Source organism: Trifolium pratense, linkage group LG5 (genome assembly GCF_020283565.1).
Source record: "Trifolium pratense cultivar HEN17-A07 linkage group LG5, ARS_RC_1.1, whole genome shotgun sequence".
Taxonomy (NCBI): domain Eukaryota; kingdom Viridiplantae; phylum Streptophyta; class Magnoliopsida; order Fabales; family Fabaceae; genus Trifolium; species Trifolium pratense.
In genome coordinates this window covers 50,391,529-50,463,617 of record NC_060063.1, presented here as the reverse complement: position 1 = coordinate 50,463,617, position 72,089 = coordinate 50,391,529, and the positions used below count along the sequence as shown (strand labels likewise).

The following is a 72,089-nucleotide window of genomic DNA, read 5'->3' as shown; positions in this document are numbered from 1 at the left end:
GATGAGACCTATGCAAGTTGGAAACCTTGGTCGAAAAAGTATGTCTTTTTAGTTGTTGATGATTCCTCCAGAGTTACTTGGGTAAATTTTATTAAAGAAGAATCAAATGTTGTTACTCATGTTAAATGTTTTGTCAGTTCAAATGTTGTGGGTAGTGTTGGAACATCTTTCAGATGTACCTCTGAAACTTTCAATCTGGTATGAATGTTGTTGTTGTTGATGACACTGTTGTTGAAATTGTGTCATCTTCCAAGGTTGTTGGTTCTGACACTTTATCATCCCCCACTAAAGTTATGGTTGAGTCCCCCCCAAAGAAACCTCACCTGAGTCTAATGACATATCAGATGTTGAAACCTCATGGACCAACCCGTTAGGGTTGTTGAAATATGTTCTGCGATCCCCTAAACTAAGGCTGGCGTGGTTCTAAGAGTCCTCAATCTAATGCGGTTGCAGATCAACCTAATGGTGGTTTGGAGTATTGAGGTTTTGAATGTGGTGGAAGAAAATGATCCTGATGACCTTCCACTTGATCAAGCTATTGCAAAAAGTGTGACTGAACGAGAACTGGTCATGTTATGTCTATTTGTGGATGTGCATTCTGCTGCAAAGTACTATATGTGATCAGATGTGATAATGCTCAGATATGTGATGATCAAAGGTGATTACTACTATTGTATGTGACTGTCTCAGACCTGTTTCTGAAACCTCTAGTTTGATGTTTGTATGTGATGACAATATATCTATTGTTGAAGATGCTTTTGGTATACGTCTCTTGAGATTAAAACTGGATAATACTCATCTGTGTTGAATAACTTGTCTATTCTGGTACGAGATGTTGTAACATCTGACTCAACATCGTGTTATCTCAAGTGTTCCAACATTGTGTACAACATCTGTTACCAAAATGCCAGAATGTGGTTGACTATGAGCCAAATATTGAGGATGATGTTCTGGGCATCATGTCACTTGACAAGAAGAAAGTTTACATCCCTTCTGTCCTCTTAGAGAATGTTTCATTCATTTTGAAGAAAATGTCTATAAATAGAAGTCTTTGTTTTAAATGAGATAATGCTATGAGAAGCTGGATTTTTGGTGAGTATATTTTTAACTATGAAGCAAGCTACAACGTTTATGGTGAAGTTACCAATAAGCTTTATGGGTGTAATCTCTAAGAGTATTATGAGACAACTCTTTGAGATTGAAAGATCAGAAGCACTCCAAAGCCAAAAAGAGAGTGTCTTTGACTTATGACTATAGATTTCTTTTGTCGGACCACATGTTTCTAACATTGTTTTCTCTGCCGGTTGATACATGTTTTTTCCAAGAACAATGTTTTCTCATGCTCTTGTCATGTTGTGGAAACAAGGGGAAAATGTATATTTTATGAGTGTTGACTATGGAGTTTGATGTGGTGGATATGATATGGTTCCTCCATTTCTGATTTATATATGATGAACTATGTATCCCATGGTGTTATATTTGGTTGTAGTAGCTCTATGCACTATGTGGTTGATGTGATGAAGATAGTATAGGTTTATGCCTTGTTACTTATGATCTTCATGCTATACTATTGGAGTTTGGTCATGGTATTGTGGATGAAAGCGCGCATGTTCTCTTTCCACTACTTTTGTTCTCCGTATCTTTTGTGGGCTAGGCCATGGATTTCTAGCACCTGTATGTGCCTATGGTCTGTAATATCTGCACTCTGGATATTTCTGTTTTTGCTACTCTGTGTTCTGATATGTATGATGTTTGTCAAAATTATGACTAAAAAGGAAGAGTAGTGTGTGTGTGGACAAATGTGTGGACCGATGTTCTTACATTTGGTGAAGTTGTTGTTCTTATGCTTCTATGCTCGTATTGATGTTCTTATGCTTCTATGCTCGTATTGAGGGGGAGTGTGAGTTATATATATGCATGTGTTGAGGGGGAGTAATGCTATTCAGGAGGAGTAGTAGTGTGTAGCTAGCTTGATAATGTGTTCTGCTAGCTTATGCTCTGATATTGTGCTTGATGGTTGTGGGAGTGTTAAGTTCCTGATGTGTGATGTCATGCCTGATATCTAGACATCCTGATCTGATGTGTGAGAATTTATTTTTCTCAGTATGTGGGAGACATATGTGCGTACACCAAGTGTTGGCTACATTTTGCAAAAACATCTTTTAGCCAAGTGTTGAGACATATGTGCGTACACCAAGTGTTGAGACAGATGTAACAACACTTGTATGTCTGATTGTTCGCGCTAGCTAGCGTTTTTATTTTCTACTCAATCTTTCGAAGATTTGATTAAAGAATTGTTTCGTGGTTTCTTACTCAACAAGGCGCACATGATCAATGTGTTTCAGAAGGCAGCTGAACCCTAGTTCTATTTTCTAAAGGAATAAAATAACTTTTAGAAAATATAATATTTGTTTCAAAAATATATCATGTGAAGATTGCTGCAGAATATATAAAAGATTTATTTCAAATAAATCTTTGTGCTTCAAGAAGATTAGAAGATTTAATTTTAAAATATATTTACAACAAATATATTTATGGGAGGAATATTTGATGCAAAGAAAGATTTGGTAAAAATATATATTTTGCATCTAGAAGATTTCTTGGAGCTGGATCATTGTGAAAAGCCCACGAGGCTCTGCTATTTAAAGGGTGCTGCTAACCCTGTTTTATATACCGAAACTTGAAGAAAAAATAGAATATCAAAGATGTAGTCTTTTAGGGTTTCGTGTCTTTGAGCCACTCTCTAGGAGAGTTGGTGTAAAGTGAACCACTCGGGTTGTGAGATGGTCACTATGTCCTCACTCAGAAACCTATAGGTAATGAGTTGAGTATTGTAATTGGAGGAAGCTTTTAAGCAACTCCAAATTGTGAACTTAGTCGTTGGATAGGTGGTGATGTTATTGAAGTGTGTCTTCATCTTTGTCAAGGAGAGTGTCTCCATTCTGTTGTTATTGAAATCCTTACTGGTTGTAAGGTTGAGGGGAGTGAGACGGGGTCTCATATCTAGGAGTTCCTAGGTAGAAGTTGCATTGGGTAGGGATTAAGTGAGGAGTTGTAAACGGGGGAGTTTAGCTCTGAATTAATACTGCTGATAGTGAATTTCCTCCTGGATTGGTATCCCCCAGATTAGGCTGTTAGGCTGAACTGGGTTAACAATTATGTGTGTTGTTTATGCTTTTCAGTATCTGTTTTTAATGCTCTGCTTTATTGTTTTTACTACTAAGACAAGTGTTACGACAAGTGTCTGAACATCGTGGACAACACTTGTCTACTGTGTACCAGAATTTCAATCACTTCTCTCCTTTGTTCTCTCTGTTGCCGCCAGTCTTTGTACGGAACTGGGTTTGTGGCCGTCGGCGTGTGGGTCTTTGCCATCGCCGCGGTGCTCATTCTCGGTTGCTGTTATATTCTGGGCGGTGGTCTTCCGAGAGTTCTTGGTTGTGGTTTGTTGATGTATTGGAGTGAAGCCTTGCAGCGTCGCTTCGTCCCTGGTGGTTTCAATTCTGTTGATTGGTGTTTGGTTTACCTGTTCCTATTTCCTGGTTCTCTCAAGTCTGCTGAGATCTGCAGGTTTCAGTGTTTTCGGGTTTGCTTCCTCGTGCCAGAGGATTTGGGATCATCTTTAACTTTGTTCAAAGTAATATATTGACTCGAAAGGGTCATTTGCCTGTTGTGATTGTCATAGGGGGTTGTGGTACGTGATTTTGGCCGTGTTGGCGGTCAGTTCATTCACTGTTTCATACCTCAATGAACGTAGACACTTCATTTTTTTTTTTGCTATTTGGTTTCGCGCCCACACGCGGGTTCGCTGGGTAGCGCTTGATGTGTCTGTGTTTGTTTTAGTTTTTACCTACTAGGGTTGGATCTAAAACCAATTGTAGTTGAAATTAATTGTATTATCTTTAGTTGCTACAAGAAAGTTAACTGGGTTAGGTTGATGTCCCCCCATTTTGTTGTATTATCTTTTATTTTCTGTTTAATATATTTGGGATAGTGCAGAGGGCTTCCTCAGTGCTTCTTTTGCATAAAAAAAAAAAAACTAAATGAGACCTAAAGCAAAATCTAAATTGAGGCCTTTTTGTTTAATAATATTAATACTAATATTTTTTTTGACGAAAAATATTAATATTTAAACCTTAGCTTTGCGCTGATCCTTCTTTCTATAGTTGGAAGACAAGATTGCAAGGGAATCACAAATTCCATGGGTAAACCGAATTCGGAATATTTTAGCAAAATTATTTTAGTTTTATTTACATTTTATTTTTTGAAAAAAAAAATCATTTATTAAGCCAATACATTTAATTTTTGCGAGATATTGTTGATCTAAGATAAAATTCAAAGGTTATGTTGATTAAATTCTTGAAGAGTTGATGTCTGATTTTTATAAAAAAGATTTCTTAATTTTTAGAGGCTTTCATGTTTTTCTAAGTCTCTTTTCTACTGTAGACTAATTAGTATATGAGGAGGGATCAAATTACACCGGTGTAACATTTGAGTAATGTTACACCGCTCAATAACGCTATAACGAATACAAATTTTACAAAATCCACCGTTAGATTGAAAGCTTATATCGTATAGATCATCCATATTAATTTTTACAAAAATCTAAAATCGTTTGGTATGTTATTGAGACCAATCAAGATTAATGGTTTATGCGTTTTTATTGAATACCGTTCATCTTGATCGATCTCAATAACATATCAAATGATTTTAGATTTTTATAAATTCTAACATAATTTTTACAAAAATCTAAAATCGTTTGGTATGTTATTGAGACCAATCAAGATTAATGGTTTATGCGTTTTTATTGAATACCGTTCATCTTGATCGATCTCAATAACATATCAAACGATTTTAGATTTTTATAAATTCTAACATAGATGATCTATATGATATGAACTTTCAATCAAACGGTAGATTTTGTAAAATTTGTATTCGTTAAAGCGTTATTGAGCGGTGTAACATTACTCAAATGTTACAACGGTGTAATTTGATCCCTCCCCTTAGTATATTATTTGTGAGAGACTTTTTTCCTTAATAATTTTTTCCTTTTTGGATCCTAATGTTTTTGTTTGAGTTGCTCACATTTGGACCAACCTGTTCTGGGCCGAGCATCACGCTCGAGCCTCAGAGGGTGTCGAACAAATACGATCCGAGCAAGCCTGCCACGAAGAGCCCGCAAGACGTGCTCGACCCTCCAACGGTCAGATACTCCTACGTATCGTAACGGCCGTAAACCGGAATGATGGGCATTTACTGCACATCAAGGCCTCCAAGCCATTTTCCGGCAGCCACTTGATGGCCATTAATGCCATCAAGGGCCTTGGCCCTGCGCTGGGGGCTATATATATGTGACTCCACTTCATTCACAAGGTACGCATTATTTAGCCAAGAAAACCTTTACATACACAAACTGACTTGAGCGTCGGAGTGCCTGCAGGTACACAACCCCCCTCCGCTTCAACAGGGGTTTCAACGCTCTCAACCACCGTAAACGCCGGCGAAGTCGCTCTCTTCTGGTCAACACGATCAGTGGCGCCATCTGTGGGAACAAAAGTTTCCCTGTTTTCTCAAACGAAAAACTAAACTCCTTCCAAAAACAACCACTTTGCGATCAATGGCTGGCGTTAACAACCACCAACTCCCGGAGCACGTGGCGGAGAACAACGCTCAACCAACCACCCGCTGGACGGCCAATTCACCTCCGTAACGGAAGATAGCCAAGGGGGCAAAACATGCGTGATGAGCCCTACAACCTAGAAGAACCGCAGATCCCTGTGGCTACCCCGCCACAGGCGACTCCGACAGTGGCTATTCCTCCGGGCGTCCCCATGCAGGATATGATGGCTGCGCTGGTCAATGCAATCAACCGCCAGTCGGACTTACTACTGCAGCAAAACCAGAGATTCGAGCAGCAAAATCAAAGGCTCGAACAGCAAAGTCGTCGAATCGACGCAATTGCTGAATCAAGGGTAACGGCCCAAGCTCGCCAAACTCGCCGTTCACCCACACCTGTGAGGAGCAGAACTTTCTCCAGGTCACGCTCACCACCTCGCAGAAGGAGCGAGAGGAGGATGAGCCCGAGGAGAAACGAGGAAGTATCTCGAAACTCCACCCCGCCGAGGAGACATTCCCCTAGAAGGGACAATCCTCCTCGCCACCAAAGACACCGATCCCCGGAAGAAAGGGACACCCACCAAGGCCCCCTCTCCCGAAGAATCCGGGAACTCCCTCTACCGGTCGGACTCGAGAAACCACCGGCAATGGATACCTACGATGGCTCGACGGATCCAGACGAGCACATCGAAAACTTAGAAGCTCTCCTCGAGTACAGGAATGTACGAGGCTCTATCAAGTGCAAGCTCTTTCCCACAACCCTGAGGAAAGGCGCTATGGCTTGGTATAAGAGTTTGGCACCAGGATCCATCGATTCCTGGTCAGATATATGCGCCCGCTTCCGGGCTCACTTCACATCTTTGAGGCGCCATCCAAAAACAGAAGCGACCCTCGAAGCCATCATTCAAGGTGAAACCGAGCCCCTCAGGTCCTACCTCGAACGGTTCAACAAAGCGGCCGTCGAGGTAAAGGTCGAGGAGAGCATGAAGCTGTACCTCCTCGACAGGGGACTCCGTCGAGATAGTGACTTCGCCAAAGCTGTTGGCATAGAAGAGCCGAAGACACTAGACGCTTTCTTCGAAAAGGCAAAGAAATACATCGCCTACGAAGAAAAGCAGAAGGCCATAGATCTGAGGAGGCCTAAAAGCCAAGAAAAACCCAGGAACCACGAGAAGGATGAAGCTGGGACCTCGCGAAGAGGTAACGAAAAAGGAAGAGAGGAGAGGATCAAAGAGTCCAAACCTCCTCGTGGAAAGTTTACAACATACACTCCACTGAACGCTCCAAGAGATCGAATTTTTGCTGAAGTCTCCGCTGCGGACTTCAAGAAAGCTGGGATCCATTTCCCAAGACAGCAGCCTATGAAGGCAAATACTGATAAGACAAAATTCTGTCGATATCATAAAAGCCATGGACACGTCACCGAAGACTGTGTCCACCTAAAAGACGCCATCGAGATTCTGATACAGAAGGGATATGCCCGAAGATACGTTCAGAACGGCGAACAAGTACAACAACAGCGGGAGCCTCAAGAGGTCGCAATGGCCATTGATGTCTCCGAGCAAGAAAACAACCGAGGCGTAGTCCCTCAGGCCCTTGCCATTTCGGCACCAGAGATCCCACTCCCCTCCCCAGGATCGGATGAAGGAGCACTCATGAGGCATTTTAACGCCCATATGAATGGCTCATGGGAGAATTTCCCCAAAGCACTAATAATAACAGGGGGGGCTCAACAAAGTCACCATCGGCTCCGTGAAAAGAAAATTTGAGGAGGTGGAAAACATTTGCTCGGTGACTCCCATCACCGTCTCCAAACCCGAGGAAGGCTCCGACCCGCTGGCCTTCTACAAATCAGAAGTTCCTGGAGGCCCACCAAACTACCAAATACCGCTACTGGTGAGAGCTCGCATGGCGAACTTCGACGTCCACCGCATCCTCGTAGATCAGGGGAGCTCGTGCGACGTGATGTATTCAGGGCTCTTCAAAACATTACAGCTGTCGGAGAAGAACCTGATTCCATATGTAGGACCTGACCTTCAGGGGTTCAGCGGGTCGACTACCAAACCTTGGGGATACGTGGACCTTATCGTCACCTTTGGCGAGGAGAAGGCAATGAAATCCGTGAGGACACAATTCATGGTCGTCGACTGCCCCTCGCTGTACAATTGCATCATCGGCAGGACTACCTTAGCCGAGCTGTACTTTGTGTCGTCAACCGTTCATCTGAAAATGAAATACTACACACCAGATGATCAGGTCGCCACCATCAACGGCGACATAGCTGCTGCAAGGAGATGCTTTGAGGCCGCGGCAAAAAATCTGAGCACCGTGGTGACCCCTAAGAAATCTGAACAAAAGAAAAATCCGGGGGTAAACACTATTGGAGGCTCCGTCGACATCGATGCTCGACTCACAAAAAAGGAGCATCATGAAAAGAAGCAGAAGGACCTCCCCGTTGCTGAAAAGAAAATCTACCGCCCAATCCCGGACGGAGATTTCGAGCTGGTGCCCCTGGGTGAAGACCCCCTCAAAGGGATCAAGATTGGAACTAGACTCCCCGACTTGGTCAAAAAGCAGCTGATCGCCTGCCTGAAGGACAATGCTGAACTGTTCGCCTGGAGCGCTGCAGAGATGCCCGGAATCGATCCTGAGGTCGCTTGTCATCAATTGACTTTAGATCCTAGGGCTAGTGCCGTTGTTCAGCGGCGTAGGAAGCAGTCTCCCGAGAAAGCGGAGGCTGCTGAAAAAGCTGTAAAAGACCTCCTCAAGGCAAATTTCATTTCGGAAGCCAGATACACCACCTGGCTATCCAATGTTGTACTTGTTAAGAAATCGAATGGAAAATGGCGCATGTGTGTTGATTATACCGATCTTAATAGGGCTTGCCCTAAAGACGCTTACCCTTTACCTAACATAGACAAATTAGTAGATAATTCATCAGGATTTAAATTACTATCGTTTATGGACGCGTACTCGGGTTATAATCGATAAAAAGAAAACAGCGTTTATGACCGAATCCGGTAATTATTATTACAACGTAATGCCTTTCGGGCTTAAAAATGCGGGCACCACATACCAAAGGATGATGAACAAAGTCTTCAATAATGAAATCGGTGACATCCTCGAAGTCTACATGGATGATATGATCGTCAAATCCGAAGAGGAAGTCGATCATACAGCCCATCTGAAAAGAGTGTTCGACCAAGCGAGAAAGTATAACATGAGATTCAATCCTGAAAAATGCATGTTCGGCGTAAAAGCTGGGAAATTCCTCGGATTCTACTTAACCGAAAGAGGAATCGAAGCTAACCCCGATAAATGCAGAGCATTTTTTGAATTTCCCACACCAGACTCGAAGAAATCAATCCAGTCGCTGAATGGGATGCTCACAGCCTTATCTCGTTTTGTCGCGAAATCCGCTCAACACGCGCTACCCTTATTCAAATTACTTCGAAAAGAATCCGCATTCGAATGGACGAAGGAATGCGAGGACGCGCTACAACACTTGAAACGAGCATTATCCGAACCCCCAGTCCTAACGCGACCCAACGAAGGGGAAACCCTATACCTTTACCTCGCCGTAGCATCGGAGGCCATCAGCGCCGTTCTCATAAGAGAAACCGAGCAAGGGCAAAAACCCGTCTATTTTGTGAGTAAGGCTCTGCAAGGACCGAAACTCCGGTACTTACAGATTGAAAAAACGGCCTTAGCAGTGGTCATGGCCGCGAGGAAGCTAAGACACTATTTCTTAGCTCATTCCATCGTTGTCCGAACCGATCAACCAATTAAGCAGCTCCTTGCGAGGCCGGACATGACAGGACGAATGCTAAAATGGTCGCTCGAGTTGTCCGAATTTGAAATCTTTTTCGAAAGCAGAAAGGCTTTAAAAGCCCAAGTGCTAGCAGACTTCATAGCCGAGATGACCATACCATCTACCCCTGATAAAAATAAATGGACCATCTTCGTGGATGGATCCTCGAATCCACAAGGGAGTGGTGCAGGAATAATGCTCGAAAACAGCGAAGGAGTGCTCATAGAAGTTTCACTCGAGCTCGCCTTTCCAACCACGAACAACCAGGCCGAGTACGAAGCCTTCTTGGCAGGATTAAGGTTGGCTCAGGATATGGAAGCCGAGTGTAACACCCCGATTTTTAAAGCCGAAAAAGGGGTATTATTTTTATTTTTTTAAAAAAACCACACGCTAAATAAAAAGGAGCACGCGTGAATGCTCTTAGCTAGCTCAAACATTATATCATACAAACAGAATAATATACAATACCGAAGATTGTATTACAGGGCTTCCGAGAAGCAAGTGTGTACCTGAATAAATTACAACCAAAGGACACAAAAAGTCTGAGTACCAAATACAGTCATCCAAAATATAATCTAGACCTTAAGCCTAGTCCAAAAGCACGGTCTAACTAAGACCATCAGCTACTCCCGGGATACTCCACGAAAACGTCGTCGTCCTCACGACTTACGGCCTCAGGTAACGCTCCATCGACTAGGGGTGGGAGGAGCCCGCGACATATAGAATACATAGCAAGGGTCACCAACTGGAAACACATATACAAATACCAAACAAACAAATACCAACGGAGAAAGCTCTTTAAACACATAGACATTCCCACCAACGGGCTCATATAAACCAAAGCATAAAAGCCTAATGCAAACCTCTAATGCAATGAATGCGACAACCGCCACTGGTCTCGCTAACCTCTAACACAACAAATGCGACGACCGCCACTGGTCTCACATACCCAAACACTCGTACAAAAATTAATACAATCCATAAGGATTAAGGTGGATCCACTCCCGCAATCACACCCCATGGTCCACTCTCGCAACCATGTTCCTACTAAAAGGTTAATCAATAAAATCTCGAAGGATTTAAGGTGGATCCACTCCCGCAATCACACCCCATGGTTCCCGCAACCAAGTATTGAACTCAATAAAACCCCGCAAAAATTAAGGTGGATCCACTCCCGCAATCACACCTCGTGGCCCACTCCCGCAACCACGTATTGAACCCCATAAAATCCCTCAAACATTTGGGTGGATCCACTCTCGCAATCACACCCCGTGGTCCACTCCCGCAACCACTTATTGAACACCTGAGCATGCGACACTCTTATCTACGCTAATGCAACAACCTACATATTCACATAATATGTAATTCCACAACAACATGTCAACACATATATTTAACCAAATCATATGTAAGACAATTAACATCATGTATTCATCACAACTCATCTCGAGAATACATGCCACAATCATGCCAAGCAAAACAAGCAAGCAACCAAGCACAACAAGCAATCATACAAGCACAACAAGCAAGCATACAAGCACAACAAGCAATCACAACAACAAGCATACCACTATGCTATCGACGAAATTTAATACGGAAGTAAAAAGGTGCCCTTACCTCGGCTAAGCTTCCAACACAAAACCACAACGTTCGCACTAATCTACCGTTTCGTGCTTCCTAAAAATAGTGAGCGGACAATGCATAAGTTACTCACGAATTACCTTAATGAAACGAAACCTATTCTCAAAAATCTAAAGGGGTCCAAGGCACTTTCTAACACTCTCGGACAACGATTTCGAGGCTTTTCCTGATTGATCAAAAATCCAAGTAAAACTCTTCACGTTTTACTAATTAAACGAAATAGTTCTCATTCCAAAATCTTTTAAAACAAAACAAGTCCGAACCCAACACATCTCTCGTCCGACTTATAATAAAATACTCTTTTTAAACACAATTCTCAACAAAACGGTTTTCAAACCAAAATGACCATAACTCATTCAATCCTAGTCCGATCGAGACGAGCCATACGCCAAATTCATCGTCTCGAAAAGGCGGATCAAATGGTTAAGTTTTTAGGACACAAAAACAATTTTAAAGTGACCTAAATACCCTCAAGGATTTCGGCCAGAATCCAAAAATAAAGCTAGTTCAAACATTTTTCATTGCAAAACCATGCCATTGATCACTTAGTTCCCAAAATCATTTATTTGAACAAACAAACATTTTTCTAAACCACAAACTAAAACTCATGAAAGTTTCCTCTTGAACACTCAAGAACAATTTTCTTGTTTTTCAAAACTAAACCCTTTTTCACATATCCATTTCTCTAAAAGCTTTAAAACAACTCATTAAACACAAAAACTAAACCATTTTCCATGTTCTTGATCAATTAGAATTTTCTCCAAAAACCCTAATCCCATTTCTTCATGAGCTTCTCATCAAACTCATGGAATCCAACAAACTAAACCTAAACAATCTTAGTTAAACACTCATGAACACATCCTATGGATCACAATTCATTTTCTAACAAATTCTCAAATTATTTTTCTCAAGAACATAAACATAAATCATCAAACCCTAAGGGTTTGGCCAGCTATAGAGGAAAGAAAGGATCAAGTTACCTTAGTGATGTTACTCTTGCAAGTTCCAAGGATTCAACTAGCTTTGGATAAGATGATTTGGTCAAGAAATGAGAATTTTGTGATGAATAGTATGAAGGGGAATGGTTCACGGTTTTGAAGAGGAAAAGAGGAGTGAAAATCTGATTTTTCTAAGTCCTTTAAGTGCCTAAACCTCCTTACTATACAAAGGTCTTTGCCATTCCTAGCCCTTGGATCAAATGTGCAACTAAAGCCTTGTTAATTCCTAGCCAATGGATCAAGTTTGACTTGTCAACAAAAGATATTTTCCTCATGGTTCTAAAAGTCCTCGCCTCACAGACGAGTCGCATCTCGATTACGGACCAAACTTGTGCAAACAGAAAATCTATAACCTAAAAGTCCTCCGTAAACGATTTCCAAAACTTATCGCTAAACATTTTTCCTCGACTGTGTTTTCCAACCCTACCTCTTAAAAATATTCTAATGACGGTTCCCAACTCGCGCCGATATATAAAGTTCACATCTAAAATGTGAAAGAATTCTGAACTCGGAAAAATTCAGAACATCGGGTAAATTCTCGCTCGTTTTCTCAAAAACTAGGGCAACGCGAAAAATGAAATTCTAAAAGCACGGAAACGTCCTCACTCATAAAAGAAGACTAAGGAAACAAACTTCAAGCTATTCCAACACTCGAGCACGAAACAGGCACGATCTCAGCAACTTATGTCGTTAAAACGACGATACACGAACCAAATACTTAAAACCCTAAACCAACTAACCACAACCCATGGTTCTCACACCAAACAATGCTATCAAGCATTTCTTAACTCAACCAATAAACCTCGGAATCGAAAACTACGCGAAAATTTAAGCAAAAAGGCTCCGGGTACAAAAACCCCTAAAAGTCAACAAAAGTCAACAACTCTGAAAACGACTCAAAACGCCTCAAAACGCCTCAAAACGACTCCGTCGACTTCAACCAACAAAACATACTCATTTATTCCACTATTTCCAAAATACATTCAAACAATTAACACACTTAAAGTAAGGTGGAATTTAGGGTCTTACACCGAGGAGATTAAGATATTCAAAGACTCACAACTCGTTGCATCACAAATAGCCGGAGAATACCAAACAAAAGACGAGCGACTCATGGAATATTTAAACTTGATCAAAGAAAAATTAACCAAATTCAAGCAAACTGAAGTCAAACATGTTCCTCGCGAGCATAATGCAAGAGCAGATATCTTATCTAAGCTCTCCAGCACCAAGAAAAAGAAGGGCGGAAATCAATCGCTAATTCAGGAAACACTATCCAAACCAAGCATAGCGAAACCCACCGAGGTATTCCTGATATGCGAAATCAACGCCGACAGCTGGATGACACCCGTGTTCGAATTTTTGAGCACATGAAACCTCCCAATTGACAAGAAAGAGGCAGCTAAGGTCAAAAGAAGAGCCTGCGCATACGTAATCCTAAATGGGAAAATGTATCGCCGAGGATTTTCCATCCCTCTGCTGAGATGCGTCGAGGAAAGCGAGGTAACCTCGATCCTCAGCGAAATCCACGAAGGAATAAACGGCCAACACATCGGTGGACGCTCCTTGGCCAGAAAGGCCTTGCGAGCAGGATTCTACTGGCCCGCCATGCAAGCAGACGCAAAAGAGCATGTCAAAAAATGCGACAAATGCCAACTACACAGGGATATGCACTTGGCCCCTCCAAACGAGCTAAAGACGCTCTGTCCCCGTGGCCGTTTTCTTGGTGGGGGATGGACCTCCTAGGACTGTTTCCAACGGCAGCAGGACAAAATAAATACCTGATAGTAGCTGTCGACTACTTCACAAAATGGATCGAAGTCGAACCCCTCGCCAGCATCACAACGTTCAACGTGTTGCGATTCTTCAAACGCAATATACTTGCGAGATTTGGGGTCCCCCAAGTTGTCGTTACAGATAACGGGACTCAATTCACAGACAAGAAAATGTGAGAATTTATGGCGAGGATATGTACAACTCAACATTTTACCTCTGTCGAACACCCTCAAACAAACGGCCAAGCTGAGGCTGCAAATAGGGTCATATTATGAGGGCTTAAGAGGAGATTAGACGAAGCGAAGGGTAAATGGACAGAGGAACTGCACAGCGTACTCTGGTCCTACCGAACAACCCCGCACTCCACGACGGGAGAAACGCCTTTCCGATTAACATACGGAACAGAAGCAGTAATTCCGGTAGAGACGGGGGCATCTTCATTCCGAACAGAGATACCCCTCGAAGGAGAGTGAAATTCTGGTATCACTAGAAAGATGTTACCGAAGATGTCCCAACAACTACTTTATGAATAATGTTGTTTCTATTGTTGGCACATCTTACATAACATATAAAATACTGACAGAAAATAAATAAAGTGCACAAGTAATTGTTAACCCAGTTCAGCCAACTGCCTACTCTGGGGGATACCAATCTAGGAAGGAAATCCACTAATAGCTCTAGTTACTAAGACCTCCAGCAAACCCTAGGATTTACGCCTTAAACTAAGACCTCCAGCAAACCCCTGGTTTACGCCTTATAACCTCGACACTACTCATGCAACTTCTGCCTAAGAACTCCTAGACATGAGATCCCATCTCACTTCCACTCACACAACACAACCTGTGTTGTTTAAACAATGTTGGGAATGATGTGGCAACAACTTACCAAGACACTACTTCACTTTTGCTTAAAAGCTTCAAGTGAATCACACACGGTAAACTCCGTACTTCAAAGCTTAGGAGTCACCTTAAAATAATAAACTTACTTCTTAACTCGTGTTATAGAATCCACAAGCAAGAATTACAATCAAACAATAAAAAACTCAACAAGACTCAATATGTGTAACTAATACTTTTCAATGAGATACTTAGTCTTGAGCTTGGTCTTCGTATATATAATGATCTAGCACGCTCCTCTTACTTCATTACTGATAGGACGCTCCTTGTCAATCATAAAAGGTGATCTGATACTTTTTCAATCTTCATTAAAGATATATCAAGACTTTCCAAAAGTGCTTAAAGGACTTTATAAGATAGGATAAGTCATCCAGCTATTCCATTAAGTTTGTCTTATCCTTAAAGCTCCTGATCAGATCAAATCTCCATTGAGCGTGCTCTTAAGTGGATTTCCATATATAGCAGATGCTCTCATTAAATGCGCGAGATTTCCTTAGCAAATATGATGTTGTAACATGTTTTCCAACATCTTGTTAGTATATTTGTTTTAGCAAAATTAAGCCAATTCAAATATCCAACAATCTCCCCCTTTGGCAATTTTTGGCTAAAACAATTTCAGGCCATTACCTTTGAGAGACATAAAGAGCGCAATCCTTCAAATCACCATGATTACACAAAAGAAGGAATGTTAGAGCATCTTTTAAACAAAATTTCACATAGGTGAAAAATATATGCATCAGAGGCAGCAGCAGCGGAGTCATCATCAAATAGCCTCGAGCAAAATAAAACATGTGTTAGCAAAAATGTTTTAACATGTTTATCATAGCGTGGTATCAGAGCAAATGATCAATCATATGTCATATGTTATCCAAGTTGTTGTGACATATGGGAGCACATCTTCTAGCACGTTCGTCCAATCAGGGCAGCATCCATTCAGCAGCAAACTCCCCCTGAATTCATCAGCTTGTGCATCATCTCAGGGTAAAAAAAATTTTACTCCCCCTGAATACTTGCTTACTGCTACTTAAAACATGTCATAACAAAAGACACAACAACATGTAGCAGAAACAAACAAAAATCAAAATGCTACTCCCCCTTTTTAGCCACAAAATGTGCCAAAATAGGAAAGTAAAGTATCCAAAGTGCAGAATTAAACAAAGTACAGACCATGCACTCAGAAGGTGCTAAAATCCAGGGCACGAAACAACCCACAAACCAAATAACAAAGTACAGCAAAAACAGTAAAAGATTACAAAATCATTCATCATCACTGCTATCAGAGGCTTCATCCTCATCTGTAGCAGTATCATATCCTTCATCTTCATCAGCATTGTTTTGATCACCTGTAGCAGCCACATTTGCACTAGCTTTGACAGGTACCTCATCAGCTTCCAGTCCTTCAATCATCTTCAGAAATATTTTCTTTCTGTCCTCAAGCTCAGCCTGCTGTTTATCAATGTCCTGACATTGAACTTTTAACCCAACAATAATCTCCTTTTTGGTCATAATACCAGCTCCAGCAGCAGATGTCCCAACATTATCAGCAACATGATGATTACCAAACTGCTTGTGGTGAAAAGTAAAACCAGATTCCCTCTTCTTGGGGGTGTCAATCACAACCTTGATGTCTGGATATTGATCTAAGATGATTCCACATAACAGAGATGGGAATGCTATTGGCATTTTCACAGCAGTAGATCTGATATGCTTAATGGTTTGATCAAAGATAAAAGTGTCATAGTCATAGTCAACCTTGGTTCCTACAGCATATATGAATCTACCCAGGTTGGTGGCAACATTGGTTGCATGCTTAGTTGGTACCCAATTAGTTGACGCTATCCTATTGAGGATGGCATACTTGACATTCAATTTACTGGTGGGTATCAGCTTTTTCTTAGGCCAGACTTTAACCTTTCCAGCAGTTATTTCAGAACTTACAACATCATTTGCAACCTCTAATTCAGCCTTAGGTTCTACAGACCTACCTAAGTAATTATTGATGACAATAGGAGAAAAATTGATACATTTACCTCTGACAAAAACTTTGTGGTAGTCCTTGCTCAGTGGGTTATCACATTCTTCAGGGATGTTCACAAGAAATTCTTTCACCAACAGCTCATAGCAGGGACTGAAGTCACAGACTGTCTTCAGCAGACCAGCTTCCTTGATGTAGTCAAAGATGTCTTGACATTTCAGAGCATCTTTGGTCAATTCCCTTTCAACAGCTAATTTCCTCTGGTAGATGTAATCCCATCTCAGTGCAAAGGCAGCACGATGGAAGGAAATGTTGTCACAGGGGGCTTCTTCAACACCTTGAGGAGCCTTCTTTGCAGTAGCCTTCTTAGGGTTGGGAGATGAGATGATAGCAACATCTTCAGCAGCATCATAATCTGAGTCACTGGATGACTCCATCTTCCTCTTCAGGGTCTCCTTTTTCTTGCTTTTTCCTCCAAGGCTCTCCACTTGTATTGGCCCCATAAGGTCTATGTGCAGCAATTCTAGCACCCTTGTTGTGGTAAGATGTTGCAACTTTGGATGTGACATCTTTGTCTGCTTCCCTATTTGGCATTCTCCACATATGCTTCCTTCCTCTATTTTGAGCTTAGGAAGACCTCTGATTGCCTCTTTAGCTATTGCCTTTTTCATGCCCTTAAGGTGCAGGTGGCCAAGTTTTTGGTGCCACAACTTTACCTCATCTTCTTTGCTAATAAAACATGTGGATAAATTGTCTTCTTCTTTAGGGATCCAAAGATAACAGTTGTCTCTTGACCTTACTCCTTTCATCAACAGCTCTCCTTGCTCATTTGTAACTAGGCATTCAGTTTTTGTAAAGTTTACTTTCATGCCTTGATCACAAAGTTGGCTTATGCTGATTAGATTTGCTTTAAGCCCTTTTACAAGCAACACATTATCTAGCTTTGGTAAGCCATAGTTTGCAAGTTTACCAACTCCCTTAATCTCTCCTTTGGCTCCATCTCCAAAGGTCATAAAACTGGTAGCATATGACTTCAGATCTTCAAGGTAGTGTTCAACACCTGTCATATGTCTAGAACACCCACTATCAAAGTACCAGGTTTCTCTTGAGGAAGCTCTCAAGGATGTATGAGCTATTAGACCTGTGATCTTCTTCTTTTCTCTCCATTCCTTTCTTGTTGTAACATTAGAGAAGGAAGGAGTATGAAATTCTTGATGAACTTTTCTTGGATATCCATGCAGCCTATAGCAGAAAGGCCTAATATGTCCTTTCCTTCCACAATGATGACATGTCCAGTTATAGAACCTGGGCATAGGATGTCCCATAGATTGTTGCGACAATCCTCCTGACACAAACGTGTTGTTGATTGGAGTATGTATGGTGGCATTGTTGAACTTCATCTGCTGCTTTACTATTTCATGTTCAAAACCAATGGGCTTAGGTTTCCCATAGTTTTGTTTTTGTAACATTTCTTCAAAGTCATCAGTACCTTTGGTCATCATTTTAGCCACTTTTGTGACTTGATCCAAGTCAGTATTTAGCCTGGTCACTTCTTCACCTTGTTCAGCAATTTTACCTAGGAGATTGGATTTCTCCAGTAGCAACTGATGAATTTGACTACTCTGATCTTCAACCTTAATGTTGAGATTTTCAATGTTTGTGAGTAATTCAATTTTTTCAGCTTGTAGTTTGCCATTGATTTTCTTTTGTTTCTCCAATGCTTTGCAAACCTCTATGCTTCTATTATGAAGATCTTTGTAAGTAGCAGCTAGTTCTTCATAAGTTACCTCATCATCACATGATTCTGAGTCAGATACACAAACTCCTGTTAATGCATTAACAAATTTAGCAGATTCTTCTTCCTCTGAATCTGTATCAGACCATGAAACCACAAGGCTTTTCTTTTGCCTTTTTAGAAAGGTTGGACATTCTGTTCTGATATGGCCAAAACCTTCACATTCATGGCATCTTACTCCTCTTTCATCTTCATTTGTCTTTTTCTGAAAGCTGGACTGTTTGTTGTTGGTGAATCGACCATTTGACTTGGGCCTTTGGTCCACTTTCTTCATCAACTTGTTGAACTGTCTCCCAAGCATAGCCATAGACTCAGCTAAGCTTTCTTCTCCTTCAGATTCAATTTGTAAGTTATCAGCAGCACTTTTTGAAGAAAATGCTAGATTCTTATCTTTCTTTTCATTCCTCCTGTTCAAGCCAATTTCATAGGTTTGGAGTGATCCTATGAGTTCATCTAAATTTAGACTTGAAAGATCATGAGCCTCCTCAATGGCTGTCACCTTCATATCAAATCTTTTAGGCAAAGATCTGAGTATTTTTTACAACTAGCTCCTCATCTGAGATAGGTTTTCCAAGTACATCAAACGAATTTGCAAAGTCAAGCACATTCATTTGAAAGTCATGAATGCTTTCCTCCTCCTTCATTCTGAGATTCTCAAAATTGGTTTTAAGCATCTGAAGCTTAGATAGCTTTACTTTAGATGTTCCTTCATGAGCTTTTCTCAGAATTTCCCAGGCATGCTTAGCAGTAGTACATCTCTTGACAAGCCTGAACATGTTAGCATCCACACCATTGAAAATTGCATACAAGGCTTTGGAGTTGCCAAGTGCTAGATCATCCTCATCTTTTGTCCATTCGTCATCTGGCTTCTTTACATCAGTTTTCTTGCCATCCTTGTCAAGAACCATTGGTGGTTCCCATCCACGCATCACAGCCTTCCATGTCCTGTTGTCAATTGATTTTATGAAAGCCTCCATACGAGATTTCCAATAGTCATAGTTCTCAGGACCTGTCAGTAAAGGGGGTTTAGACAATGACCCTCCTTCTTTATCCATTGTACCAGAAAGTACTTCCCTGGAGCTCACCCAAAATAACAGAACAGGGTGCCTGCTCTGATACCAATTGAAATTCTGGTATCACTAGAAAGATGTTACCGAAGATGTCCCAACAACTACTTTATGAATAATGTTGTTTCTATTGTTGGCACATCTTACATAACATATAAAATACTGACAGAAAATAAATAAAGTGCACAAGTAATTGTTAACCCAGTTCAGCCAACTGCCTACTCTGGGGGATACCAATCTAGGAAGGAAATCCACTAATAGCTCTAGTTACTAAGACCTCCAGCAAACCCTAGGATTTACGCCTTAAACTAAGACCTCCAGCAAACCCCTGGTTTACGCCTTATAACCTCGACACTACTCATGCAACTTCTGCCTAAGAACTCCTAGACATGAGATCCCATCTCACTTCCACTCACACAACACAACCTGTGTTGTTTAAACAATGTTGGGAATGATGTGGCAACAACTTACCAAGACACTACTTCACTTTTGCTTAAAAGCTTCAAGTGAATCACACACGGTAAACTCCGTACTTCAAAGCTTAGGAGTCACCTTAAAATAATAAACTTACTTCTTAACTCGTGTTATAGAATCCACAAGCAAGAATTACAATCAAACAATAAAAAACTCAACAAGACTCAATATGTGTAACTAATACTTTTCAATGAGATACTTAGTCTTGAGCTTGGTCTTCGTATATATAATGATCTAGCACGCTCCTCTTACTTCATTACTGATAGGACGCTCCTTGTCAATCATAAAAGGTGATCTGATACTTTTTCAATCTTCATTAAAGATATATCAAGACTTTCCAAAAGTGCTTAAAGGACTTTATAAGATAGGATAAGTCATCCAGCTATTCCATTAAGTTTGTCTTATCCTTAAAGCTCCTGATCAGATCAAATCTCCATTGAGCGTGCTCTTAAGTGGATTTCCATATATAGCAGATGCTCTCATTAAATGCGCGAGATTTCCTTAGCAAATATGATGTTGTAACATGTTTTCCAACATCTTGTTAGTATATTTGTTTTAGCAAAATTAAGCCAATTCAAATATCCAATAGAGAGGATAATCAAGACATGCTCAGAGAGGAGCTCGACCTTTAAGAAGAACTTCGAGAAGGCGCGGCCCTCCGGGAAGCAACTTTGAAACAAAAAATAGCAAAACGGCATGATAAAAGAGTCATCAAGTGAGAGTTCGATGTTGGTACATTAGTACTACGACGCAATCAAAAGGACTCCCGCGAGGGTAAACTCGCGGCGAATTAGGAAGGACCTTATCGAGTCCGAACCAAAACCGAAAACGGAGCTTACTACTTGGAAGACCTTTATGGGAAAGAAGTTCCTTGACCTTGGAATGCCGAAAAGCTCAAACAATACTACAGTTGAGGGAAACTGGTAAGCCATCCCTCGACAAAGGCTGTGTCTTCGCCCATGAGAAGCGCGCCTATACAACGGAGGAGTGTTTAGGTACGGACATGAATCTTAAAACTTAAAACAAAGTCGAGACATCAAGGGCTCGATGATGTTGGTGAGGAAAGTTCTAGACCACGGAACGCCATCGTCGTAGTACACGGCCGGTAGAACCCCAGCTCGCGATGGGATGTTCACACCCCGAGGAGGAAAGCTTAACAACAGCCCCTCTCCTCGTTACTAGTTTGGATAAACATCTCCAAACACTTAGAATGGTTCCCCGCACCTTCTAAGCTCGGCATCCATGATACCAGCTATCATAACGATGACCACCGTCCAAATACACACTAGCGCGAAGGCATGAATAGCTCGGCGTATAGAATGTTTGGAAAATCGCTTAAGTTAAAAACCTCGAGCTTGATCAAGCATGACCAAAAGGCATGAGGCATACGGGTCGTCACAACGAAAAGATAAAACATCGTTCGGTTCAACATTCAGGGGAAATTAAAACGTCGCCACATAAAACCTAAATCTAAATGCGAAGATAAAGGTAAAAAGGCAAGCAAATAAATAAAAAGTGCTGAAATATAAAGACCACGAAGGGCCATAATTGTCGAATACATCAAAAGGGCGAACAGAGCGCCCAGACAAAAGAAAGAAAAATAAATTACACTTCATCATCAGGAGGCAAGCAGATCCGACCATCAATGACTTCCTTCTCCTCATCCAAACCCTCCTCGATCAAACTAGGGTTGAGGATCCTAAGTTGGGCCACCGCATTGTTGAAACTGAAGGTAGCAGCGGCGACCATGTTGGACTCGAGCTCCTGAATCTTCGCGATTAAAGCTGTACGAGAGGAAGAGGCATACACCCCCTGAGGGTCGAGCTCCTTCTCCCCTTCTTCAACAACCCCAGTGACTTGGAGCCTCGCTAGCTTCCTTTCCAGCTCACCAATCATAACTTTCTGCTCCTCAACCTTCTGCACGACACCATCCCTCTCCTCCGACACCGTCTTGAGCCTGTCCTCCGCTTCCTTGAGGTTAGTCGAGAGAGTCTTGCGCTCCTCCCTATAACCCTCGCAGGAGGCCTCGGATTCTGCTAGCCTTCGCTTCAATAGAGGCAACTCCTTACGAGCTTCATCCCTTTCCTCCAAGTATTTGCACTCACGGCCATTTAAAAAAGTCGCCACCTCGACTAATTTAAGCAGAGCCATAGACTGGGTAGCGATTTCGGAACGGAGAGCCTCAGGACCCATATCTGCGAGGATGGCCTCATCTGCTGGGTTAATCATCACTTTAGTGTCTCCGGTCAGCAGAACGCCATGAGCATAAATGGGAGGAAGGATGAAGTCGTCTGCAGGAACGTCGGCGGACAACCTATGGGGACCAAGGTTTGGAGGATCATCCTGACCAGAGAGATCCACCACCTCCCGCTCCTGTAGAGAAGAAGTCTCTTCCTCCCCCATCAGCCGAATCTTTTTTGAACGGTCCACAGCAGAGGCCGTCGGAGACTGGGGAGCGGAGGAGGTTGTAGCAGCACTGCTCGCTTCCCTCTTGTTCTTGGCAGCGCGAGCTTTGCGGAGAGCAGCGGCGCCACTGGTCATTGTACCTACACAAATCAGATCAACAATTAGCAAAACAAAGGCGAGCAAATAAAAAGAAAAATGCAAAGTAAAAAAGCAAGGCATAAAGAATAAAGAGCAAGCCACGAGCATACTCCAAAAAGCAGATAATTTCTCCGGAGTATCACAAATGATCAACTCCTGGGTTGCGATCAATTTGGTCTTGGTCAACCTCTGACCATCTTCTCCGAATAAAGGCTCGCCCTCAGGGTCTCTCAGGAGGTAAGGAGGCAAGCCCTCCACGAACTCTAACAGCTTCTTATAATCAGCTCTTTCCTCAACAGACAACTCCCCCAGCGTAAAGACAAATTCTTTGGTCGACATTGCGTAATGCTCTCTGCGCCAATAGAAGGGAAATCTGGCGAAATCCTCATCTATGGGGCGCCCCTGCTCGTCGAGCACTTTCTGCCCCAGCTCGTCTATGCGGTGCCCCCTGCGGACGAAGTTACTCCAGCCTTTCGTCGTCGTGGGCCTGACCCCGTAGAAAATAGACTTAAACCCCGCACCGATTCGTCATACATATCAAAGAGGCGCTTCCGTTGCCTCAAAGAAACCCATCCGTGCTTGGTGTCCGGTAGCGGGGCTCCTTTTGCGAACTTCCCTTTCGCCTGCTCCCCCCGAGGACAGCTTCGTTGGAGGCCAAAATGATAGAAAAATAAAGGCAAGGTAGGACCCAGACCCAGGTGCTCAGCGGTCATTTCAAAAGCCTTGATAAAGGCCAAGGAGTTCGGATGAAGTTGAGAAGGGGCTAAGCGAAGGTGTCAGAAGATAGACACTTCGAGATCCGTAAAGGGCAACCTAATTCCCAAGTGCTTGAAAGCAATCTCGTACATAGGGATCGTCCCCCAGGCCCAATTGCTGCAGATCCTATGACGAGCAGTAGGGATCCGCACTTCAAAGTCTTCAGTAGGAGGAGTCTGGATATCCGTACACATCGACTCCGGAATATCACTCTCGCAGTTCTTATAAATTAACTCCGTCTCTCGAGGTTCGTCCGCCACCCATGAGAGGTCGGCTCGAACACGAATCGACGAGGATGGCTGTTGATCTATAAACGAGACTTGACTTTGAGACCCTTCAGCCATCTGAAGAAAAACCTGAAAAAGCAGAGGAAGGAAAAATGAATTCGACATTCAAATCCACCCTTCCACCGCCAAATCAAGTGAAAGGGCGAGGATCTCGACGATACTTAGAAGATTACGCGAAAGCAAAAAGGGACAAGGCTATCCCTCCGGACGCTAAGTTCATAAAACAACCGGGCACGAAACGCATGTGATGCTCGACATTGTTCTTAAGCAAAAACCCAACCGTCAGTGGGTAAAAAACAGCGATTTTTCGCCTTAAAACCCCAAAAAATCCTTATTTGGGGGGGAAAAAGGTGCTAATCACCGCCTACAACCCTCAAAAAGACTACCCAAGTTATATGAGAAACACACTACAAAACCACCTACTGCGTGAACTAACTATGTCCTACTTAACCAAACAATCAAAGCAAAATTAAAAAGGATGAGGCACTTACTTGTTGGTTAAAAAGGAATGAAGAGAAGGCGCTTGTAGTGTAGCAGCAAACGGAACGTGAATCACCAGAGGGAATGGAAGCAAGAAAGTTAATAGAGGAAGTGAGAAACTGTAAAGTTTCAAACAAAAAAACCTCCCTCCTATATATAGGCCAACGCACCTGTACAAGAAAATCTGCGCCACTCCCATCTGAACCGTCGATTTGATCCAACGAACCAGATCAATCGCGATCAAGCGGTCCGGATTCAATCTCAGGAGAAATGAAAGGGCGCGAAGATCCAACGGTCCACGATGACCTCGAGATTCAAATCTCGGAGTAATAGCCACTCGAGTGCTATTTGAATAGCCTTTACACGTGGCGAGAGAAAGCGAAGCGACTCGTCCTTTCAAGTCACATCCCTCTGCTCGCGCAAATCTCGCGGAACCCAAGACGCCACGTCCCGAGAAAATCGCAGCCAAAAAGGAAACGCAAGATCCTCGGGATTTAATCCCCTTATTTTTGCTAAAAATACGGGAAGGCCACAACTACCAAATTGGAACACAGCGTTTTTCGGCGTGCTCAAAAAAGCTTGGTTTCGCTCGAGTAATCCGCTCGGCATCGTTCGGAAAATCCACGACATTATTAAATTGAGAGCATACATAAAGCACGAATGCAAATAAAATGTGCTCGAAACATTTAAAGTAAAAACGTTCTTTATTAATAGGAAGCCAATACAAGGAAAGAAAAATTACAAAGGACCCGAGCATCTAATCCTCATGCTCGGAATCCGAATCAATCTTCAACACCTCCGATGGCCTCATCTTGGACTCTACCTCCTCCTTGGATTTCCCTTCGCCGGAAGAGAGGAAAGGAGGGTAGAGGTCTGGGAACTTGTGAGCCATCAGGAACTCCTCAATAAAGTCCTCCGATCCATCGGAGCTCGACGTGTCAGAAGTTTCTGAAGAGAGAATTATCACCTTGGCCTCCTTTGCCTTATGGGAACGAGCCACCACAGCCGTGGACGCTTCCGCTCTCTTCTTTCCCCTCTGGGACTTGAAGCTCTCAACAGCAACCTTCTTGGAATTCTTCTTATCCATCGCTGACACTCAAAGCACAAAATATGGAAAGCAAAACAAAAAGCAGCAAGTATTTATAAAGAAACTTGCCGCCCAAAAGGCCCAACATCGTGCCTAACGCCCCATAAATGCAAGAGGCGGCTACTAATACCTAGGGTTGACTACATGGAAAAAACGCTTTCCCTTTCCCAAAGCTTGACTTTGGCCAAAGGGAACCGCGAAAATTCAAAAAAGAAAAGCACGGCGAACCAACTCGAAAATAATTATGTTCGACAAATCGAAAGATCTAAACACAAGATGAATCGGCCAAGCTTCAAGTTATTATCCTCATCAATGAGCATAACAACTTGGGGGGCTCCTGTTCTGGGCCGAGCATCACGCTCGAGCCTCAGAGGGTGTCGAACAAATACGATCCGAGCAAGCCTGCCACGAAGAGCCCGCAAGACGTGCTCGACCCTCCAACGGTCAGATACTCCTACGTATCGTAACGGCCGTAAACCGGAATGATGGGCATTTACTGCACATCAAGGCCTCCAAGCCGTTTTCCGGCAGCCACTTGATGGCCATTAATGCCATCAAGGGCCTTGGCCCTGCGCTGGGGGCTATATATATGTGACTCCACTTCATTCACAAGGTACGCATTATTTAGCCAAGAAAACCTTTACATACACAAACTGACTTGAGCGTTGGAGTGCCTGCAGGTACACAACCCCCCTCCGCTTCAACAGGGGTTTCAACGCTCTCAACCACCGTAAACGCCGGCGAAGTCGCTCTCTTCTGGTCAACACGATCACAACCCTATGTACTTAACCTATATATTAGATACATTGGCAGAAACATCGTATTATATATGTAGGAGGCTGAGATTCAAACTTCCGTCATTCCACTTATCCACCTTAATGGTGAAATTTCTAGCCACAATGTTACTTGACAAAAAAAATATTAATTATGAAATTAAGTTTTTTTTTTTTGTTTCGTTTGAGAGGAGAGACGCTTTATGACTATTGGTTGAATTATGGGATTTGGATTCTCTCATTCACTTTCCTCTACATCTCTCTCCTTCATCTCTATCTCTCTCTTCATTTCAATTTCTCTCTTCAATTAAAAATTTGAAAATAATCATGAGAGAGTGAGTTTAAGAGAGAGATAGAGAGGAAGAAGAGAGATAGAGAAAAAAGTGAAGAAAGGTTGCGAATGAGATTCTATATTTGTTATTCAATATTCTAAATTTAGAATTGGCATCAATTGGAGTAGTGATGGGGTCCATGCGATGTGGTAAAGAGAAATCAGAAATGTATCAAACGGTTCTTTTATTTTTAAGGCTTAATTAGTAAAATGGTCCCTTAAAGATATTTTTGGTTTCACATTGGTCCCTTAAAGAAAAAAAGGACCAACTAGGTCCCTTAAAGAAAAAAAGGTCTGAATAGGTCCCTTAAAGACATCTCCGTTAATCAGTTTGGTCCCTTAAAGACATCTCCGTTAATCAGTTTGGTCCTCGAAAAAATGGACGGAAAGGACCAAACTGATTAACGGAGATGTCTTTAAGGGACCTATTCGGACTTTTTTTTCTTTAAGGGACCTATTCGGACCTTTTTTTCTTTAAGGGACCTATGTGAAACCAAAAATGTCTTTAAGAGACTATTTTATTAATTAAGCCTATTTTTAATGAGTTTTTGGTTTTGGATTTTCTACTAGAAAATTATTTTATTTTATTTTTATGATAGGAAAATATTTAATTATATGTGATTGAAAGAGATCTCGGTTGAGAAAAATTGAGAGGTCCTGAAATTGCCAGCTAAAGGTGTGTCATGATTCATGAGACAGACTTGTGAGTTGTGATACCGTTTTGTCTTTATATCGTTCACACATGGGACACATATATTTAATTTTTTTTTAATATAATTAGTTTATTTTCTAATTTATTTTTTTGGTAATAGTTGATTTGTTTTTTACTGCATGCGTTTTTTAGACTTTTGTTATATGGTAAAAGACTACGTTAATTATTAATTAAACAAACCTAAGTTATATCTATCTATTTATCTCTATATCTCTACGTGTTAAGATTTTTAGGTGTATACCGAAAGCGGTCTTTGGGCCTGTTTGAATTAGCATATTTTTGAGTTTATGTAATCATCTTATGTAATATTTGTGTATTTTTATAAGTTTGTCAAAGTAGTTTAGTTTATGATATTTATAAAAATACATTTTTATTAGTGTGAACTTATAAAATAGCATAAAATCTAATTTATATTGCATAAGTTGTTTGCATAAACTCGAAAATAAGTTAATACAAACGGGCCCTTTGTCTTTTAACCCGCTTTTAATCAGGTTATTGGCTCTTTTAATATTTCAAATTAGTTATTATTTTTCAAAAGTTTTTTAATATGAACTTCCTGTGTTATGTGTCACGTGGACAATGAGATTACATAACTATGGATTAATTTGACGATAAGTTGGAAATGTAGTGGATGAAGACGAAGACTTATTTAACTGTAAATGAAGTAGATGTTCACGGAGGAACCAAGTTGAGAAATATTTAACAAAGACAATGACTAATTTGAGATATTAGAAGAGTCAATGACTTATTTGAGAACGAGTTACAGAGACTAGGACAGTTTGTGTGATAATTTCCCCTTCCTCTTTCTCAACTAGTACTTTATCATCAACCCCTAAAGGTCGACGATTCTGCAATCAACGAGATGAATTCCCTTTCTAAATTTAACTTGCTGGAAAACCTGTTGGTGAGGCCGAGCTGGTCTCATCCGCCAACTCTATTGACTCTTCACCATCTTTCTTTTATATGTATGCAAATGTTATAGAAGCTTTGAACTTATGGTTTCCTCTCACCCCTACCGTACAATGGCTCATGTTCTTATTGCAGGGTTTAGACATCAAATGCACAAGAATTTCAGTGTTATACTATGATAATCAAAATGCAGTTCATATCGTTAGTAATTTAGTATTCCATGCGAGAACTAAACACTTGAAAATAGATTGTCATTTTGCTCAAGACAAGGGTCAACAAGGTGTCTTCAAGTTACTTCCTATATCGACCAAATCTCAACTAACCGACTTCTTCACTGAGGCCTTACCTCCAAAAACCTCAAACTCTTTCATTTCCAAGCTGAGTATGCTGAATATTTATCACGCTCTAGCTTGTGGGAGGGAGTTAAATATGGAAAACCAAGTTGATGATGCAAAGGAAGCACAAGATAACAAAGAAGAGGAGGATGGCTACTTAAGGAACAAGTCAATGAAGATTTACTGTGAGATCATGATAGCTAACTATACATAGCTAGTACATCAATATATTTTGATATTAACTGTTGATCAAAACAGATAGATGGCCAGCTGACAATCTGTTGAGCAGGTGGTTGACGGCGGGTCGAGCAGCTGATCCACGGAGGGGGGGTTGTACTTGCAGATGCTCTGATGCCAAAGTCAGAGAGAGAAAGAGAGCACTGAGATACTAGAGAGAGAAAGTAAATGAGTGAATGAATAGTGTTACATTGCTCTCCTGTATAGGAGAGCTTATATAGCCCCCAGCGCTGGACCAAAGGTCCTCTTAGTGTATGTTTGGTTACACGTCCAAAACCATTAAACGTACGTTTATGGGCCTTAACGTGATTTTATCATTCTTACAAAGTGTTTGGATTTTTATGGAGAAATCAATTTTGTAGTCAAAACGTGATTATATATGAAGCTAGTATTTGTAGCTTCCGCGTTATGCAAACTTGATTCTATCATTTTTTATATTGTTAAACTGTGTGTATATTCCCAACTAACCTTCATTGCCATTTGTTTATTTAATTTAATGCATTTTTTTTTTAATTTCAATTCTTTATTGTGACACAATAATTTATAAGTTTTGTTGACTAATACTAGGACACTAATTAATATTTCATCGGTTCTTTTTTAAGTGTCGTTTTGAAATATTAACATCAAATTAACGAAGTGTATTTTTGTACATATTTTTCCTGTTATACTATCATTTTAATCCACCAATAAATTCTTATTTTTTTAGTCCTTGTGAGCTTAACTTAGTTGACAGGGGCGTCGCACTATATGTGCAGGGTTCGAACCTCGGACACTCTACTTATTCAGCTTTAAGTGAATTTTTTAGCCACCGGACTACTTTACCCAAAAAAATAAGGTCAAAATAGATCATATTAGTAAAAACATAAGGTCAAACAACATCTCATATGCTAATATTTGCATGTATATATTAGTAAACAAATAAGATCAAATTAGGTCATATGAATAGTACACTAAGTAAAAAATAAGTCATTTATTTTGGGATAGAGGGAGTACATCATATTTAAATAAGAAGAATTTTCTATTATATGCAAATTTATACATATTAAAAAATTCAAAAGAGTAAATTTGTATTAAAATTTGTGCATTTTATATTAAATGCATAATTTTTAATAAATAATTGTTGTTTTTCAATACAAAATTACTACGTTTTGTTGTACATAGACAAACCCAAATAAAAATAATGTATGTTATATGAATTTATCTATGTCCATTATGGTAATTATACATCCAAAAGCAATTTTGTTTAAAATTATCCAAACAACATGGATTGATAACAATCAATTCTAAATTATTGTATCCAAACATAAATCAATTCTGTCAAACTCAATTCTGTCAAAATCAATTCTATCAAACTCAATTCTGTCAAAATCAATTATGTCTACCACAGAACCAAACACATACTTAATGGGTTGGATCTATTAGGACCAATAAGACAGACTGCTAAGATATTTCCCTTAGATAGCAGGGAAGTAGTTAATCTGCTCTTATCCTGATAGAAAGGATCCACCGTGCTCTGCTGAGGTGGATGTAGTGGGGCACACTATGTTTGGCCAAGTGAATATGATGTTGGACTAATCTTAATCCAGTCCGGAACATATTGCCTTCACACAAGTTAGTTACACTAACCTGTAGTTTTGCATATAAAGAAAAAGGAATGCTTGTATTTCATTTCATTTTATCAATCAATAAACACTTTGATCACTCTTATCTCATGCTTCCTCTCAAGTTTTCATTCTTCATTACCATCTTTAAGATTTAGAAACATTTTATTGCTTAAACTCCCCTCCAAAATCTCCCCTCCCAAACAGATCCTTAAACTTTTAATTTCAATCATTTAATGTTTTTTAAGTACTTAAATTTGAAACAAAATTAAACTGGGAAAGCACTATTCCAGGTTCCTGCATCTATAAAGTGTAGACTGCTTGAGCATGCGAGAGTGGGAGGGAGTAAGGTTTGTTTGATTTGTACAAGAACAATCATGGGGGCATCCTTGGAAATGACATGCGAGTTACACATTTATTTATCCTCCTTGTTTTTCTATTTTGTGTCTACATTATTTGTTGGTATACGTTGCCTCTGTTTTTTGTGAGATTTGGTTCTTTTTATCTTAATAATTAACTGTTGCAGGCTGTAGTTACTAAATTAGAAATAACATTCAAACAATAGCATTTCTTGCTGCCATATTTGGTAAAGAAAAGATAATAATTGAGATTTTTTTGTGCCCTAGCTATACTTCTCATGCGTCCTATGCATATCTATTTTTACTTTTCTTGTACTTAAGTAGCGGACGTTATATAAATGAGAAATTCTGTAAATGTCATTCGTTAATTAAGTAGCGGATGTTATAAAGGTATGATGTCTTTGGGGGTATCCACTACCTAAGTAGCGGATGGAGGTATTTTGGTAAATACGTAGGGCGCACGAGAAAATGAGTAGGATGACAAAATAAATTCTCTTAATAATTTTCCCATCATCCATTATTCAAAACTGGAGGTACTTATAATTACAAGTTTGTTCTACACCCGATGACCAAACTTGTTTATGATCATTCTCAAGATGCTTCTTCACATTATCTGTTTCTATATGCCAGATAGATAAGCAATCACCTTGAGCTGATTAATGTCTATGGCTCGGATATTTACTTGGTGGGAGCAAAGTTTACCACAATATTGATTTTTCTGTCCAATCCACTACAAAGCAGAAAGCTTGTGAAAGTTGTTTAAAAGTGATACAAAGTAAGGTAATCAAAACCGGATCGGACATCGAACCGGTGAGCTTACCGGTTCAAGGTTCAATTGGTCGGACCGGAGTTCAGTGGCGTTGCCAGGAACCTGGACCAGGGGGTTCAAACTTTTTATTTCAGCCCCAGTATCCGATCTATTGAATCGCCTAATTTGAGGGTTCAAACATTTAAAATTTAATTAATAATTATAATATATATTTAAAAAATTACGTAGTACCAAAAAAATTACAATATATATATATATATATATATATATATGGGGTTTTCTAACTTAGACCCTAGTTAGGTCTAAGTTAGCAAGGTGCACCTTTTGAGTTGGACAAAAATACCCATTTTTTTTTTTTTTGAAACAATAGAGCAACTGGGGCATGTATGTAATTTGCATCATAAAAATACCCTTTTTTTTTTTTTTGAAACAATAGAACAACTATTACATTTTTTAAATTTCTTCCAAATTTCGACCTCATTTTACGTGCGAATCGAACGCCGATTTCAAAAACTAATACCGGAAACCTTTGTAAAATTGAAAAACGATCAAAATCCATATAAGGAACGTCGAGTTTCGTTGAGTATTGAGGGAGATCGAACCGGGTCAAAAACCGGGTCGCACAACCCGTTTCTGCATAAAACGGATGGGAGGGACGATGAACAGTGCGCGTCGCCCACGCCCACTCTCACCGGAGGCGCGTGGGGGCGCGTGCGGCCTCAGGGAGGCTCTATTGTTTTTTTATTTTTTCATAATAAAATAGTAGATAATATTCTGGAAATTTTGGTATATTGTATGAAATTTTTGGAGACCCGAAACTATTTTTAGTTAATTAAATGAGTAAAAAGGTAATTAAAAATATTATAATTCCATAAAAAATTTCCAAAATTTTATGTAAAGTACTATGAATTATTTAGAACCCTCTTGTGTACCTCACTCTCCCTAGTTCAAGTCATGAAATTATTTTCACAAATTCCGCTGATTATTTAAAACCATTTAACAAATAATAATAATAATTTCATAGATTTGTACTCTGAAACCAATTGTGTTTTTATTTGTTTCTAATAAAATATTAGATAATATTCTGGAACTTTTGGTATATTTTATGAAATTTTTTGAGACCTGAAACTATTTTTCGTTAATTAAATGAGATAAAACGGTAATTAAAAACTATTGTTTGCTTCTGAAACCATTTAGCTGGAAGAATGGTTTCAGAGAGTTATACTGTGAAACCATTCTAGCAGTAAAATGGTTTCAGAAGCAAACAATTAAAAATCAACTCCCCTGAAACCATTCTATCAGTGAAATGGTTTCAAAGTACAACGCTCTGAAACCATTGTACCAGCTAAATGGTTTCAGAATGGTTTCAGAAGCAAACAATTAAGAAATTACTCACTGAAACCATTCTACCAGTAAAATGGTTTCAGAGAGTTATACTGTGAAACCATTCTACCAGCTAAATGGTTTCACAGTATTATATAAAGATAATTAAAGGTAGTGAAAAATTGAGTTTTTTTTTTGTGTCCAAATCAAACGAACCAAGTCTCTATTTGTAGACAAAAAAAAATTATGAATTTTGGTATAAAAATAAAAAAATAAAAAATTAATTTACAATGAAATAATTGAGTTTAAAGTATTAAATGAAAAAAAAAACACGCCAACCACCCAGCAGTTGACACGTGTCCTGCTTTTTTAAAATGAAATTTTCTCTCTCCAGGCGCAGATCTAGTGTGGTGCACGCGCTGGCTTATCATGGAGATGGATGATCTGGACTGTCTGATTGATCCGACAGCCATGATGAGATCATCTCTTGGCCGTCTGATGGAAATCAACGGTCTGTAACGGTGGTCCTGCGGTAGGCGCGCGACACTGGATCAGCGCTAATATGTTTTTTTTTTTTTTTTTAAAAAAAAAGAAAGGGTATTTTTGTCCAACTCAAAAGGTGCACCTTGCTAATTTAGACCCAACTGGGTCTAAATTAGCAGCCCCCTATATATATATATATATATATATATATATATATATATATATATATATATATTTGATTAATGTTACACCGCTCAATATATAATCGTTTCGTATGTTATTGAGACTGGTCAAGATTAACAATATTCAATAAAAACGCATAAAGCGTTAATCTTGATTGGTCTCAATAACATATGAAACGCGTTAATCTTGATCGGTCTGAATAACATATGAAACACATAAACTGTTCAACTATTGATGTAGCAACGGACAAAATCATTGCTAACGTCAAAAGTTGGTAAACTAATCAATAAAAAATATGTCTTTTAGTTTCAACCAATTTTTTGAAGGATCACTTGCTCTCTTTAAAGATACAAATTCAATACTCATACGCATATAAACGATGTAAGTCTCAAGTTAATTATCAAACATTACGAAAGTTGAACAAAATTGACTTGAATAAAACTTTACAAATTCAATCAACTTTATTTTGTCAAATGAGTGAGTTAAAACTTGTTTGAGTTTAATTTAGTCAATGGTGCAATAAATAAAAATGAGGGGATTCAAACTATAAATTATATAGGATTATATGTGCATTTTTTTAAGTCTAGGGGATTCAGTTGAACCCCCTCAGCTCTATGTGGCAACGCCACTGCCGGGGTTTAATCAGGTCGGACCGTTTTTAATTAAATATATATTTTAATTAATATATAAATAAAATTATATAAACAATAACTCATCCTCCCAATTAGAGATGATGAGAGTTTGAGATAGAGAAAAAGAATTTTCTCTCCTCTAATAAATTTATCTCAAATAATTATGTTACTATTCCTCTTACCTCTAATTCTTTGAAAATGGAAGATTTGATGTTCTTGAGCTCTGTAACTCTTCTCTTCTACAAAGCTTTCTTTCTTTCTTTCTTTCTTTCTTTCTTTCTTTCTATGCCTTTTCTTGAATTCTCATCAAAATGACCACACTCACTCTAATTCTAACCTGTTATACCTAGGTCACCTCCCTCCATCAATTACCAAAACATCCCTCAACTTAATGGGCTTAAATACTCACACCTCCCATAAATGTGTCGACACCCCTTAATCTTAGCCCAATAAATAAACATCCTAATTAACACATAAAACACTATAATTAATTAAAATGAAATAATACAAAAAAAAAAACACTAATGCGAAATTGGGGTGTTACCGGGACAATCGCAGACAGGGTGTTTGGAATGTGCAGAAACGAGGACAGTGCAACGATAGGCCGGTTCGGTGGAAGAAACCATGAGTGGGATGGATAAAATGTAATGTTGATGTTGCGTTTGCAGTTGGGTCCGGTGTTACTTCTATGGGTCTTTGTTTTCGCGATACCAATGGGCAGTTTTGTGGCTGGCTTGACTCAACGGCAGCAACCTTTTTATTCCATAGTGGAAGGCGAAGCATCGGCACTATTACATGCTATGAAAGAGGCTATCCATCGTGGATTTGAGCGAGTTCAATTTGAAAGTGACTCAAAGTTGTCGGTTGATACTATCCATTCAAGAAGACGGGGCAATTCGGAATTTAGTTTAATTGTTAATGACAGTATTCTTTTCATGTCATTTTCTTATGTAAACTTTGAGGTTAAGTTTGTTAGGAGAAAAACGAATTTGGTTGCTCATACTCTTCCTAGGGCGGCCAATGTTTGGTCCAGTTTTCATAGATTTGAGATTATTCCCTTATGTATTGAACATTTATTAGTTAATTATATGAATTAATTTTGTTTGGTTAAAAAAAAAAATACTGATCATACTTGCGCTTTGGAAATTTGAAAAGGGATCGTGCAGCTTAGTGACTATCATATTACACTTTGGATTACATACTCATCATATTAATTATGATGCTATTTTTTATACTTTAAAAATACTTGGAAGTTGTAAATAATAAATTGGTTAATTTGAATTTAAATAAATATGATAAGTTAAGATTGAAAATTACAATGAAGTCCACTAAATTAGCAATTTTGTCATGATAATTGAGGGCAATTAAGAAAAATTGGTAGTAATTAAATTTATTATTGTATTGTAGTAGATATGATAAATTAAGATTGAAAATTACAATGAAGTCCACTAAATTAGCAATTTTGTCATGATAATTGAGGGCAATTCAGGAAAATTGGTAATAATTAATTTATTATTGGAAATTTTTTTTCCACCCCAACATTTAACCCTTTAGCCCTACATACAAATCAATATTCTCATTTTACCCCTTCCAGAAAACTTAAAAAATGTATTTTGAACATTTAGCCACGGTTTAACCGTGGCTAAATGGAACATTTTGCGGAACACATTCCATAAGTTTTCGGTAACAAATGTAAACCGAAACAGTTGAAAAAAGAGTTCCGGAAAGCGTTAGCCACGGTTAAACCGCGGCAAAACATAGAATCTGGAAAAAGTGAGATCCAATTCAGCTTGGTGCAATTCATTAGCCCATCAGGAATGCTTCCACTCAAGTCATTGAAATCAAGAATCAAATTCTCCAAACTCTCCATATTTTGAAGCCCTTGAGGAATTTCACCATGAAGCTGATTCAACCACAAAATCAAATCACAAACCTTCGTAAGGGAACCTAAATTGGAGGAATTGTTCCCATGAAATAATTGAAGCTCAAATCAAGAGCAACAAGGTTTGAACAGTTACTCAACGTTGGTGGAATAAAACCCCTTCACGGTTATTTTACAGGTAAATTCCCTTCAAATTATTCCCCAATTCTCCTTCCCAAATCCAATTAGGAACTATTCCAATGAAGTTATTCGAACTCAGATCTAACGATTCTAAATCCGTTAACTTCGACAACGCTGGAAATTCACCAGAAAATTCAGCGCTTCTGGAGAATAATAATAACGTTGCTCAACAATTAAGTCTTGCACAGGAATCGTATGAATTATTTCGGCGTAGATGAATTTTTTTTCAGATTCTACGTTTTGCCACGGTTTAACCGTGGCTAACACTTTCCAGAACTCTTTTTACAACTGTTCCGATTTACACTTGTTACCCGAAAACTTAGGGAAGGTGTTCCGAAAATTGTTCCATTTAGCCACGGTTTCTAAACATTGATAGAGTGCCGTTTGTAATGGCCCCTCCTTCAATCCTTAGTGACTCCTCCCTGGGGCCTATAAAAGCAATCCTTCATTACAATGCAAGATATACAAGTGACAATTCTAATCTTAAAAAACATTTCACTTTATACTCTCTTATCGACGACTTGAGCGTCAAAGGTGTTTGTGTATACACAACATTAATTATTTACAAGTGGTAAACAAATAAGCATGTGGTAACAAATCTATGTTAAAAGAATTTTTAAAAAGCGACCCAATTTACTTTAAAAAATTATTTTTTCTTTTGCAACGGCGTAAAAGGTACAACACCGTGACTTCCAATGAAGTCACTTGTTCTTTCCATGACTCCTCTTAATTGAGACATGAAATCCAATGCTTGACGTAGGAATAACTTTGACATTCTAATACTACTTTTGCTCAAGCATGCATGCACCTTTAAAAAAAGAGAAAAAAAATTAGTACAAGGAAATTTCACAAAGAAACACTAACTCAACAAGTAGTTTACAAATGGATAAATTACAGAACAAGGAAAAAACACAAACTAATACATTTCCCACTGCTTTCTGTATAAAATCAAATCATCCTAAACCTAACCATAAAAGGGAAGGCAATGTGAGCAAAGGCAGAAATTGAGTTAAAAGCAATTCCTGCATCTCTATCTTCCCAACCTGTAAATTAACTCACAATCTCCTACATTCTTCGAAAACCTAATCAAGCACAATGCAGAGAATAGTTTTTTTCCTTCTTTTCTATAACAACAATGTTGAACTCGAAACCACACTCCAGAAAATAGCAAAATAAACCTGGAGAATAACACAACAAAGAAAACCAAAGTAGACAACTCATTAACATATTTTATGAAAAAATTCCAACTAAAGAATTTAATATCAGCAAGCAATGCCAAATTGTCAATCATGCACAAAACCTCAAACAGATGTTCAGTGCATTTCAAGTCCAAAATAAAGAAACCATAGTTATGAATATGTCAATTAAATAAATCTTGCGTCCGAGCTAGGTGGCTCGGTTGGTGAGTTAAGAGACACTGAAGGAGTTCTAAGAAGGCCAATTGTGTTGTTCCTTTTACACTGGTGTTCGTTTGTGTTCCCATTCTGGTTGCTTTTTTGCCGGAGTCTTATTGTGTTTCTGGTTCGTTTATAATCTTTGTAAACTTCTTGGATGTTTTTGTTCTTCCCTATTCTAAGCAAAATTCTGATTTTGTTCTTTTTATGTTGTTATAATCATTTTGGTTTACAGGTTTTGTTCAATGATTTTTGTTATTCTGATTTTGATTTTGATTCAAGTAGGAATTAGTTGGCTAAATTTATCGTAACCCATCTATCAATTGGATTATTCCACTTCTATAACTCCAGGTGGCATACTCCAACAACTGAACAATCTGAAGACTGTTGCTCTTAGAAAAATCTCTACCTTGAGTTTACAAGGCACAACTCTGTTACGTCTCAAACCAAGACCACCAGTTTACTAAGATGTACACAAACAGTCTCATTCGGCTTAATGAGTGTGTATGTTTGAATTGTTGGAATTATGTTTGGATTCTGCTTAGATGTACAAAAAACTGAAACTAACAAAAAATCACCCCAAAACGGGACCTAACATAACCACTAACAAATTGATATTTTCGCATGCTTGATCTCTCTGGTAACACAGCCAAGAGCTGTGAGAACTATGCAAAGCCACTTCTTTAAAAGAAATCATTCATAAGAAGATAATACCAATTCTCCAAGTATAGCTTGATCAAAGAAAATCAATGAATACAACCACCCGCCAAAAATATAAATGAAGAGAATAATCACTACATTATAAAGATGCCAAATGACTGAAAGTTGTTAGTGCAAGCACGCGTTAATACTGTTCGGACATGTATAGAAACTAGTAGTGCAATGTTTAGTAACATGAAATAAGTTTATGTTTGGTAACATGAAATGCTGTTCAACTGAAACTAGTTTTACTACAATATTCAAGAAGTATGCATCAATTTCAACAAATACCTGAGCATTTAATCACAATCAGTGGCTAATATCAGATTATTAAATCCACAAATTAACATGAAATTTCTGACCTATGATTCTTTTCAATGGCCAAGTCTATGGTGAAAGACTTCACCAAGTCTTTCACGGTGCACAAGTCATGAATAACATTATAACGAAATTTTACAAAATCCACCGTTGGATTGAGAGTTTATATCATATAGATCATCCATAATTTTTTTTCAATAACATATCAAATGATTTTCGATTTCTTTAAAAAAAATTATGGATGATCTATATGATATAAACTCTCAATCCAACGGTAGATTTTGTAAAATTTCGTTAAAATGTTATTCATGACTTGTGCACCGTGGAAGACTTGGTGAAGTCTTTCATATTAGATAAAGCCCTTTTCAATTATTTCATTTTCTTTCCAATTGAACATGCATTTCTCGTTATCAAACATTTCCCAAAAAGTATTAATTGCAGTTGCAGCTACATCATAAATCGATAACATATTAAAGGGTATGTTTGGATCAACAACTTAATTAAGTGCTTTTGAATAAGGGCCTATGATATAAGCCCTTTTAAATGAGCTATTTCTATAATCAACAAAAGAAAGTATTCTTCATTTTTTTTTTTAAATGATAAAAGTTAGTATAACTAGTATTATGCTAGGGGATCAAACCTCCTCCCATGCTATCACTCCATTACTTAAGTTTCCCACCTCAACCACCAAGCTAACCTTATATTGTTTTCATATAAGTTGTAAGTTGTTTTCATACGCTATCCTAGAGAATATATTGAAATAAGCTGAAAATAGCTTATAGGTATATATCATAAGCTCCCATGCTATCACTCCATTACTTAAGTTTCCCACCTCAACCACCAAGCCAACCTTATATTGTTTTCATATAAGTTGTAAGTTGTTTTCATACGCTATCCTAGAGAATATATTGAAATAAGCTGAAAATAGCTTATAGGTATATATCATAAGCTATTTTCATAAGTTCTCTCAAATACTTATGTCATAAGATAAGTCCAAATAAGTTATAAATAAGTTATTTTAATCATACCGAAATTATAATACAAACTATATATATTCAATGCAATCATCTTTTCAACTAATCTTCATAGTGGGGCATGGAAGAAGCAAATATTTGAAAAAATTAAAGTAAGCCCATTTCCATTAATTCAGTGTGCCACAGCTCATTGATTCAATTGAAATTCAGTTCTTGAAATAATTTTTTCAAAGATTGATAGAACTCAGTCTGTTAGCAACAATAATAATGACTCATCATTAGTGCAATCATCAGTGGGCCCTAGAGTTTGGAAGGTATATTCTAGAAGAGGGAAGATGCCAAAAGTTAGTTAGACTCTCATGACGTGGGAGAGAGAGAAAGGGGGCAGGTGAGTTAGTTTCCAAGTTATAAGGAGAAGGTGTAGGAAAAGGGAAGGTACTTTTGATTATTCTTCTGTTGAGAATGTGGAAGCAAGCATAGTGCTTGCTTTACTGAGCTTGGCTCTGGTAGTTCATATTACATTCGCATTTCCTATAATCTGTAACACTCCATTCCATTTGAATCAATAAAACTCTGTTATTTTGCCCTGTTATTTTCAAATTCTGTTTTACTGTGATTGGTTTCTAACAAATTGGTCCGACCTACCGGATCGTGATAAGAGGATCAGTGAATGCCTAAGAATACAACCCAGATTCAATTGATTCGAAACATGGATGAGAAGATCGCTTCGTTAGAAGCAGAGTTGAGTGGAGTGAAAACAACTCTACACAATATGGAGCAGAATCAAGCGCGACTCATAGCGCTGTTTGAGAAGAGTATTGGAAAATCGATTGCTGTCGAAGATGAAATCGCAGTAGATCCAGCAAAGAAATCCATTGAGGGATCGATGCGACGCCAATCTCACTCGGGCAGTAATCATCTCGATGACGATTCTTTAGCTGAATTTCGTCGATCGGTGAAGAAGGTTGAGTTACCGATGTTCAACGGTGAGGATCCAGCTGGATGGATCTCAAGAGCAGAAGTGTATTTCCGTGTTCAGAACACTCGACCGGAGATAAAGGTGAACTTGGCGCAGTTATGTATGGAAGGAGGAACGATTCACTTCTTCAATTCATTGATTAATGAAAATGAAAAATTGGATTGGGAGACGTTGAAGCAGGAGTTGTTGGAGAGATATGGTGGACAAGGAGAAGGTGACGTTTACGAACAGTTGACAGAGCTCCGTCAGAAAGGGAGCGTTGATGATTATATCAACGACTTTGAGTATCTCACCGCTCAGATTCCGAGATTACCAGATAAACAATTTCTGGGCTATTTTCTACATGGATTGAAGGAAGAAATTAGAGGGAAGGTGCGTAGTTTATCGGTTGTGGGAGAATTAACGAGATCGAAGGTTCTGCAAGTTGCACGTGCCGTTGAAAGGGAGACGAAGAAAGATGGACCAGGGTTTAATAGACCACATAAACCGGTTCATGGGTCCAACCGAACCGGAATTAGTGGTTCGCAAAAGGACCGGTCTGATTGGGTCTTTGTTAAAAATGGATCGGGTGATGGATCTAAGGAAGGAGGAGGTGGGCCTAAGCAAGACCGACCCAATTCAAATGATCCACGACGCAGCCAAAATCGCGACAGAGGATACTCTTCTCTTTCGTATAATGAAATCATGGAACGGCGAAAGAAAGGACTCTGCTTCCGATGCGGTGGAGCGAATCACCTCAAGCATCAATGCCCTGAACGTCATCTCAAGGTGTTGGTGATTGATGATGATGAGGATGAATCAGAAGGGAAGCTAATAGCTGTCGAAGTAGACAGTGAAGAAGAAGAAGCTCATGGTGAGATGAGTGTACTGGAGTTGAGACAACTGCACCAAATTAACCATCAACCAAGCTCGAAACCGCAAGTGATAAAGGTTAGAGGTTCCATTCACGAAGTTCCAGTGGTGATATTAATTGACAGTGGAGCTTCACACAACTTTATTTCTCAACAATTAGTTCAAAAAATGAATTGGGAAAGAATTGATGGTCCTGCAATGAGTATCAAATTAGGTGATGGCTCATGTGCCAAAACTAATGGGGTATGCACCCAGTTGGAAATTGCGATGGATGAGCTGCAAATTAGGGTGGATGCACAGATTTTTGACTTGGGTTGTGTTGATGTGGTGTTAGGAATTGAATGGCTCCGTACCCTTGGAGACATGATAGTAAACTGGCAAAAGCAAACTATGAGCTTTTGGTACAATAAACAATGGATCACTATGAAGGGGGTGGATAGTCAGTTGAGCAATATGGAGACATTACATAGTGTGGTGTGTAAGCCATGGAGGAATGAGGTTGTGGATTGGAAAACGAACAAGGTAAATAGAGGTGTCTTTCATTCCTTAGATGAGGAGCAATCAAGGGAACTGGAACAACTGTTGAGTATGTGTGCAGGGGTGTTTCAGGAACCTAAAGGATTGCCTCCCAAAAGGGTGAAAGAACATGAGATTGCCTTGAAAGATGGACATGAAGCTGTCAATGTTAGGCCATATAGATATCCCCACCATCACAAGAATGAAATTGAAAAACAAGTGAAGGAAATGTTAGCTACAGGGATCATAAGGCCTAGCACTAGTTCTTTCTCAAGTCCTGTCATTCTAGTCAAAAAGAAAGATGGGAGCTGGAGGATGTGTGTAGATTACAGGGCATTGAATAAAGCTACTGTACCTGACAAATTTCCTATTCCTGTTATAGAGGAATTACTTGATGAATTACATGGAGCCAAATACTTTTCCAAGCTTGATTTAAAGTCAGGCTATCATCAAGTGAGAGTGAAGGAGGAAGATGTGCACAAGACAGCTTTTCGCACACATGAAGGTCATTATGAGTTTATGGTAATGCCTTTTGGTCTCATGAATGCACCATCTACTTTTCAAAGTTTAATGAATGAAGTTTTCAAACCTTTATTGAGAAAGACTGTTTTGGTCTTTTTTGATGACATATTGGTATATAGTGAATCATGGCAAGAACATGTGATGCACCTGGAGCAGGTATTACTGATTTTACAGAAGCATGGACTGGTGGCTAACAAAAAGAAGTGTCAATTTGGTCAACAATCAATAGAATATTTGGGTCATTTGATTAATGGTACAGGAGTAGCAGTAGACCCTAATAAAGTGGTGAGTGTGACTAATTGGCCCATTCCAAAGAATGTGAAAGGTGTGAGAGGGTTCTTGGGACTCACAGGTTATTATAGAAAATTCATCAGAAATTATGGGAAGATAGCTAAGCCTCTGACAGAACTTACAAAGAAAGATGCTTTTGTGTGGAGTGATGAAGCATACAAGGCTTTTGAATCTTTAAAAAAGAGCCTTACTACTGCTCCAGTTTTGGCACTTCCTGACTTTAGTAAGGAGTTTATTATTGAATGTGATGCTTCTGGAGGTGGAATTGGAGCTATTCTGATGCAGTCAAAGAGACCCATTGCTTATTTCAGTAAAGCTCTAGGGGTCAGAAATCTTGCTAAGTCTGCTTATGAGAAAGAGCTAATGGCAGTGGTGTTAGCTATTCAACATTGGAGACCATACCTCATTGGGAGGAAATTCACTGTCTCTACAGATCAGAAGAGTCTAAAGCAGTTGCTACAGCAGAGAATGGTGACAGCTGATCAACAGAACTGGGCTGCTAAGCTACTTGGTTATGACTTTGAAATTGTGTATAAACCAGGCAAGCTTAATAGGGGAGCAGATGCTCTCTCTAGAATTGATGAAGGAGGAGAACTATGTCAAGGAATCAGTTGTATTCAGTGGAAAGATGAGTTGATAGTAAAAGTTGAAAATCAAAAAGATGAGCAATTACAACAAATCATTAGAGACTTACAAGCTGATATTCATTCTAGACCAGGATATGAATATAAGCAAGGAGTGCTACTTTATGAAGGCAGGTTAGTTCTGTCTGCAAAATCTGTTCTAATTCCTGTTATGTTGTCTGAATTTCACTCCACCCCTCAAGGAGGTCATTCTGGATTCTATAGAACATATAGAAGGGTGGCTGCAAACCTGTACTGGGTGGGTATGAAAAACACTGTGCAGGAATATGTGAAGGCTTGTGACATTTGTCAGAGGCAGAAGTACCTAACGAGTTCTCCTGGAGGGTTATTACAACCTCTCCCCATTCCTGAGAGAATTTGGGAGGATATATCAATGGATTTCATTACAAATCTTCCGAGATCCAAAGGATATGAAGCTATATTGGTGATTGTTGATAGATTATCAAAATATGCTCATTTTACACCCTTAAAGCACCCTTATACAGCTAGATCTATTGCAGAAGTTTTTGTCAGAGAGGTGGTTCGTTTACATGGAATTCCATTATCAATTGTCAGTGATAGGGATCCCATATTTATGAGTAATTTTTGGCAGGAATTATTCAAGTTACAGGGCACTAAGTTAAAAATGAGTACTTCTTACCATCCTGAGTCTGATGGTCAAACAGAAGTGGTCAATCGTTGCTTGGAAACTTATTTAAGATGTTTCATTTCTGATCAACCAAAGACATGGTCTAATTGGTTGTCTTGGAGTGAATATTGGTTTAATACCAGTTATAGTGCAGCTACAGGAAAAACACCTTATGAAATTGTGTATGGAAGGAGTCCACCAGTCATTACACGATGGGTTCAAGGAGAGACAAGGGTAGCTGCTGTGCAAAGAGAGTTAGTAGACAGAGATGAGGCTCTCAGACAGCTCAGAGAGCAGCTAGTAAGGGCACAAGATAGGATGAAACATTTTGCTGACAAGAAAAGATGTGACAGGTCCTTTGAAGTGGGTGAGTGGGTTTTTGTGAAGTTAAGGGCACATAGACAACAATCTGTTGTCTGCAGGATAAATGCTAAGCTAGCAGCAAGATATTTTGGTCCTTACCCAGTGGTAGCTCGTGTGGGAGCAGTAGCCTATAAACTTGAATTACCAGAAGGTTCTAAGGTTCATCCTGTGTTCCATGTGTCACTATTGAAGAAAGCTGTGGGCAACTACCATGGAGAAGATAAGCTACCAGATTTAGAGGGGGAAAGTGGGATTGTCATTGAACCTGAAGTGGTGTTGGCTAGAAGAATTGTGCAAGTGCAGAATGAAGCCATTGAGCAGGTTTTGGTTCAATGGAAAGGGCAGAATATTGAGGAAGCTACATGGGAAGATAGTGTCATGATGAAAAGTCAGTTTCCTCAATTGAGCCTTGAGGACAAGGCAGTTCAAACAGGAGGGAGTATTGATAGAACTCAGTCTGTTAGCAACAATAATAATGACTCATCATTAGTGCAATCATCAGTGGGCCCTAGAGTTTGGAAGGTATATTCTAGAAGAGGGAAGATGCCAAAAGTTAGTTAGACTCTCATGACGTGGGAGAGAGAGAAAGGGGGCAGGTGAGTTAGTTTCCAAGTTATAAGGAGAAGGTGTAGGAAAAGGGAAGGTACTTTTGATTATTCTTCTGTTGAGAATGTGGAAGCAAGCATAGTGCTTGCTTTACTGAGCTTGGCTCTGGTAGTTCATATTACATTCGCATTTCCTATAATCTGTAACACTCCATTCCATTTGAATCAATAAAACTCTGTTATTTTGCCCTGTTATTTTCAAATTCTGTTTTACTGTGATTGGTTTCTAACAAAGATCCATGCAGAATAATCGACCTTGGGCAATGTATTCGTTTACTTGTTCTAAGTGAAGTTGCACTAACTCTACCAAAGGTTGCTTTATTCTAAAAGCAGATTTGCCAAGTAGAGTTCAAATTTCTTGCGGGATATAAGAAAAAGAAATCTACATTTTTTTAATAAAAAAATTCTAAAAAGGGATTCTAAAAGAACTGGATCAGAAATAATGAGACCAGTACAAAGTTTATTCAAGTCAAACCCCACTCTAACTCAGTAGGGTATTTTGCAGTTAAAAAAAAGAGTAGTGTATTGATACAAGAATTGACATGGATGCCGAGAATATTGAAAGTAGAAGACATGTCTCACACGGGAGTTCGAGAAACCTAGATTCTCCTACATCTGAATCCCTATCAAACCAAAAGTGTTTCATTTACTCTCCCTTTCCCATTTAATCCATCCACAGTTTTATCATAATTTACTGTCAAGTGTCAACTCAACAGTTACTAACTGTCTTTCTTCCCAGTTTATTCATGTCCCCCCCCCTCCCTCTATTACAATTAATTGTGTACTTGATACTAACCTACGAAGTACTGACACAGATATAGACACCAGGCCCGACACATTGATATGTAGACACCGGTAATAATTTGAGAAAATTGAAGTGGTTGAATTACATGCTAGTCATGTCAGTGTCGGACACTTAGCACACCTTCAATCTGAAGTGTTTGTTCTACATAATACTCCTTGTGACTATAGTGTTCTGTTCCCTCGTCCCAAAGGTTCATGCTATTGAAAAGTTCATACAGGGAATTTCATTTGCTAAATCTAACGCCAATATTCTCATATTTGTAAGAAGTTTTGCATGATGCACTCATAGGTTTTCATTTTACAGAAATGTACATACCAGAGAACAAATCTAAATAGATGCAGGTAATCAAAACGCAGGTTAAAGAGAAGCAATAGCATGAATGTTATCAGTATAGGTCTTAGACTTTAAGTTACCTTTATGTAGACAATGGCATTTTAGGCACAGAATCAACCTATGTGAGTGTTGACTTTGTTAATCTTCAACAACTTGCATAAAGGATGCAATTCATACAAGCTCAAAGGCGTGGTATATTTTTGATACTCTTCTTCTGAACAAGGGTTCTAAGCGAAAGGACAGAACTCCTTTCTGCAACTTTTTAGCTTCATACATCTCATTCCATGCCTGTACTATTTCATCAATTTTGAAACCTAGACCTGTTGGAAGAACTGTTAGTATAAATGATATGAATGCATATCTATCATGCTAAAAATTTCTAGCTAAGAAATAAAATGTACCTTCTACAGCAGTGTTATTTGAACAGTGGTTTTTCAACATTACAGCTGTATCCGTTGGAGAAGCTCCTGCATGTTCAAACTTCTCAATTGAAACTTCCAAAGACTCATGCCATACTGGTAGCCCTAATTTGAATTCCAAAATCGAGCGTTCGTATAGCATGGTACCCCACAAGAGATTTATCTGAGACCTCATGTTTGCCACCAGTGAAGCAGTTTCACCCGATGACATATTTTTAAATAGCCTGTCCAATCCAATATTGGAGGTTTCACTCAGCTGCTGCTCTTGCGATTCTTCCCATATCAGCATTCCTTTCTCCATATTCTCCTCAGCACTGTTGTAAAGATGAAGAACCTCTGTGGAGGGCCATGTTGCTAAATCTATATTACTACTTAGTGCGTAATACCAAGAAAGTTTCGCTTGTTCAAACCTCTGCTGACCTAGAGCAAGGAAGCCTTCAAAAAATTCTGACTTAATTTTAATGGCTGCTTCAAATTTTTCTCCGGCTTTTACATATTCATTCTGCGCCCATTCATATGAACTTTTTATTTGTTCATGCATATGCTCTTTAGAAGAATCATCGGTTAAATAGACTTTCTTCCTTGCTCTGGACATATGCACATTTCCCCAATTGAACAATGCTATAGCTGTCATCTCTTGGAATTTTCCTCCTGCCATGTCAAAAAGGCCTTGCGCTTCTTCGCTTGTAATAGTCTCTTCCACAGCTTCTGAATAGAGCTTCATCCCGAGTTCATGAAAATCTAAGTATCTGTCAGATTCAAATCCAACGTGGCTCTTGAACAATTGTGCAAACTGAATTACCCAATCCTCAATACAAGATGAGATAATAATTTCCTTTGATTTCATCATGCAACCATTCGTAGCAGCATTATCAATTTCAACATCCTTCACATGAAGTTTCTGATAGAATGGATCGTGGTTAGGATTAGCTTCTACTATATACAGTCGGACAGAACCCTGCAATCCTGTTTCAGCCCACTTCAATTCTTCATCAGAAGTGATTGTGATCAAATCACCTTCTTGATCTCTATATTTGACAAGAACTGCTCCTAAGCTCGGGAACCGGTCACAAATAACTTCTCTTAGCTGAAAGAGGCTGCAATTAACCGGCAATTGAGCCCATCTTATATCATCGCCAAAAATAAGTTTTGCTGTTTTCTTAGGTACATCTTCACTTCTACCGTTACATTTTTCAGCATTGACCTCTTTAACATCATCTTTCTTTTTTTCTTTTTTTTCCTTGGCCGCCTTCTTTTTAGATTTATTAGCCTTTTTTTTATCTTTGTGACCGCCCTCCGCCTCAATTGCTTCAATATTGTCCTCGTCTTTCTTCTCTTCAAGTTTCTCCTCAGCTTGCTTCGCTAAAATTTCATCAGTAGCCTTGACCTTCTCTTTTTTGCTCTTCTTCTTGTGTTTCTTTTCTTTCGCTACCTTTTCAGAAGGCACGGCAAAAGGAGGTTCAACATAATCCGGAGGCAACTCAATTTGCGCATCGTTCACTCTTAACCCTCTATCTTCAAGTTCCCGTTTCACCTTACCCGAGATCTCCAATGCCATGATATTATTCGGCTCCATACTCAAAACAGCACTAACATCAGTCAATGCTAAATCCAGTCTATTCAAAGCCTCATAGCACCTCGCTCTCTTCAACAAAGCTATACTGTATTTCGGAGTAACTTCAAGAGCCAAATTACATTCATTTATCGCCCTAGGGTACTCACCAAGTCCCATCTGCATATAGCATGCAGCCATGTTACTCCGCACATATGACACATCAATATGCTTTGTCGGAAGCAATTTGAGTGCTTTCTCATACTTTACCATAGCTCCTTGAAGATCCCTCTTTTGGAACATCCTGTTTCCTTCTTCCTTCAACTCGTGAGCCTTACATATAAATATCATAGTATCATTATCATATGCATTCGAGCTTTTATCCTCGACCTTATTATGATTCCCATTTTCTTCACTTGTTTCTCCTACTTGCTTCTTTTTCCTCCCCATTTTGAACCCAGCCCTCCTAGTCCACAACACTTATAGTTGAATCAACTCAACTCAAGAACATGTTCAACAATCAAATTGATACAACATAACCAAAACAATATAAAACAGTGGTTGTTACAATGAAACAAGCTCAAAGTTGTATTGTATAAGTGAAGAATGAATAAACTAGGTTATGGTCATTATGATGATAATGGCTAGAATCTGAAAAATTTGAAGAGAAAAAAAAAACAAACAAACATACCCATCTCTCTAAATCGGGATTTGTTTCTGATGATACAAATCCCAACTCAGAGAGAGGAAAAGAACAACCCAACTCAGATTTGAATGAGAATGAAATTCCCTTGTAGATAGAGATTGATGAAAATGAAAAACAAAAAAAAAACCCAAGAATGAAAACTTATCTGGGTGAGAAATTATGGGAGAAAATTTCAAACTTTGGAATCTGAAATGTGAGAAATTGCAATGTTTTCAAATCCTTCTTGACGTAAACGCCACAAAAGAAGAGAATAGAAAAGAAAATCACACAGATAATGTTGTTGTCAGAAAACGAGAATCTGCAATTTTCTTTCTTACACTCTTCTTTTAATTTCTTTAAGAAAAATATATATGATATAAAAATGTAATGTAATGGGTCCCATTTTATTTTATGGAATAAATATCGTATCGTATGCTTTTGGAAAACCTCAGTGGGGAAGTGGCGTATACATGTAACATGTTCATGTCGAACCAACTAGTAAACGAAAACCATTCACAAGTTTGTTACTTTATATATATATTTAATTAATTAATTTAATTTTTAGGCAGCATGTGAAAAGTCATCACATGGCGGTTGGTGTTTCAAAAAGTGCTTCATTGTATTTTTCATCTCAACTACTCTTATCCAATTGAGTAAATTTTTGGCAAAATTACATTTATCTTATTTTTTTCATATCACTTTGGTCCTTTGTTAACATTTTTGTCATGTATTTTTTATTTATAACACTTTAATTCTTTATTTTTTTTATTTGTATTATTTTAGTCATTTTTTATAAAAATTTGATCATTTATCTTTTTTTATTTGTAACATTTTGGTCATTTATTTTTTATAAATAAATAAAATAATGATCAAAGTGTTAAAAAAATAATAAAGGACCAAAATGTTACAAAAAATAAGATAAAAGACATGTAGTGTAATTTTGCCTAAATATTTATAGGCGAAATTCATAAGTAGATAGGTTAAGTTGTGATGTGATCCTAAAATTCTATCCCTTAACAAGAAGAATTATTTCGGTCATGGAATAAAAAGAACCAAAGTTGAAGATTATTATCCAAGCATGTGATAGTGGAAAATAAAGAGCTCATCCACTAAGCATATGAAAATGAAGAGCTCATCCACTAAGCATATGAAAAGAGCACCACTATCTCTTCTTTTATTTTGCATTTTTCTTGTAATAATTCAGTTCCACTATCATGATAGCTAGTGGCTGAAATCATTTTGTTTTCTTAGGAGTTACTTTTGCTTATCAGCCTTTCCTATATAAAGGAGGCATGTAACTCTTGCCAAATAAATGAATTTTGTTAAGTTTTACACATTGTGTAATTGAGAGCATTTGCTCTTAGGTTCTGGATTGGACCAAAATTGATCTTATCAAGGAATCCTTTTCTTGTGGTGATCTTCATCCATAGGCTTATCATTCTCTCTTGGATTAGAAAGAGTGTGGCGCCCCTTCTACTTATTCCATTTCTTCTATTTTCCTTTACTTTGTTTCAATTTAGTTCCTAAAAGTGTTTGTGTCAAATTCTATCCTAATTTTCATCAAATGGTGTCCATCAAGTGGTAATCAGAGCTCGGGTTCAAATCAGGTGTTATCTATCCTTTTCAATTTTGTTGTTGGTTTTATTTTTTGTTTTTCATAGTTTGAAAAAAAAAAAACCGGAAAAAAAAAGATGGATGAAGAAATGCTGCAAGTCTTCACCAATGAGTTAGAGAAGTTATTTCATAGTGAGTTTAAAAAAATTCATGAAAAGTTCGACCGCATAGAGAGGAAATATAGAAGAAATTATGATAAAAGAGATAGAGAAAAGGAGAGAGAAGATAGAAGAAAGAAAAGTGAGGAACAAATAAAAAGTCATATGACAAGTTTTGAAGTATTATGGGAGAATTATCACCTCAAAAATCTAGAGAAGGATAAAGAAAATGAAGAAAAAAAAATGTGTAAGGAGATACTTGAAAGTGAGGTGAAAGAAAAAGAGATAATTGTGAAAGAGGTGAACAATAAAGAAATTCATGAAGAAGAAGAAGAAGAAGAGAAGATGGAAAATAAAGAAAAAATAGAGATCAATGAGAGGGAGAATGAGAAAAGTGTTGAGAAGTTATGGCATGCAACTACACTAGTCCCTTCTTTTAAGTTGGTTTGTATGATTAAGTGTTGGGACTCTTCTAATCATATTGATTTGTCTAACATTTCATTTTTTTATGGTGAAGGGAACAAAGTGGTAGAAGATGAAATTATTGAAAAAAAAGTTGAGAGTGTTTTTGTAACTACTGAAAATGCCACAATTCCTATTGATAATGCTTCTTTTGCTTCTTGTGCTCTTGAAGTTATGTTTGATTCATTATCTCAAAGAGAAGTTATCAAAGAAAAGAGAAATTCCACATTTGAGAGAAAGCAATGGAAAGAAAAGCACACACTTTTTGCTAATAAAAATGAAAAGTTCTCTAAAGTAGAAGTTCTTACATATCATGGATTCTATAGATTTATTTTTGACCCAGGAGGTTATCAAGCTACAAATTCGAGGTCGAATTCTCTTGAAGAGGGAGGGAATGATGTGATCCTAAAATTCTATCCCTTAACAAGAAGAATTATTTCGGTCATGGAATAAAAAGAACCAAAGTTGAAGATTATTATCCAAGCATGTGATAGTGGAAAATAAAGAGCTCATCCACTAAGCATATGAAAATGAAGAGCTCATCCACTAAGCATATGAAAAGAGCACCACTATCTCTTCTTTTATTTTGCATTTTTCTTGTAATAATTCAGCTCCACTATCATGATAGCTAGTGGCTGAAATCCTTTTGTTTTCTTAGGAGTTACTTTTGCTTATCAGCCTTTCCTATATAAAGGAGGCATGTAACTCTTGCCAAATAAATGAATTTTGTTAAGTTTTACACATTGTGTAATTGAGAGCATTTGCTCTTAGGTTCTGGATTGGACCAAAATTGATCTTATCAAGGAATCCTTTTCTTGTGGTGATCTTCATCCATAGGCTTATCATTCTCTCTTGGATTAGAAAGAGTGTGGCGCCCCTTCTACTTATTCCATTTCTTCTATTTTCCTTTACTTTGTTTCAATTTAGTTCCTAAAAGTGTTTGTGTCAAATTCTATCCTAATTTTCATCAAATGGTATCCATCAAGTTGTGTATTAAATAACAGCTTATGCGATATAAATTAGGTTTTATGCTATTTTATAAATTCACACTAGTGAAAATTATATTTTTATAAACTATTTTATCATAAACTACCTTGAAAAATTTATAATAATACATATAAATTGCATAAGCTCAAAAATATATCAATTCAAACAGGGCATAAGTCTTTAAGGTTATTAACAGGGGTGTCTTTGAATTTTTTGAGGTTATGTGCAAAATGTAAAAGTGATTTTTAATAAAAAAAATTCAAAAAAAAAAAAATAATCGATATAAATTGATAATAACATAAAAAGAATAATCATTTTTTTTTACAGAAAATAAAATAATCATTCTTGTAAACATATGAATTATTAATATTAAACTAATTGCATTAAACTAAATAGGATAAAAAACATCGTCATATTGAACTAAAAATCAAGGTTTATTTTTTTTAATAAAATTAAAAACAACAAGAAAGCAATCTCCACTAGTGGTGGTCGTTGGGGTACGCTAATTCGTTTGGTTTATTTTATCATACGCACGACTAATCTGTTCTGTTACTATTCATGTTTAATTATAAATTAGCTGATAGCCGATGAGCTAGTTTTTAGCTGGTAACTGAAAAGCTAGTAAAATAAAATTAAAGTGTTTGGTAAATTTAGTTTTTTGTAATAATAAAATAACATAAAATACATGGTTATTTTATGTGAGTGAATAATTATTTTTGTAAGTAGGTAGTTTTGTTATTAAAAAAATAAAGAAATTAAAATAATAAAATAAAAATTGGAATAAAAAGTAAAAAGCTATAAGCTATAAACTCAAACGCTACTTAGCCTCTGTTTGGTAAGATTAAGCTATACGCTAACTGATAACTGAAAAGCTAACTTATAGCTGCAAAACTAGCTTATAGATGATAGCTAATGGCTGATGGCTTATAGCTGAAAAGCTTGTAGAATAAAATTAAAGTGTTTGACAAATTTAGCAGTTGTAAGTACAAAATGACATAAAAGAACATGGTTAGTGAATAGTGGTAGTTATTATATTTTTTTTTAAAAAAAAGGAAATAATAAATAAAAATAATAAGGGTAAAAATGAGAAAAATGAAAAAAGCTAAAAGTTATAAACTCATACGCTACTTAAAATATCATTTCAAAAAACGTTATAAACTAGTTAGAGAAGTTCGTTACAAAACACTTCGTATTTTTATCAAACAAACTTATAAAGTAGTCCAATAAACTATAATCTAGTTTATCGAACTTGCCAAATAATGCCTAAAACAACTCTATATAATAAGTTCGGTCAAAAAAAAAAAAAAACTCTATATAATAAGCTACTATAAGTTAGCTAACCCAATGTCCTAAAAAATAAAAAATCCTAAATATCGTTTATCTTACTTGTAATCATTTGATTGGTTGTGTGTAACTATTAATGCTATGACTCACCCAAGAATTTCTCTAACAACTGCTACTTTGTTTGTTTGTGAGCACCAAACCAACAACTTCGCTTCCGTTCTGCGACGACAATAACCACCATACGCCGCCGTACCAGAAACCTTCCTCCACCGTTGGTTTGTATAATCGTTTTCTGATTCCTTTACTTTTTAGCTATTTAAACTTCAATGAGTGAAAACAAACGAGCTTCTTTTTTTTCATTCATAGACATTTTTCACTCTTCGATTCACTCATGGACTCAACAACTTCAACGCCATCACATGCCTCATTCTCCGGTATCGCATCAATTTTTCTTAATCAACTGATCAATAAACACATTGCTTAATCTGATTTTTTATTTGTAGTTTCTGATTCGGTTATTGTTCATGTGAAATTGATCTCTGCAATATGAAAGAACATATTCGTGACATTGTATCTCTATTTTTCATTTGAGATTAATTTTTTATGTTGAATTAAGATTGTAAAAATGAACAAGTAGGTTAAAATTTTCCGATCTTCATTTTTGGATTTTCGTTATCTATTGCTTTAATTCCTTGAATTAGAATTTAGATATAGATTAGATTTTGATTTTGGATTTTCCTTATCCATTGATTTTCACCTATGAAGCACAGACATGGACACCAGACACGACACGAACACGGACACATCGACACCAATAATAATTTGAGAAAATAACACAATTAATCTGAGGATTGTCCGTGCTTCATAGATTCACTCCCGGAGACATTATTGCAGGGGCCACTTTCGCACTCCGTATTCCCCACTCCTCCACACCGAAGCTTTTAGGCATATTTTAGTTATAATTTAAATGCTTCTATGCTTCTCTTAATGCATTAGCTTCTTATATATGTTGTTTTAATTTTAATTTTCTACTCAATTGTATTGTAATAATGAATAATAGGAGCATTTTGTTTAGCCTTGTTGCCTGTGTAAATTTTTAATGGCTAAAAATATGCATTCTTATCTTAATTTGTTTAGAATGAGGCCATTATTATGAATTACTGTAGGTACAAATGGAGTCTGTTTGATGAGAAATGGATGGAAAGGGGATCAACATCCATCCTTCATTGATTTTATCTCGACTTTCCTCACTGCAAATTCCTTTCGTCTTAATTTCGTGCCAATTGCTCCAGTAATTGCCTGTTTTTGTGTTTTCTTCCCTATTCTATTTCGTTCCTTCGAAATGCTGGTTCACCGCTTACATTTTGAGGGTTTTCTTTGTAGGACTTTATTTTCAATTGTGGGGGTATGTCCGTGGCCTTCATTTTTGTGACAAACTGGGACTGCAACAACGTGGCTCCGATCTTCAACAGGTTACTAGGCTTATGTTTTGGAATCATTGCTAATGCTTGGGGTTATGTTTAAGTGGTATTTATATTTAACAAAGAGTTTATGCTTGATTTGAATTTTCTGGTGCAGAGTACAGAAACTGAAGACTCAATTTTCACATTTTTATGTTGTTATCACACTTCCAGCAAAAGAGGAAATTGATTCATTTATTCACTCATATTTCAAGTGAGTTTTGTTTGTTCTGTTTCTGATTGATTGATGTTAGCTATGTATGACTTGAATAATGAAAGAATATGGTTATGAATAAGTGAAGATTTGGGATGGTGATTGGCAAGCCTACATTTGTGCCAGTTAAGGACTTAGAGATGGGGTTTGAAAAGATGGTAAAAATAGCCCATTCTTCTGGAGGTAGAACCTGAAACTTCTAACTAGCTTTAGTTTGTTGTTCCAATTTATATATAGTTCTTGTTCTCCCACTAATTGCAGCATACAAACAACAGAGAATCGAAGAAAAATTGAAAGCTGAGGTCAGCGCATTGATTTTACATTAAAATTTCATACTATTTAGCTGCTAGAAACCACATCACATAAGAAGTGAAACTAGCATATTGATGTTTGAACTTTGTTATTGTTTTGATTTGAAGAGGAAGCAGTTGGTTCAAGGAATGAACTTTTACCTTAAAGTTGTTACCTCCATCCCAGGCATTGACAATCACGATGCAAATGCGGTAAATCTCTCTACTAGAATGAAACTCTTCAATTTAGTTTTCTATTTTTACATGCATCCATTTAATATTGCTAAAGCTTTGTATTCTTGAACATGGATGTGTTAAACTCACTAAGGTATAAGAGTCACATGTAGTTTGTGCATAAGCATTCCTTTTCACTGATAATAATTGCTCTGGTGTCAAAGTTTTGATGCTATGCTAGGCTTGTTGTGCTACTCTTCCTAATAATTTTGTCCTATGCAAAACCGTAATAGCCATGCCTATAGGTTGAGTTATTTTGTTATTCTGATTGTTTAATTCAGCTTAGTCAAGCTCTTGGTTCTGTCCAAGCAATTGCCAAGGCATCAAAAGAGCAAATTCTTGAGAACACTGATCTTTCCACTGACAAGGCGGAGATGGTTTCGAGGTTTCTTAGGGACCCGAACTTTTACTTGCGTCCCAAGATCAACTGATAACAAAATAACAGGAATCCAGATTGTAGTTTTTTTTTTTTTTTTGCTGCCTAAATAACATAAGCAGCACTTTGCACTGTATTAATATGAGATATATGTTAATTCCTTTTTCCTTTTTTTGGTAACTTCTGTATATAATAGTATTCTTAGTTTCAGTTTTATCAATTGACAACTATCGTGATTGAGATAGGACCATAATGCCATAATGTTTTGTCTTGATGATATGGACGAATGATTTCTCTCATGTTTAATTCTTGAATTTCAACCATTCATCTAATATGTTGAAAGAGTGTGTTTAACAATGAGGTAGGGGGATTGAATGGCGGAAGACTAACATGATCTTTCAACACGATAAAATTAACTCCGAAAATGACAAGAATATCTGGCTTGATAAAATAGAAGTAATATAGCTCATAGATCTATAGGCTAATGTATTAAAATAAAATACTGTGCTAACAACAATTAGCGCCTAATTGATCCAAAAGCCCGCCCAAATCTCTTCCAATTATTTCTTCTGCCGAACAAATAACCTTTGATACTTTGGATTTTCACTAGTTAATTAGTATAATAATGTCACTGTTACAATTCACATCCACAGTCAAAAAATAGTGTCGCTTCCCAAGATGGTTCATTCTCTCATTCTATCATGACTCTTCTTCTTCTTATTGGGAACCAAGCTTTTCCTCATAAATTTTTCAAACAAACAACTGTGTTTTCCTTTGAACCCAAACCTTCACTATACCCATTCACTTTCCAACTCTTCTTTCGGTTCTTTCCCTCAAAACGTGACCATCCATATTCTATTTTGCTTCGAGACAATCCATTTTCATCGTGACTCACCCTGTTGCCCAGCTAATTGTCATCTGCTCTCAATCATCTTCCATGCTTCATTTCTTTATCTTTTTACAAGTTCATCTTATTTAGGTGCTTATGTCCATTGAATATTTTTTTATCTTCTACATTTTTCCATTATACATGGGATTTTATGAGGCTTTTTTTTACATCCATGTGTATTTAGTTGAGATTTGTATTCTCTATTGGAATCCATTAATTGTAAATTGTAGTTTTTAAAGGCTTTGCTTTATTGTAGTTTAGGTTTTAGAGAAATTGAGTTTATTCTTTATTTTGTTGCAATTTCTTTTGCAGATTTCACGTTGGCTGGATAAAACAAGTCTACACATATGCCTATTGTGGGTGCTGTTTGAGTCCAAAATGGTGCATGCAATTTATAATGGTAAGTCGATGTTTAGATAATATTAAACAGTCTATGTTTTCATAAAAGTTGTGGTAATCGATTCACCTCTTTTTCGATTGTTGAGTAGCAATCCCCACTCTTCATTATATTGACATAGCACTTTGATCTTAACTGTTGATCAGAACAGGTAGATGGCCAGCTAGCAGTCCGTTGAGCAGGTGGTTGACGGCGGGTCGAGCAGCTGATCCACGGAGGGGGGTTGTACCTGCAGGTGCTCCGATGCCAAAGTCAGACAAGGAAAGATAGCAAGAGAGATACTAGAGAGAGAAAGTAAATGAGAGAATGAATAATGTTACCTAGCTCTCCTGTATAGGAGAGCTTATATAGCCCCCAGCTCTGGGTCAAAGGTCCTCTTATTGGGTTGGACTTGCCAAGACCCAATAAGATGGACTGCCAAGATATCACCCTTAGATAGTTGGTAGAACAGTAATTTGCTCATATCTTGCAGAGGTTCCACCATGTTCTGCTGACATGGATATGATGGGGCAAGTCATGTGGACTGTAGAGGGTATGAAGTGGACTAGTTCTAGTCTAGTCCAGAACAGGAGCCCCCCAAGTCGTTGCTCTTAGACATAAGAGTAATGACTTTTAGGCTAAGCCCAATGTCGAGGAGGGATGTCCTCGTTACCTCTGTTGATTTTGTGTAGTTCAGTTTTTGTACGAGGACGTGCTCGTCACCTGGCGTAATCCTGCTCGTGATGTTTATGAGGAGGTTGAAGATCATAATTGTTTAAAGAGGGACGTGCTCGTCACTTTGCTCGTCAGCTGTTATAAACTTGCTCGTTATGTTCACGAGGAGGTATTTTTGTGAAACGCTGTTTTCATACGAGCAGCTGCTCATGAAAGAGGTGTATTTATTGCTCGTGCCTGTGGCGACGAGGGGGTGTCTGTGAAGAGGTGTTTTTGCTTTTTGTTTTTACGAGGGGATGTATAAGCCGTTGGATCAAAGCGCCTTCTTGTTGTAGTGGCCTTTGATTTCTTTAAATAGAGAGGAGTGAATTTATTTTTTACTTTTCACTCTCTCTCTTCGTTTGCTGCCGTTAGGATTCTCTGGGAGCTTTGCTCAAGTGTCAAGTCTCGTTCTTTCAATCCTCTTTGAATTCAAGGTATTCCTCAAATTTCTTCTTATGATTTGCTTGTTTAGATCTAGTTTTTATTGTTTTTTGCTCAGTTTGAGTGTTTTTCTGGGTTATGCCATGAAGAACATGATGAACATAGGATGAATTTTCCGGGCACTATATGAAATTTCCGAGCACTAGATTAACGAAGGATAGATTTCTGGGTAGATTTAGGAGTCTGCGTTTGGTCGGGGAACCTCGTCCCCTTCAAAGTAAATCTGCTCGGAATTTGAATCGGGGAGCTTTCTCCCCTTCAAAGAATTTTGCTGGGTATTAATCCGGGGAGCTTCGTCCTCTTCAAATATTTTGTGCCCGGAATTAATTCGGGGAGCTTGTCCCCCATGCGCTTCGAATCTGCGCAAAAATTCTAATCGGGGAGCTGCTCGGAAATATGACCGGGGAGAGCTGCTCGTCCCCCGTTCCTAACAATTTTGTGAAAATAATCCGGGGAGTTTTGTCCCCGTGCCAAGTAAATTTGTGAAAATTTGAACCGGGGAGCCTCATGCAACTTGAATTTGTGCTCGGAATTAATTCGGGGAGTCTTGTCCCCGTTTGGCAAAATTTGTGCAGGGCTTTTCGCCGGGGAGCATTGTCCCCGTTTTTTACTTGGAGTAATTTTCTGGCCCAAATTTTGTTTGTAAAAATTTGAACCGGGGAGCCTCGTCCCCGTTTTTAACTAAGAAAAAATTTTCAAACGAATTTTGTTGTGAAAAATTCGTGATGGGGAGCCTCCTCCCCGGTTTTTTGATGGGGAGCCTCCTCCCCGGTTTTAACTTAGAAAAATTTTTCAAACGAATTTTGTTGTGAAAAATTCATGATGGGGAGCCTCCTCCCCGGTTTTTTGATGGGGAGCCTCCTCCCCGGTTTTAACTTGGAAAAATTTTTCAAACGAATTTTGTTGTGAAAAATTCGTGATGGGGAGCCTCCTCCCCGGTTTTTTGATGGGGAGCCTCCTCCCCGGTTTGTGTGTTGCCAATTGGTAAGGGCTTTGGTCGGGGACAGCGTCCTCGCCCTATTCTGCGCTCTTTCACTTGAATTGCGGTGAAAGGGTGGATTTGATTGACTGTCGAATTCACTTTGTTTTCACTGCTTTTCAGGTTCCATATGTCAGATATCGAGGAGGTAGTGGAGAGTCAGGGGGTCGTGAGGTATGGATTACTTGATATGATTACTGATCCTGAACTGGATTGGGTCGGGCCTGAGCCCCGGGGGTTAGCTTCTGTGCTTACTCCCAATGATCCGAAATTGCGCACAGTGGTCGAGCGGAGGAGGAATGATCCGGTTAACTGACTAATTTATATGCTCGACGAGGATCAAAGAGTGTGCTCTTCTTTTGAGGGATATGGCTTTGCATTGTTTGAGTTTGTTTTTAAGGAGCTAAGACTTCGATTGCCGTTCAGCCCTCTTATGATAGGAGTACTTAGGACATTAAGGGTTGCCCCTTCTCAGCTTCATCCAAATTCGTGGGCGTTTAATTTGGCCTTTGAGCACCTATGTGAGTATAGGGGTGTTCGACCTACTCTTCCCCTTTTCTTCCGAATTTTTAAGGTCCAACGAAAGACCACGAGGAGTGAAGATCGAGCGGTTCCTCGGCAGAATTGGGTATCGCTGAAGCAACAAGATGACGTGAAGCTTTTTAAGGCATTCACTAATTTCGTCCGGCACTTTAAGGAGAGGTATTACATTGTCCGACCAGAGTCTCATGCTGCCCTAGATAATCTGTTGGAGCCTAGATCCGATTTGGATGAATACGGGGTTGTTCGTAGGGATGCTACCGGGAGGGTTTTGACTAGGATGGAACCCAAGTTTCCTTTAAGTTGGACATATGTCCATTTTCATAAGGATCCTCGAAAGTATATGATAAGGGATGCTGATTTATCCCCTGAGGACAGGGCCAATTTTGAAGATCTGAAGAGTTTTGTTGAAGGTTTCACCCCTGCTGTGTGGGTGAACAGGGGAGGTGAAATTATTGTAGATGAGGATAGGAACCCGAGGACCTCCAAGAGGTCTATCAATATCCGAGAACTATTTGAATGTAGGAATGCCGAGGAAGTGAGGATTTGCTTGGGTATAACGTGCTCGTATTTCACTTGCTTTTCTTGAAATATTTTATCTGTCTTTGCTTTGTTTTTGACTTTGTCTTATTTTTTCTTGCAGATAAGATGGAGTCCATTGCTGATCGTATGTTGAAGGCCGCAGTCAATGAAAGAGCGTCAGGCAAGGGAAAGAAGAAAAAGGTAGCAGCCAAGAGTCCCCCGCGAGTCCGTCCTGGGACTCCTGCTGCGCAAGGGTGCTCGTCGCGGGGAGGTGGTTCTGGTACTCCTTCTTCTGTTCAGCAGCTTCCTCAGAAGAGGGCGAGGGAAAATGATCTTCCTGAGACAGGCATGGGCGATATGACTGGCTTTCCTGTTCCCCGGTGCTACACGGTGCCCAGTTTTTTTGACATGTACCCTCATATGATTCCTGATGCTGAGAAGATTGCGATTCTCGAGCAAGAAGCTGATGCGAGGAGGACACAACATGCTCGAGATATGGCCGGGGTCGTACGGATGATGGAGAGTGCTCTGGTGCTCGGTGATGAGCGGGACAGACTGGCTGTGGAGAGGAATGCGTTTCAGGCTAAGATTGGGAAGCTTAAGGCCCGCATCGTCCATCTGGAAAATGATCAAGTGGATTACGAGGAGAAGAAAAAGATCTTCGGGGATCAGACGGTCGAGCTTCGCATGAGGACCGAGGAGTTAGCTGCCGCCCAGACATAAGTGGAGCGACTGACTGCAGCTATGGCACCGTGCGAGGGTGAGCACCCAGCAGCAGTAGGTTTGACTACCCGAGCAGAGCTTGTTCAAGCTATTGCTCAGCTATCTGCTGATTGCGTCGGTGGTGCTGTTTATGCTTTTGACAACGCTAAGCAACAGATGATGCTTCTTAATCCCGAGCTGAATTTAGTCATGGAGGGCATGCATGTTAATGGAAGGATCGAAGCTAGTCGCATCGTTATTCCTGAGGGGTTGGAAACCGAGGAGGCTTCAGATGAGGAGGAGGGAAACGAGGAGGGTGATCGTGATGAGTAGGAGTTTTAATGATCTTTGTATCTTATTTTTCTTTGGTAATCTTTTGGGGCCTATGTGCCATGGTTTGTAATATTTGAACAAGTGGGCTTTTGTCCAAATTTACTTTCTATGACAATTTCGGGCGCGTTCCCGTTTATTAATTGTGCTCGCATATTATTCATGCTCGTAAATATTCTGCTCGTAGCTATTTTTATTTCACCCCTGCTCGTGTGAATGTTTAAGTTTTTACTAAGTTTGCCTATTTGAATGTATGTTTAAACTTTCGCATGTATGAATGCTTTGCTCGTTTTTATTTCACCGGGGAGCTTGTCCTCGTTTTTAACTTAGCGAAAATATTGGTTATTTTGGATTTATTATCCCTACTCGGAATTATCTCGTTTCGCTAGTTTTTTTGTCGAGCGCATTTTGTTGAGGTTGGTTTCCTCGGTTTAAACTTAAACAGTTTGTGGAACTGTATAAGCACTTAGAGTTGTTTCTAAGTTAATGCGAATACGAGCACATTGATGTGCCTTTCTCCGCGACCTGAACCTCCCATCGCGAGCTGGGTGTTAGGTCATTGCACGGAGACGATGGAGCTCGTTTCGAGAGGTTTCCTCGTCGAGCACGGGTTCCTCTCCCCTTATGGTAGATTGGTTCCCTTGCTCTGGTTTTTAGATGAGCACGTGTGCCTAGGTGCCCTCCGTTGTCTAGGTGTTCGACTCGTTGTGTTTTGAGTTCGAACAGCCTTTTGTGTTTTGGTGTGGCAAAAACTTAGCTGTAATATTGTTTCAATATCTAGGCATTCCATGGTCGGAGGATCTCTTTCCCTTGAAGGTCCTCGAGGTAGTATGCCCCGTTTTCTGTTTTGTTGCGAACTCGGTATGGTCCTTCCCAATTGGCTGCAAGTTTTCCATCTTGGGAGTCTTTGGCATTTCGTCTTAAGACGAGGCTGCCGACTTCGAATTCTCTCTTGATGACTTTGGTGTCATGTCGAGCAGCTATTTTTTGTTTAAGAGTGGCTTCTCGTAGGGATGCCTTTGTACGGATTTCTTCGACGAGGTCGAGCTCTTCTCGGAGTGCCTCGTCGTTCAATTCTTCCTCAAGGGGTTGCTCAGTTCGTCGGGAGGGTTCCCCGACTTCTACGGGGATAACTGCCTCTGTTCCGTATACCATCCGGAATGGGGTTTCCCCGGTTGTGGAGTGTGGGTTGTTCGATAAGCCCAAAGCACGTTTTCGAGCTCCTCGACCCATTTCTTTTTGTTCTGGTCGAGCCTTCGCCGTAAGCCTCGTAGGATTACTCTGTTCGCGGCTTCGGCCTGCCCGTTAGTTTGGGGGTGCTCGACTGATGTGAAATGTTGCTTGGTGCCCAGGGCAGCAAGGAATTCTTGGAAGCCTTTGTCTGTAAACTGTGTTCCATTGTCTGTGACCACAGCTTGTGGTATTCCAAATCTGGATAGCACATCTCATTTGAAGAAACGAAGGATTCTGAATGATGTTATGTCAGAGAGGGGTTCCACTTCCACCCATTTGGTGAAGTAGTCGACTGCGACTATTAAAAATCCATTTTGATGAAGTCCTCTTGTGAAGGGACCAAGTATGTCCATGCCCCACCAGGCAAACGGCCACGGTGAGGACAAAGATTTGAGCTCGTGAGGGGGAGCTAAGTGCATGTCCCCGTGTCGTTGGCATTTGTCACACTTCTTTACGTGGTCCTTAGCATCTTGTTGCATGGTAGACTAGTAATATCCTGCTCGTAATGCTTTTCTGGCCAATGATCTGCCTCCCAAGTGTTGTGAATTGATTCCTTCGTGAATCTCACGCAGGATGTAGTCGACTGTGTCCTCGTCAACACATTTTAGAAGGGGAATGGAAAATCCTCTCCTGTACAACTTTCCATCGAGAATTACACATGCACATGCTCTCGCCTTATCACTGCTGCCTCTTTCTGCTCGTGAGGGAGAGTTCCGTGCTCGAGGAAGTTGTATACTGGTGTCATCCAACAGTCTTTGTCGTTGATAACATTGATGTCGAGGACCCTGGTCGGTTTTTCTATGCTTGGACGAGGGAGTATTTCTTGGATCACGGATTTGTTTCCGCCCTTCCTTTTTGTGCTTGCCAGTTTGGACAGTATGTCTGCCCGTTTGTTGTGCTCGCGAGGTACATGTAATATCTCCACAGAATCAAACTTAGTAATTTTTTCTTTCACTAGAGTTAAGTATTCTGAGAGGTTATCATTTTTGGTTTGATATTCTCCTAGTACTTGAGAAGCGACTAGTTGTGAATCTGTATAGATTTTAATCTCCTTGGCATGCATGTCCTCGGCTAAACGTAGGCCAGCGAGGAAAGCTTTATATTCTGCCTGATTGTTTGAGGTTGGGAAAGACAGTGCTAGTGATACCTCGATTAGTATACCATCCTCATTTTCGAGTATGATACCTGCACCTGCTTCTGTTGGGCTTGACGCTCCGTCCACAAAGATCGTCCACTTATCTGCCCCGTCAGTTGAGGGGGAAGGGCTCGTCATCTCTGCTACGAAGTCGGCTAGGACTTGAGCTTTTAATGCTTTTCTGCTTTCGTAATGAATGTCAAACTCTGAAAGTTCGAGGGACCATTTCAGCATCCTGCCTGCCAAATCTGGTCGACCAAGTAGTGATTTGATGGGCTGGTCTGTTCGGACCACAATAGTATGAGCCAAGAAGTAATGCCTCAATCTCCTTGCAGCGTAGATTAAGGAGAGAGCTATTTTTTCAATTTGCTGGTATCTAAGTTCTGGGCCTTGTAAGGCTTTGCTCGTGAAGTACATTGGCTTTTGTCCCTCGTTCGTTTCGCGGACGAGAGCTGCACTTACAGCTTCTGACGCGACAGAGAGGTATAAGTATAGTACCTCCTTGTCATTTGGTCGTGAAAGGACAGGTAGCTCGGATAGAGCCTTCTTCAGATGTTGAAGAGCCTGCTCGCACTCGTTAGACCATTCAAAAATAGCATTTTTCTTTAGTAACTTGAAAAGTGGGAGCGCGTGTTGTGCGGATTTGGCTACGAATCGAGATAAGGACGTTAGCATTCCGTTGAGAGTTTGTATTGATTTTTTGTCACTGGGAGTTGGGAACTCAGCGAAGGCACGAAATTTGTCGGGATTTGCCTCAATTCCTCGCTCGGTCAGGTAAAATCCAAGGAATTTTCCTACTCGGACTCCGAAGGTGCACTTCTCTGGATTGAATCTCATATTATATTTTCTGGCCTGCTCGAAGACCTTACGTAGGTGCTCGACATGATCGTTTTCCTCGGGGGATTTGACGATCATGTCGTCCATGTAAACTTCGAGCATGTCGCCGATTTGTCCTCGGAATACTTTGTTCATCATTCGCTGGTATGTTGCTCCAGCATTCTTCAGACCGAAAGGCATTACGTTGTAGTAATAGTTGCCCGACTCAGTCATGAACGCTGTTTTTTCCCTATCCGCCACTGCCATTGGAATTTGATTGTATCCTGAATATGCATCCATAAAAGATAATAATTTAAAGCCAGAAGAATTATCAACTAATTTATCAATGCAAGGTAAATGATAAGAATCTTTAGGGCAAGCCCTATTGAGATCGGTATAGTCACAACACATTCTCCATTTTCCATTAGATTTTTTAACGAGTTCAACATTGGACAACCAGGTAGTATATCTGGCCTCAGAAATAAAATTTGCCTCTAGGAGGTCTTTTACAGCTTTTTCTGCAGCCTCTGCTTTCTCGGGAGACTACCTACGCCTACGTTGTGTTACAACCCTAGCAGTAGGGTCGATGGTCAGCTGGTGACAGGCCACATTGGGGTCGAGCCCGGGCATCTCAGAGGCGTGCCAGGCGAACAGGTCAGCGTTCTCTCTCAGGCAGGCCTTCAGCTGCTTACTAGCCAAGTCGGGGAGCCCTGTCCCAATCTTCACACCCCTGCTCGGATCTTCGCCGAATGGGACCAGCTCGAATTCGCCATCGGGAATTGGACGATGGTGCTCTTTGCTAGCTTCGTCTTCTTCTTTGTTTTCCTTGCGTAGTTTCTTCTCCTCTTTGTTTTCTTTCTTGGAGAAGCGACTGTCCAAGTCGATTGAGCTGATGTTTGGTGCGGGCGACGATGTTGGAGTTTTGGTTTTCTTAGCTTCGGGAGCTTCTCCAATGTACTCGTTTCCCTTGAAGGATGCATTGAAGCATCTCCTTGCAGCTTCGATGTCCCCATGCAAAGTGGCGACCTGCCCTTTGTGGGTGTAGTACTTCATCTTCAGGTGAGCAGTGGAGGGCACAGCGACCAAGTCTGCTATGGCAGTCCTGCCCAGGATGCATTGGTATAGGGAAGGGCAGTCGACGACCAGGAATTTGACCTTAATTGTCTTAACTGTTTCTTGGGAACCGAAGGTGACCAGGAGGTCGACATACCCCCACAGTTTGGTAGTTGCTCCGTTGAACCCTGTCAGATCAGATCCCAAGTAAGGAGTCAAGTAAGTTTCGTCCAACTGTAAAGTTTTGAAGAGTTGGGCGTACATAATGTCGCAGGAGCTTCCCTGGTCGACCAAACTCGCCGAACATCCATATTTGCCATATCGACCCTGATGAGCAGGGGAATATGGGAGTTTGCAGCTCCTCCGGGCAGCTCTTCCATGTAGAATGATAGGGGCTTTGATTGCCCTTTTGCTTTGTCCAGGTTTGCACTCATGTTGGAAGAGGCATCAATAAGCTCCTCGAATTTTCTTTTAATTGAGCCAACGGTGTGCTTGTCAAACCCTCCACCGGATATGACCATGGTTTCAGCAAAAGTTTCCCATCCATGCAGAGTGGGAGCAATGTAAGTGTCTTCTAGATAATCAGGGATGGAAAAATCCTCTGGACGGGAAATGGAGAGGGCGACTGGCTTGTGCCCGGTTTTTTCAGGTGGAGCTTCTTCAACTGCGTTGGTTCCAGCAGCTTCTGGTCGGGGAGTGTTGCTCTTTTTGACGTATTGCTTCAACTGTGCCTACACCATTTACAACACTCATAGGAATAAATGGTCCATCAACAACAGCCTTCCATATACCATCTCCTTGTGCTTCTAAATGTGCCTTTATACGGATTTTCCAAAAATCAAAATATTCACCACTGAACAATGGAGGCTTGTTACTACTACCACCATCTCTAAAAGTCGGATTTGCGGAAGCCATTCTTGATCTTTTAGGAACAGGTTACCTATAACCCGCTCTGATGCCAATTGTAAGTTTAAGAGTGCAACCTAAGAGGGGGGGGGGTGAATTAGGTTATGAGACTTTTTGTTTATTTTTAGAGATGTTATGGTAATTTTATTTTTCTTGAAGGTTTGTGATGAGTATATGAATAAAGTGCAGAAAAACAAAAGTGCAGGGAAAGAGAAAATGGACACAGGAGATTTATAGTGGTTCCCCTAATGGTACGTCCACTCCCTTCACACCCCGTGAAGAATTTCACTATGATCTTTATAAAGTGAAACAAGAGAACAATCCTCTCTTTTTCACTCTCTTGCTTCCAACAATCCTGGACAGCAAGGTGATTCCCCTTACAAAGTGAAACAAGAGAACAATCCTCTCTTTTTCACTCTCTTGCTTCCAACAATCCTGGATAGCAAGGTGTTCACACTAATCTGAATTTATACAAGAGTTTTGATACAAATTTGAGTATAGAGAATTTTGATACAACAAAATTCCAATAATACAATTCAAAATAATAAACTCTAAGTGCTCAGGAAACTTTTATCTGATATGAAATTATGTAGAAAAGTTTCAGAGAGTTTTGTGAAAATATTTGCAGAGAATTGTTATAAAAAAGTTAATGAAAGTGATTCGTTGTTTTTGAGAAAATTCTGATGTATATTTATATAGAAAATGATACCTCTTTGAAAATACAATTGCAATGCTTTGGAAGAGATATAATAATGAAAAGGTGTGTTTACGTATCAGAATTTTCAAATGGATGCAGAGGTAAATCGATTTCCATTGATAGGTAAATCGATTTCCCTTTCCTTTTTAATGTTAAAAGAAGTTTCAAAATTGCACAGGGTAAATCGATTTCCCTGTGTGGTAAATCGATTTACCTGTCAAAAATTCAGCAACAGAGTGTTGGTAAATCGATTTCCCTATCAAGGTAAATCGATTTACCTGCTTGAAAACAACATTTCAGAAACAACAGACTGCAGGTACATCGATTTCCTTGTTTAGGTAAATCGATTTACCTGCTTAAAAAACTTGAAAAAATTCTAAGTTAAAACCTTTTTGGATGGGAATCGTGCAACATTATTATAGTAACTTTAGAAAGGTTTAGATGAAAGTTTTTGAGCACCTAAAGCTTATAACAATGAACATAATCAATCTTTATCTTCTTTTCACATATTTGTCTTCATCAAAATAACTTTAATCTAGAAGCTTGTCTTCACAACTGTTCGGGCGAAGACCGCGTTGGAGCAGGTACTTCTTCATATCGTCAGTTGTGTCCACCTGAACGGCTTCTTTGTTGAATCTCTCAATAAAGTTGCGAAGGGATTCATTATCACCTTGGAAAATGGCGTCCAACACTGCCTCGGTTTTTGGTTGCTTCCGAGAGGCAGTGAAGTGTCTGCAAAATTGATCGGCTAGATCTCTCCACGAAGATACAGATTGAGGAGCTAGACTGTGGTACCATGCCATAGCTCCTTTCCTTAGGGAAGTTGGGAAGAGCCTGCACCTGATTGCTCCGCTGACTCTAAGGAAGTCCAGAGTAGCATTGATGGATGCAATGTGGTCGTCAGGATCAGTTAGTCCGTCATAAGCAGGAAGGGCAGGAGGTCTTTCAAATCCCTTTGGAATGGGTGCCCGCAGGTAGGGGTGTGCAAAAAATTTGGTTATCCTTAACCAAATTACTAACCAATCCATATCCAATTTTAGTTTGCAAAATCCATTTAAAAAAAAACCACACCACTCCAATAAAAAAACACCAATTATAAACCATAACCACATTTTGTAATTTGGTTTGGAATTGGTTTGAAAATTTAGGCTCAATAGCTAATTCAGGCCCAATCTTCAATTTTTTTAAATTCTTTATTATATAATAAAATAATTAATTAAAAGAGGGGTGGAGGACCGGTGGTCAACCGGTGGTCAACGCCGGACCACCGGCGGCCGGTGCGGCGGCGCTCCGGCCGGGACGGCGGCGGACGGTGGTTTCCGGCGGACTTCCGGTGACTTTCACGGCGGCCGGCGGTGGCGCTCCGATTGCCGGTGGTGGTGCTCCGGTGGTCGGCGGTGGTGCTCCGGCGGCCGACCACCACCAACCACCCATACTATTTTAATATTATTTTATTTTAAAAATCAGATTTTTAATAATTATTTTAAAAATAATTAAAAAAATCATTTTTTAATGTTTTTAATTTTTAAAAATAATTAAAAAAATCAGTTTTTTTTAAAAATAATTAAAAAAATCAGTTTTTAATGTTTTTAGTTTTTCAAAAATTTAGTATTTTAATTTTTTTCCTATTTATTAGTTTTTTTTTGTATTTAAAAATCAGATTTTTTAATTTTAAAAATTACTCTTTTTTTAAATAATAAAAAATATTTTTAAAACAATATAAAAAATAAGTTTTCGGCTAAGTAAAAAATAATTTGGGTTTAAAAAAAATATTTTGTGGGTTGATTATAAACCAATTCAATCATAAAATTAATGAAAAATTATGTTTTTAAAATAATTAATAAATCTATTTTTTTTAATCAACTAATAAAACAAATTAGTTTAAGTAAAAAACCTATTTAAAATTGGATCATGTGAATAACTTAAATTTTATTATAAACCGGTTATAAATTGGTTCGATCCGGTTAATAACCAAATCCAAATTAGTTTTAAAAAATAACCGGTTTGTTATTGAAATGGTTTTGGTTTAGAACCAAAACCATCAATTAGGTTTGGTGTGGTGTGGTTTCCAAACCATGCACACCCCTACCCACAGGATATCACGAGTTAAGGGACAGCGAGGGTCCTCCTCGTCACTTTCCTGGGATCTTCGAGCAGGGGAATCGTCATGATGGGCAGGAGTTGGGCTACGAGAGTAATGATCAGATTGATATCCTTGGCTTGTAGACTGTCCTCGTCTAGCCATCGTAGTAAGTCCTCGAGGGGAGTGACGGCGTGGTTCTGCTCGGTCAATAATTTTTCCTTTTTTGCCATTTGGGGAGGCAATGCCCTCGCGGGGAGGAGAAGTGTGGTCTCTTTTTTTCCTAGGCTTCTCAATCCGTTCCAAGACAGGGCGTCATTGTCAGACAAGCTCCTGCCGGGGAGGGGATTGGGAAGCAGGTTCAAGTCTTTTGTTTTGTTCATCGATTCTGCGATTTTGTCCTTGCAGAGCCTCGGTAGTCTGTTTTAGAGCAGCGACGAGCGCTGCTAGATCAACGTTGGTCACTGAAGCTGTGGACAGATCAGTATCTGCTGTTTTTCCCTGCACGGACTGGACAGATCAGTATCTGCTGTTTTTCCCTGCACGGACTATGGTTGCTTCCCCAACTGCTTCTCCATTATGACAACCAGTTCGCCGTCCTCGGAAGCCCAGGAAAGGTCTTGTCCGTCCCTGGAGTCAGTCTCGGGGAGGGCCTGGAGGTCAGTAATGCTAACGGGGGACAAAACAGTGTTCCGGGGAGATGTCTGGACGGCAGTATTCACGTCCTCCATATCATTGTTGTTGAATTGTGATGAACTGGCCATGAATGATTGATTGGTTTTGTTCTTTAGTTTCGTGCTCAAAATAAAGAAGGGGAGGTGCTCCGATGCCAAAGTCAGACAAGGAAAGAGAGTAAGAGAGATACTAGAGAGGGAAAGTAAATGAGAGAATGAATAATGTTACTTAGCTCTCCTGTATAAGAGAGCTTATATAGCCCCCCAGCTCTGGGCCAAAGGTCCTCTTATTGGGTTGGACTTGCTAAGGCCCAATAAGATGGACTGCCAAGATATCACCCTTAGATAGTGGGTAGAACAGTAATTTGCTCATATCTTGGAGAGGTTCCACCATGTTCTGCTGACATGGATATGATGGGGCAAGCCATGTGGACTTTAGAGGGTATGAAGTGGACTAGTTCTAGTCTAGTCCAGAACACACTTCTTTTTGGATGCTTATCTACTACAGGACCTGCAGGGAATGATTTCATAAAAGTCATATTCGTTTGTCGCTTAATAAACTTTACCACAAAGTTTGAATTTAGGGACGATACATTTTTAATAGTACAAATTAAAAAACTAAATTTTGAATTACCAACACAAACATTGTCAATAGCATCCACTACACTCTTTGAATATGTTTCAAAGGTTATCCGTGTGAATCCTCTATGTTCCATTTCCTTCATTGCTTCTAGAAGAGCTATCGATTCACCTTCAATAATGGAATATTGACCATTATTCCCAGGGACGGAACTAAGGTAAAAGGGGTTGTCGCCACCCTTAAAATATACATGTTATACTACCCCTCCTTATATAGGTAGTGGTCGCCCCTGTAAATCTAACCAAAGAAAATAATGCTCGCCACTGCAGTAGATAATCCAACTACTCTATAACAAGGTTAATGAGAATTTGATTGGATAAGGCCTCTCTACTTTGTAGGCAGAAGTTAATTAAACTTTAGATACATATTAAAAATTAATTAATATAAAAATATCACATGTTATTAAATGATTGAATGATGAGTACAATTAAACTCTAAGTTTTATTTTTGGTAGAAATAATTTTTGGTTAGCTTTAACTTATCTTGTGGTGGAACTCTGGATTATCGAACCATTTATCCTAAGAACCAGAAGATTAACACACAAAAAAAAAACGAAGAATATTGAGAAGATATTGCAAAATTGTGAAAGAGTTTTATTAAATAAAAAGTCGAAGAATATTTTTTTGAACAAGCAAAAAAAAGTCGAAGAATATTGTAATGTTGATCGGTAATTTTATATATGTTTGTTTTTGTAGTATGTATATATATATATATAGATTTTTATTTTATTGAACTAAATTTTATACAAGCATCAATAATAAGCGTTTTTTAAGCAAGTAGAAGTTATTGTTGATAAAAAATATTGTTCACACTATATTTCCGCCACCCTCAATATATTTTTCTGGTTCCGTCCCTGATTATTCCATGAGGTTCCAGCCATTACAAAGCTTCCCATGTGGTCTCTGAATATCCACCCAACGCTAGTTTTATTTAACTCTTTGTTAAAACCGGCATCTATGTTGCCTTTGTACCAACTGTTGGAACATGATGAAGAAATATGGAGGGAACTTGGTATTGAAATAAACACATGTGTAAGAACCATTATAGTGTGAATTGAAAAAAGACTCTTTGAGTCCCACATTGGAAAAATCACACTACTTGGTAGTGTTTATATACCACAAGGTGGCAACCCAAGGGTGTGCCCTTGGGGTACCCACTTTTGTAAGAAAGGGAGACCACACACAATGTCGAATATCACACGCGCGCGCCGCCGCCGCCGTCCGTCGGGCCGGGCTTGGGCTTGGGCTTGGGCTTGGGTGATATATTAATTTTTTAATACTAAGAAAAAGAAATTTTTTGAATTTAAATTTCTTTTAGTGTGTCCCTTAATTCGGCACATGTTAAATGTGCTTAGACCAAGTCTGAACAGATTTTTATCTGTTAAACGGTAAAAAATGATGTGTCCCTATTTTTGTGCCACGTTTGGAATTTTGACTGAGCAAATTCAGCTCCTGAAAATCCTCTGATTTCAGCTCCCTACTTGCCTATAAATACCACTTCATTTCTTCAGTTTTAACTCACTTCTTTTTCTCTGCATTCTGAGAAAATTGCTTCTTTCCTTCTCTCATTTTTTTCTTCTTCGAAATTATTTTTTGTTGTTTCAAAATTTGAACGGTTGTAAACCGTAGAATTGATATTCGTATATCAATTAGAGTGGTTCGAAATTTCGACCATACTTGGTGTTATTCTGACCGATACTACAGTGCAGTAGTTTATCGGTATTTTCATTGAAAACGGCTGTTTTATCCTGGGGACTTCGCGGTTGATATACTACAGTGCACTACTTCGAGTAGTTCCGCGAAACGTCTTAAAGAAAGCGACCTAATACGCGACTCAGCCAATAATAGTT

At 39.0% G+C, this 72,089-nt stretch overlaps 3 protein-coding genes and 1 long non-coding RNA gene across 7 annotated transcripts; 2 read left to right on the top strand and 2 right to left on the bottom strand.

Moving 5' to 3' along the window:
* Window positions 1-6,392: 6,392 nt before the first annotated feature.
* Window positions 6,393-7,385, top strand: LOC123886849. Its single transcript, XM_045936127.1, has one exon. The coding sequence runs from the start codon at window positions 6,393-6,395 to the stop codon at window positions 7,383-7,385; it is 993 nt and encodes a 330-aa protein (XP_045792083.1).
* A 2,670-nt stretch (window positions 7,386-10,055) lies between these two features.
* Window positions 10,056-12,081, bottom strand: LOC123884106. The gene is made up of 3 exons (XR_006800680.1): window positions 12,049-12,081; window positions 11,045-11,104; window positions 10,056-10,120 (listed from the first exon to the last, which is right to left on the bottom strand). It is a non-coding gene; the product is annotated as an uncharacterized LOC123884106 (long non-coding RNA).
* Window positions 12,082-36,756: 24,675 nt separating this feature from the next.
* Window positions 36,757-48,925, bottom strand: LOC123884105 (protein PHOX1-like). Its single transcript, XM_045933117.1, has 3 exons — window positions 46,237-48,925; window positions 45,916-46,155; window positions 36,757-37,090 (listed from the first exon to the last, which is right to left on the bottom strand). The coding sequence occupies exons 1-2, from the start codon at window positions 48,254-48,256 to the stop codon at window positions 46,007-46,009; spliced, it is 2,169 nt and encodes a 722-aa protein (XP_045789073.1). The 5' UTR covers window positions 48,257-48,925; the 3' UTR covers window positions 36,757-37,090; window positions 45,916-46,006.
* Window positions 48,926-53,056: 4,131 nt separating this feature from the next.
* On the top strand, window positions 53,057-55,714 carry LOC123884104 (protein PARTING DANCERS). 4 transcript variants are annotated; one of them, XM_045933114.1, is made up of 9 exons: window positions 53,057-53,211; window positions 53,303-53,370; window positions 54,103-54,227; window positions 54,320-54,408; window positions 54,515-54,610; window positions 54,699-54,793; window positions 54,872-54,912; window positions 55,039-55,113; window positions 55,416-55,714. In XM_045933114.1, exons 2-9 carry the CDS (start codon window positions 53,328-53,330, stop codon window positions 55,563-55,565), a joined length of 714 nt encoding a protein of 237 aa, XP_045789070.1. In that variant the 5' UTR covers window positions 53,057-53,211; window positions 53,303-53,327; the 3' UTR covers window positions 55,566-55,714. The 4 variants fall into 4 exon arrangements, with proteins under 4 accessions (XP_045789070.1, XP_045789069.1, XP_045789072.1 ...); XM_045933113.1 differs by having other exon boundaries at window positions 55,030-55,113; XM_045933116.1 differs by lacking the exon at window positions 54,103-54,227 and having other exon boundaries at window positions 55,030-55,113.
* The last annotated feature ends 16,375 nt before the right edge of the window (window positions 55,715-72,089 follow it).

What these genes read in the sequence shown, in the direction of transcription:
- LOC123884105 (XM_045933117.1), bottom strand. Translation starts at nt 48,256, where the DNA reads ATGGGGAGGAAAAAGAAGCAAGTAGGAGAAACAAGTGAAGAAAATGGG. An exon ending in AAATAACACTGCTGTAGAAG is followed by an intron (nt 46,156 to 46,236) that starts GTACATTTTATT and finishes TTCTTCCAACAG; the next exon opens with GTCTAGGTTTCAAAATTGAT.
- LOC123886849 (XM_045936127.1), top strand. Translation starts at nt 6,393, where the DNA reads ATGGCTTGGTATAAGAGTTTGGCACCAGGATCCATCGATTCCTGGTCA.
- LOC123884104 (XM_045933113.1), top strand. Translation starts at nt 53,328, where the DNA reads ATGGACTCAACAACTTCAACGCCATCACATGCCTCATTCTCCG. An exon ending in ATTTCGTGCCAATTGCTCCA is followed by an intron (nt 54,228 to 54,319) that starts GTAATTGCCTGT and finishes TTTTCTTTGTAG; the next exon opens with GACTTTATTTTCAATTGTGG. An exon ending in ACAATCACGATGCAAATGCG is followed by an intron (nt 55,114 to 55,415) that starts GTAAATCTCTCT and finishes TGTTTAATTCAG; the next exon opens with CTTAGTCAAGCTCTTGGTTC.